General features: G+C 44.6%; 1 protein-coding gene across 1 annotated transcript; it reads left to right on the top strand.

Annotated features, from left to right (window-relative positions):
* Positions 1-33,749: 33,749 nt before the first annotated feature.
* On the top strand, positions 33,750-66,726 carry nkd1 (NKD inhibitor of WNT signaling pathway 1). The gene is made up of 10 exons (XM_078285085.1): positions 33,750-33,789; positions 33,909-33,941; positions 34,173-34,312; positions 55,874-55,931; positions 60,964-61,067; positions 61,237-61,332; positions 63,788-63,935; positions 64,838-64,919; positions 65,454-65,581; positions 66,194-66,726. Exons 1-10 carry the CDS (start codon positions 33,765-33,767, stop codon positions 66,724-66,726), a joined length of 1,347 nt encoding a protein of 448 aa, XP_078141211.1. The 5' UTR covers positions 33,750-33,764.
* The last annotated feature ends 5,363 nt before the right edge of the window (positions 66,727-72,089 follow it).

The following is a 72,089-nucleotide window of genomic DNA, read 5'->3' as shown; positions in this document are numbered from 1 at the left end:
GGTTTCATTTTCAGTCTGTTCGGTTTGCAGTTCACTTCTCACTGGGGCCACTCATATTAAACATGTATGCACTCATGCCACTGCAAGGCCGTTTGGATAAAAGCACCCACCAAATAGCATGTGTTATGTTAATATTGTATGTGAAACGATGCAAGTCTCAAAGCCTTTTCTGCTTGCATTGATTATAAAGGTCTTCACACATATTTTCTCGTCTCCTTCATTGGCTGCACAGTAGCTAAACGTCCATGGGGGCAGATAGGGACCCCTGCTGACAGCTTCTGTGGAAAATGGCAGATTTTAGGGTCTAAGTTGACAGAGGTCAAAGGTCGTGCAGTGTAAGACAGCAGAGCAGTGGGGGGTTTGATGTTGAATGTGTGCGTTTAGGGGAATGGAGGCCACTCACATGCTAATCTCATCAGATGGGCCCACTCTGCACACTAACACATGCATGCACGAATGCACACACACACACACACACACGCACACAGCCTCATGGAGCCTCCACTAACATGACACTAACATGACAAGGGGTCACACACAACAAGAGAGGCAGTAGAGCTAGACACTGTGAGGCTCGTCTTTTTATGGGAGCTACTGTTTGTGTATGGAACTTAATATGATGTATTTTGCAATAGGTTGGCAATTGCCAAGATTGTATGATCAATCCATATTCAATTTGTAAAATAACAGAAATATTAACTGGTAATTTCATGTAAATGCAATGCAAATTCTTGATACAATAGCTTTGCACAACTTTGAGTTAAGATCACAAAGGAGGAATCTTAGAGAAATTTACCTCCCAGGAGTGAAGGCATTTATGAAAATAAGGTGCTTAACTATCCTTACAGTTGGCCTACCAGCAGTACATTATGCAAGCCATTAAATTAATACTGCATGAAACTATGCAAAGTTTAGATACCTATTTCCCTGCCATCGGAGTGCTTGCTTTAAATAAAGTTGCGTTTAATATTTGCACTGATATAATCGGAATGGAACCGCTGATTTGCATCAACTGATATATGCGAAACCGACTCTCTGATTCTGACAGAAATCCAGTATTGGCAAAAATGTCGTCAGAATTGCTGAAGGAATGAAATAGACTTGCTGAACGGCACATTTCTTTGAGCCCTTCACGCAGTTATTCAAACAAAATAGTCTCATCGGATCCTATCGACACATGATGAAACAACGGAAGGCAGCGTTTTCCTTCCCTGACAGTAAACAGCCTCTCCGTCCACGGCCCTGTCAGCGCGGGAGACAGAGCTCGTTAAGAGCTCACATCAAACGCGCACGGAGACTGATGATTTAAATATTGAATCGACTGGCGGCAGCGTGCAGACAGAGGAGAGCTGGTATGTGCTGACACTAAAGACAGATGTATATTTTAGCAGCCGTTTCCCTGCTAAACTGCCTAATGGCCTTGGGGATGAGGCAGATGAAAATGAGACCTGCAGATCTGTTGGGATGTCTCCGGGGTTTTTGGTGTAATCGGCGGAGACCCCATCTACCACCCCCCCCCCACCCCACCGTACCCCAACACACACACACACACACACACACACACACACACACACACTCCTCACTCTCCTCAATAGGATCAGAGGAGAGGTTCCCCGAGCGGAGGCCCCTCTCCAGGCCCCAGGCAGCAGGGACACTAACAAGCTGTAATGATCTCCAGCCAGGCCCTGTCTCTCCGCTGATCCTCCGCTCACTCACACCGCGACCTGCAGAACAGACCTCAGAACAGACGGGACCCGCTTACTGAACCCGCCGCCACTACGGCGCTGCGGCGTACTGTCCCCCTGTCCTGCTAGTTTCAGCTTAGGATCAAGGTGAGACGACCGCTACCTCTGCAGGAAGAAAGGAGGAATGAACGCAGAGGAATGTTTCGTGATGTAACACTACGGCAGAATGTATTGATAAATCTGCACCGCACATATAGAAAGGCATATTTGCTTTGATGATTTGCGCCTCCCCCCCCCCCCCCCTCCCTTCTCTATCTGCACCTCTGGTCTCCAGGCTTTTATGGGCCTGTCTGCGCTCCAAGAGGAGGCCAGATGTGAGGGACTGGAGCGTGTTTTGGTCTGCTTCTCATCTTGATGGGTCCTGTGTAGATCTATCTGAAAAGTCCCAGGAAGAAGAGAGATCTCTGGTCTCCCACAGCACCAGGACTGGAAGGCCAGTAACAGCCAGGAGAGGCTGCCACTGCATGTACTGTATATACAGTTAGTAGATCTCTCTGCTTTGAAACCCTTAGGTTATGGTTCCACCCGAAACTTCTCCTTGCAGTGCTGGTGTCTTTTACTCCTTATTTTCAGTGGAAAGCACATGGTGTTGCCAGCAGTGTTGTGAGCTTAGCATTCAAGCCCGAGTGCTAAAAGTTAAAAAATGTTCAACTTCCATTAAAAGAGCCCCACTCTTCAAATGGGTTTCCAATAGTCCTCATGCTATTGCTTTTGACAGCAATTGGATACGTACACACAATACACCATGTGATCAGGAATAGCTTTGTGAGTATAATCTTTTCCATTGGCTTGAAAATGAATGGATTAGAAAACAGAGAGAGGAATCTGAGTGACGTTCAGCCATTTTTTGACCTTTATTTATCTAGAGATGATTTGCTAAGGAGGCATGATCTTGTCGTACTTCATGTTCACACTGTTACACACACACACACACGCACACACACACACACACACGCACACGTGGGAGATGCCTAATGTAACCACAGTCTTATCTGTTGGCCACTAACCAACTCCAACGGAGCAACACTGCATATTGAAGGAAAACTCCACCCTAAAACACATTGACACTGTTAAGAAACAACTATTGGTGATGTATCTTGCATTTCTGCTTTGCCGTTTTGTTGTTTGGTGGTGTATTTTTCTTTTTCCCACAGACAATTGGACAAACGTAGACAACATGATGTCACGTTGAGATATTTCCAGCACAACATGCAACAGGCTCACGCTCTCTGGGAGTTGCCAAAAGTCATTCTGGGAAATGTAGGAAATCACTAGATGAAGTAGAAGTAGTGGTGGGAAAGTGTGTATAACAAAGAAAACACATCACAAAACAACTCCTGGAACACACTGAACATCATAAACTGATGATCTCTAACAGTGGAAGAGTATCCGAGGCTGGATTTTTCCTTTCAGTGCCTTGCTCAAGGGCACCTCAACAATAGTTTTTGAGAGGAGAGCATTACTATCATACTTTTCCACACCTATATTTTCTGGTCTGGGGATCCGAACTTGCATCCTCCAATCGTAAATCCGCCTCTACAACCTTCAGGCTTCTGCCACTCACAACACAAATCGCCTTAAGATCAGCACCTGTTGCTTCACCGCTGCAGCGCTCTGTGTGACGTCTTTGTCGACTGTCTGCTTCTGCTGATCCCGGGCCAAAGGTCAGGTTGAGAGACCAGACTAATGCTGACAAACACAAACTTCACAGATACAGCTCCTTCTACTTGTTTTGACTGTTGACATTAACTATAATTTTCATTTTCTATTCTTACACGTAGATGATTACAAAGAGATGTGATATATTCAGTAAAAATGAGCTACTGTATCTTACTTTCACTCTAGTAATTGCTTTGACAAGCAGCCAAATCGTTCTGTGATCTGTGTAACATTTAACTGAAGTAACAGTCCTTCTGCTTGAGTAAAATATTTCACAACTCTTTCTACTTTTTTTCCTGTGACTGACTGGTATTGAAAAACAACCCAGTGTTGGCTTGTTTACATCGCTGCTGTGGCCCTGCCAGTCTGTTCAGCTGGCATCTGAGGGACGGGGTTCAGTTGATCTTACCAACCAGACCAAATCCAGTCCCAGCAAACCATCAAACGGACCATGTGGATGCCCTCGCGTGCCGCCAGACTGGATGGGCCAAATTAAAAAGTGGGCGCATCAAAGTTAGCAGCACATTGTTTAGATGCCGCTTGAGGTCCAGGTCCGTAAATTAATTTATCTTTAGTCTCAGTGGCAGGATGGCCTGCAAACCGTCTGTGTAGTCAGATACAGACATACACTGCAAAAACATCCATCTTAACAAGCAAGTGAGATCATTTTGCTTGATTCCAATCAAGCAAAATGTCTTGAATCAAGTTTAATTTTTTTTTACACTAGCAGAGCGATCTTCTTCTTTAGAGTCAAGGGAGAGACAGGCAGGCAGGCACCTTAACAGTACCGTTAAACACTTTAAACAGATTACAGCAGAATCTGATTCAATTGCATTCCAAACAAGTGGAATTATCTCATCCAGTCTGCAGAATCTTTCGCTTGTTTTAAGAAAAATACGATTTTAAGACTGAATATGAAACAAAAATAATTTCTTAAGAGGCAGGGTTATATTTTGCAGTGTACTGTCTGCTACAAGTCAGTGTCCCCTTTTGTTGTTTGTTGGAGTACATTCCCGATGTGGAATAATGAGCATGAGGCCATCAGACAGCAAAGCTGGTTTTACTCTCTGATGTGTGTGCCAGAAACGCACATCCTCGTTAGACTGGCCCGCAGCTACTGGGAACAGAAAGTTCCCAACTTGCGCTTTGAGAGCCATTGTGTTTGCATCAGTCCCTAACCCTAACCCTTCAAGTGTATAATTGAGTGCTTACTGAATCTTTTCATTAAGTCAGAACTTCTACACTGCTGTCCGGCCCTGGTGAGCGCGCCTCCGCTCTCAGCTTGGTGTACTTCAAAGTTCTCTTGAAACTTAGCTCTGTGTTTATTTCAGTCAGTCTTGAAGCCCGTGTAATCAACGGGGAATTGACTTGAAGGTCTTAAAGGTTCCACTTTGAAATAGATCAGTAGCCGCTTACATCCACCCTCACTCTGGATATGAGAGGTGTGGACATAAATTTCGCATTGGACAGTGGATGAAATAAATATGAATTTTCAACATTTTGATCTAAGTATTGAGAGTGGATAAAAGGCGTCTGAAAAAGGAGCGTCTGAAAAAGGGGCTTACATTTTCTATAATATTAAACCTAAGTCTGCCTTTGATCTTTTAATCCTGTGCTCATAAGGTTGCGAGATAAGCAGGCATGACTAACTTCTCTTTCTTAGCCTATCTAATAGTCAAGAAAGAGCAGAGTCCACATAATGAGCTCTTTTACCCCCTTTTGAAGACAAATTGGACTGAAATTCCATGTTTAATGGATCTTCCTTTCAACAGAATTCTGTTTAAAGTCAAGGGAGAGATGGCCAGTCGCATTAACAGCGCCGTTAAACAGAGTTAGAGTGCGGGTGCCTGGCCTTGTTTTTTTTCTGTCAACCTCCCAGATTTCTATCTAAGCCGTCTGTCGCTGTCTTTGTGGTTTCATCGTTGTCGTTTCTTTATTTAGCCAACACTGTCACTCAGAGTGACTTGCAGGGTTTATATAAATATGAGAGTGGAGCTCAAGTCCTGTACGGCACACAGGCCGGGCTGTCAGCGCCGGCCCTTGTAATCACATCCACAGATCTGCCGGTGCCAGCTGTGTTCACCTATCTGTCCTCAGAGTCAACGTCCCTGCCTGTCTACCTGCCTGCCTGCCTGCTGAACTTACTGGAGTCAACTCAAACTAACACTTTAAGCATACATCAAAAAGAGTAATCTATGATTAAAAAAACTCAGGGAGCTCTACCAAACCAAAGTGTGCGAAAGATGAAATTAAAGTATGCAAAAAGTATCCCTGATAGGAATTGAAATGAAAAAATGAAAATGAATCAAGAATTTTTTTCAATGTCAGTGTTTTGGTCCAAGTCAGAATGTAGGGGAGTATAAGCGAGAATGCGCTACGAATTAATGAGATAAGTAACAGAATGAAAACTGTCAAACCTTGCTCACATAAAACTAAAATGAGACTGAAATCGAAGTTGAAACTAAAATCAAAATAAAACCAAATGTAAATCACAAAACTTTTCGAACTCTCTCTGTCTTTCTGTCTACGTGTCTGTCTGTATTGCTGGTGCAGGAGTGGATAGTGTATCATTTAATAGCGTTTATGGGCATAATTAATGTTGATATGAAATCTAAACTATAATTATGGCCTTTGACCTTTAAAACATAGCTACTACTTTGTAGGGCAGTGTGTGTCTCTGCTTCCCCTTTCTCCAGTCTAATCACTTTTAAAGATTAGAGCCCACTGTGCCTTGCTTTGTAACTGCAGCTTGGTAATAGTTTCTCTCTGGCTGTCTCCCACAGGCTGTGTTGAACCTTTAATTGGGTGACGTTCTCTCCTGTTGCCGTCTCCCCCTCTCTCCATCTCTCTATTTCACAAGCAGAGAAAGTTATTTACATCGCTATAATACTTTCATCTCCTATTCTCTTTGTCCCATTGTTATGCAGCTGCATGGACTCAGATGTAAAAGACACTCAGGGTACAAAGAGAGGAATTTTTCTGATTTTATGCATTAGTTCTTTTCACATATCTTGCATTCTCTCCAGACAAATTATACCCCAGATATGAAGTGGTGGTGGGGGGTGGGTGGGAGGGGGGTGGGGGAGGTTGAACAAGGCCAATTTGTTTAAAGGCTGGTCTCCAGGACTGGGCGCACCACAGAGCCATATTCATATATTACATTTGCGTTTTTACACTTCTGAGGGCCCCTCCATCGTGTGGCTGTTTTCATCTCTCCTTTTGATGCTGGTTAAAGGAGAAGGCGGTCATTGTCCTCTGTGGCCTGCAGGCATGTTTTGGGCCGCGCAGAGTGAGTCAATGGAGAGTCGGGGGCCGGCTAAATGTCAGGCGCACATGGCCACGCTCGCATAGCTTAATGCGGGCCTGTGTCTGGCCCTTGTCCTTGTCCCCCTCCGACTCTGTGCGTCTTTATCCCTCTGTCTCCAGCTTCTCCCTCTGTCTCAGATGTACATGCCATCTGGTCTGGCTCCACATCTGTGGATATCCTGTCTACAAAGCCCCGGACAGCAGCCCTCTTTGTGCAGCGACTCTTTGCACTCTGGGGCACCTGCCATGGCTTAAATCAGTTTACCCATGCAAAAGACGCGAGCCCATTAATAGCGTCCGCCACTAAACATCACACGTTGTAAAGCACTTGCTGGAATATCGTTTATAGCGATAGGACGAGATGCCGCTCTGTTTTGGAATACCAAAGCGGCGATACAAAGGAGGAACGTTTGCAGACCTGTCAGTGGCCCGTGAGGCTGCAGAACACACAGTCGTTACAATGCCAAACCTTTGCCATACAGGGAAATGTGCCGGCGACTATAGAGGGAAAGACAGATTGTGTTGGGGGAAAATAAACACAGTTCAATCATTTATCAATATTTATCAAATGAGTTTAAATCTGCTTTCTTTCTGCTCGCTTTCTTTCTCTTTGCGCTCTTTTTTTTCTTTTGTTGGCTTCAAACAATGACATCAATGCGTAGACTAATTACTGCTCATTCCGTTTTGGCCTTGGCAGCGCTCTGCTCCCCAGATGTGTTCAATATGGGAGCAGTCACAGCAAGTATGTGCGTACCAGGAATGAGAGGCCATGTGCCACGGATGGGTCCCACTGGGACACGCTAGTAGACGTTTGATTCATTATACAACACTGCAATATCCAACACGGACTTTGTTATATAAGGCTGTTTGTGAAATGTGTCTTAGTGGAAAGCATCTTCTTTTTGATTGCTACTAAGCATTGTCACATTGAATGAATTTCACATGAATGTATTTTTAGGTTTTGTCCTGGTTTTCATCAAAATACATAAACAGACACTCTTGAGGATTCCCGAATCATTAAGTGTTTTTAAATGCACACAGAATTTCAGATACTAGCTCACATCCCTGTTAAGGACTTATTAAGGATAATTTGTGTATATCTTCATTTCCCAATCACAAATATTCCTCTATACACAAATAAACAGAACATTCGGAATATTACTGTGATAACAGCTACACTTTACAGACTGTAAAACCAACATCAAATGGGATAAGGTGTTTACATGCCTCGGAGTCTTGGCTAATATTGACATTTCCCAGCTATCATATTTGGGTTTCTCATAATATCAGTATGAGCTCAAAGGTGTTATGTGTAGCATTTTTAATCAATATATCATTGCCAAATTAATTATGATACATTGGTATGATTATCCTAAGCAAATGAGACCATAGTCAAGACAATTGGTAGCCTGTATCTCACACTGGTGGTATTAGTGCTAGTATTTCTCAAAATTAAGACCACATTTCCCATAAACCCCTGCATGTTGCTACTTGTCCCCCCTCCATGATGTTGCTCAGTGTGTGATTGTTTTCTCTTTGGCTTTACTGAAGAGGATAAACATGTTGGAAGTGATTTTTCCACCAGCCCTTTCAATCCATCCACCTTCTGACCTTCTGTTTACATGTGGCAACTTAGAAATAGAATACCTCAGTATACTTCTTCATTCATTCATTTTCTTTATGGGCAGAAGGCACATTCACACCTATGGGCAATTTAGAGTCTCCAATCCACCTGACTTACATGTCTTTGGACTGTGGGAGGAATCAGGTGAACACAGGAAGAACATGCAAACTCTGGGTATCAAACCCACATCCTTCTTGCTGTGAGGCGACAGCTCTAACCACTGAGTCACAGTGCTGCCCCAGTCTACTACCACACTTCCCAAACAATGCTGAAATATCAGTGTGCATGTTGTAGCGTTGATGATCTCTCAAACAGATCAGGGTGTGAGACAGTGGAGGGTTTGAGTAATGCTGATTAGAGGTGGAACAAGCAGAGGGAAAATGTACTCAAGTTGAAATACTCCTATTTGAGTTAAATTTCAAGTCAGAGTAAGGGTACTTGTCTAGAAAAGTAAAAGTAAGTGCAGTTCACTAAAAATACTCAAGTGCTTTGTTACTTTTGAACAAAATCTTCCTCTGAAAAATGAAGGAATCACCTGTTCCTTTTCCGCTCCTCTCAGCAAAACTATAGCATCAGTTATTGGATGACGGATCCCACTGATCCCACTCACTGCTCTTATATCTAAGAGGAAAAACTTACTCAAGGAAAAGGCAGAAAAGTAACATTACTGTAAACATCTATTCAAGTACAGTGTCCAGAGCAGCTGTCAAGCTTTACTCTCCATCTTTGATGCTGGTAGGCCGTGTCACGTCAACCGAGGTGCCGACAGAGCGGAACAACAAGGCTGAGCAGAGGGGGGAAGAGCCCACGGCCCAGTCAAGCGCTTTCAAACTGCAGGGTAGTCGCCCCGAACAGACAACAATGACTCATAGCAGCCTGTCTGTCCTGTCAAAACAAAAGACGAGAGACGGGCTGCTGCAGCATGTCTGGGGGCGGCGGGGAGGGGGCTCATCTGCCCCGAGCGCCCCGCAGGCTCATCCACGGAGGTCTCAGTGTCAGGATAGCTGTGTGTTTTCCACACATACGCCTACACACACACACACACACACACACACACACACACACACATACACACCCATGCATGGATGGACTCACATAAGCACGCAACTACACACCGGCACCTGGATGCATACACACACATGCACAAAGTGGATAAGGTTTGGATATGTCTTCCTGGAATGGAAAGCCACATGGTTATGAATATCCTTCATTTGCTACATTGTCATCCTGTAGCAGAGTACATTAGACTTGACATTTTGCTCGCCTGTATCCCAAAATACATCAAACCCACCAGATTTCCCATAATTCTCCTAGTTTGATAGGTTGGCTCGTCGTTTGTTATGGAGCAGCATGCCTGAGAATACCTATTTGACAGCTCAACCACCGTTTGTCAGTGCTCCCTCCTGTATTCTGTCCCGCTGCTAGCCTGCTAAAATGTTTCCACATGGCCCTTCCATACGCCATCACCTTGATTTAGTCCCGTCTCTGTTTCAGCCTCCGCGGTACGAGTGCTGCCTTCCCCTGCTCTAATAGGATATGCAACACCGCCCTCTCTTCTGAGCGTGAAGCGGTATGGCTATCGACACCCTAGTTCATAGCTTAGGAACTCAAACATTTCGGTAAGACGGAGCTTATAGGCTGTGAACCCATATTTCAGGGAATTAAGGGGAAAAAAGTGTATTAGTCGGCTGGTAATCTGAAGCATCGCTGCATGTTGATCTGCTTGCCTTTTTTGGTTCCCTTCTGTCTGCTTACAGAGATATAAGAGGAATCAGCGTGAGTTGCCAGGGTTTGATCCTAAGTTGGAGAGGAGGGGTGTTTTCTGGTATTAAAAATACCACACGACACACCCAGCGCTTACGTGCCTTTCAAAACTACTCCCACGTTTTCAACACAACCTTTTTGGGCAGAAAAAGAGGGTGATAGATTGCTATGCACACACACTAGTGGCAGAACACTTTGTAACGGCTCACAGTTTCAACTCTCCACTTCTGGTTCCTCTCATTTTTTTTTTCAGGGGAGGGGGGGGGGGTGGTCCTGTTTTATTTTGCAGAAAAACATCTGGGATCAGAGCAGCAGCGAGATAACATTGGGGCTCTCTTAGCGGTTTGATGGCAGTATAACCAAGTCCCTTGGGAGTGGCAGAGTGGTAACATCACACTGCTACAAAGCCAACCTGGCGAAAGACATCTCTAAGTGATTGCCCGGTTAATTAGCGCTGTGAAAAAATGTAAATGTGCGTTCGGGAGCTGCGGGCGGCACAAAGGCCAGTGTGCTGTAATCTTACCCCTGCATCTCCATCAGGCGGCCTGAGTCGGGGGAGGCTCTGATCACAGGGAGCTGTGTACTCTCTGATAATGCCGTTTCAGACCCTCGACGGGCTCATGCGGGCCTTTCAAATGTGTTGTTTATGTAATTATTATACTCATGAATTGCTGATTGTCAACAGTAGTTTGAAGATGAAGCGCTGTGTCAATTAAAGTGATCCGCATTTGAAGTCCGCAACATCCACCACTACAGAGGGAGCAGTTTTTCTGATGTGCAGGCATGAATACAAGCAAACGCATGTGATTAAACATTGTTTCCTATTATTGTTTATTTGGAGATTTCTCTGAAGTTAATTCAGAAAGTCCTTCACTTTGCAACACTTTGAGAGCTACATCAGAAGGAGAACTTGCAATCAAATGCTTGTGGTTTCAGCTTTCTCATGGAAAGTTATTTGAAAGATTCATTTCAAACAGATATTCTTGTCAGGCTGATCTAAAGCTTTGGAATTTCAGAAATATGTGATTTTCTCCAGAGCCATCATCAAAACGGACTGAACTCAGACTGTGCACAACATGTGTTCAGTCAAACACATGTTGGGTTCTTAGAATTCCTCTCCAGAGTGGACATGTGCCTCTAGGATTATTAATATGGCTGATTTTCACAGAACATCACATCTGCACAGCTGTGTTGGAATTTGATCATTTCTGGGGGATCGGGACATCTTAACTCACATCATCAATAATCACCTTGTATGTGGCTGCTGATCAAAATATGCACTGTTGTTATTCTTGACAAATAATCATCTGGAGAAACTCTGCAATCAGATATTTTACATCTACTGCGCCCACAGAACCTTCAGCAAGTCACTGAGGTCCAACCTACTCCAGGGACATTAACTGCCCTCTGACCTCTGACCTTTGACCTTTACAGGACGGTGGCATCGAACCTGTGACTTTTCAGTTACAGGACAGGCTCTCCCACCACTGGATCACCCTGCCACACACACTGTCTCACATCAGGTGGTAGAGATCAGAAAAAGGAGATCTCAGTTGCTTTGGGTGTTTCATTCCCTTTCATTCCCCTCCCGGAGTAGTGTCTACATTTGGATGTGCAGCGCGGCCCGGCTGTTCCAAGAGACGAGTGTTTACAGTTTTCTGAGGCCTTGTTAATCATGTGTTCCAACAAAACGAGGCTCCTCTGTCATCAGCCCCCTTTTTCCCCTGGTCTCAAACAGCTCAGCAACACAATGCAATCCCAGCGCACAGCTATGCATCACAGCAAGCCAAAGTAATTAACATTGTACAAATTCTCTCTGCTCGCTCGGTTCTAATGGGAGGAGGAGGAGGAGGAGGAGGAGGAGGAGGAGGGGGGGGGGGTGCGTGGGTGGGTGGAGGGGTGGCTGAAGAACTTTGAGGTTTCACAAAACAAACTTTGCCAGGCATTCTTTAGACTTCGTTGGGCCCGAGCCCGAATCAAAGCGAGCGGACAATCTTCCCTTTCATCTCTCTGAGGCTGTGAAGGAACGGACTGTGTCCTGCTATGGCTGTGAACTTGTACAGCTTAAGACTGTGAAGGCCACGATTTTTTTTTTTTTTTTTTTTTTTTTTTTTTTTCACAGGGTCGTCCTTTGAGTGTATTTTTTTCCCCCTCTCTAACCTTTTGATCTAAATCTTCTTAACTTTAAATGAAGTGCTTCAGCCTCTTGAAGATTCAGAGCTTTCAAGTCACTGTTCGTCTTGAGATGTAAATCCTCTTGGAGACGAGATGACTTGACCGCGTTGAGCGTGTATGGTCGGGATCTTAAGCGTCGGGACGTTCAGTCTCTCTGTCATCAAGCTATTCAACAAAAATAACCTCTCTGACAAAAAGATAACATCATTCAACTTTGGACACGAGGGACAAGCTGAAGATCAGATATCCACATATGGGATTTGTTGGATGCTTTTTAACCATATAGTACCATGGGTGCATACATTTTTGGGATTGGTGGCCCAGGTGGGAATCCAACCCCCTGACCCTGTTAGTCCTAATGTGACGTTTAATACCTATTGAGCTATACAGGGTCACAAAACACTGTGAGGAAACAATATGAGGAAATGGGTGATACTGACTTCTAACGCTCCAACTGAATATACCAACTGGGGCTAATTTCCTTTCAATTTGCTCAATTCAAATGTAAATTAAGACTGGGATTTGCATAATAGTGATAGAGCCGTGATAGAGCCTTCATGCTCAATAATTTCTCTCTAGAATGTATATGAAAAGCTTTTTACGGCATAACATTTACAGTTTTCTTTAAATTCTGAAGGATATCCATTTTGTGAATTGATTGAATTGAAAGATAATTGACCCCAAACCTCAAATATACAAACTGCTGTGCATTCAAATAACAGCAGTTTACACCATGCAGGTAATGGGCTCAGTCACTTAGGGAATGTTTTGCTTCTTTACTGTCATCTATTTGACCGTTTGCTGTTATCTTGCTGAAATTAGCATGCAGGTGGGACTGGGATGACCGCACTGTCACTGGTTTCCTGCATGCATCAAATACCACTGGGACTGGAACACACAACCTGATGTTTCGGGCTCCATGACATCACAGCTCCCATCTGAACCCCATGGAATGAGATATGATATTGTAATGGACGGCTCCACCTCACCAAAACCCATAGTGAGCAGATCTGGGTCAGAGAGTAGTCGCAAATATTTTGTGGCATTTGTTTTAATATTAGTGAACACCAGATGGGTGGGGCTTGCTGCATCAGAACAAGTTTTTCAAGCACAGAAGAGTAAACAAAATTGGCATTCAAACACTGTGACTGTCTAAACTTTCTGGCAGCCACTGTATTGTCATAAGAGGCAAACCCCACCCATTTGGCACCTAAGTAGGGTAAACAAACTGAAAGGTATTTGCAAATATTCCTTGACCCAGGTGCTTTCATTTATCGACCATTATTGGTTAAACACTCTTCCTCCTTGTACTCAGATGGTTTGAAATGTAAAATATCTTAAATATACATAATTGTCAAGTTGAATGTAGGTGTAATTTCGCATTTCATGGCATTGTTGTAACAGAAAAAAGAAAGAGAAGGGTCTGTTTTAAAATTAGTTTTAGTACTTTCAGATATGGCTTGTTTTTCCCTGGCTTGTTTTGCCCATGTTTTTGTCCATGGCACACTGGTCCCTCCATACATGGCCCCAGGGACATCGATTTGGGGGGCCGTCGATTTGGAGCTTGGTGCCTCCAGAGGGGCCCCTCTAAGTGTATACATAAATTACATATCATTCATTTATGGGACGGTGAGCCATAGAAATTCCTGCACCCAGACCTATCCTGACCTAGCTCTGCCAGCGCTCGGCCAGCTGGCCAGAGGAATAAGGGGGGATCCCTGGTGCTCAGCGCTGAGTGCTGCTAAACAGGCTTTTGTATGTGCTATACACAACGCTCCATCACTGGCACTTTGGACAGAGTGAGGGCTCCGCTGCCAAGGGAGCTCCTAGCTGTTGTTCTTTTCATCTAAGCTAAGCCACTTGGCCCGCGGATGCAGGCAGAATGGACAGGGAGAAGAAAGGACGAGCAGAGAGGCTTGTGGGAGATGGCAGGATTCCTCCCCGTCTCCCTCTGGGACACGTTTCCCCTGCATTTTATCCTCGCACCCTTGGTCTGATTCACCGTGAATTCTTTGGAACACTTTGGTACTGCTTAATTTACATGTATGCCAACAGGCTTTTAATGTATTTAAAACTTGGAAGATGTTCAAAGGAAGCTATAATTCCTCTGAAATAGGCCTTTTGAAGGCTTTATCTTGTTCTTTCTCTTCTGGCTAATCTTGGAGCCCCTCAGCATGCCAGAGCAATTTTTCTAATGCCAATTAAGCTTGACATTAGCATAAAACAGCTTTTTAAGTTTTTTTTTTCTTTTTGAATCAAAGAACGATGTTAAATGGACACTTATTTACACTCCAATCGTCCGTCTTTGGAGTTTCAACATTGAGCAACTTCAGTAAAATAAAGCACCCTGGTCTTTGTCTCTATTGTTTTGATATAGGCGAAAGGGAATATCAAGGCCGAAAATTCCCTTAATAACAACTCAACACATTTTTTTGCTAATGAGCAGTCCCTATGGTAAGACATCATAAATTCTGCTTTTTGTCCAAATGAAGGTTATGCTATTAATGCAGAACATGTTGGCAGTCTCTTTCATTTCTCCCAAGAACTGTTGTAATTGCCACGGAGTGTTAGGAATCAATTAATTACCATTAGGGCTTCACTCCAAAGCACAGTGAAACACACGGCAAATGGTTTTTCATTAGCCACAAATGTGCAAATGTGACCCAGAGGAGAAACATAAATTCTTAGCAGATTTCTCGCATATTTGTGTGGAAGTTGAAAGCCTCGTGCTTTCTTCACATGGAGAGCTGGGAGACATTCCACTCCCAGGGAAAAAAGTGCAAGTCCAGGCTGAGGGGAACGCTATGGGAAACCCAAGCCGTTATCTTACTGGGTTCTTGTTTTTCAGAGCTGAGAAAACCCAAAGAAATCTGCAATCAAGTGTCCAACAGCTGTTGAAGGAATCAATTAACTTCAGTTACTTTGTGTGGATTATTTAAATGGTGATAAATGGCTTCATTAACCAAATATTTCCCAGTGTGAAAAATGTCTCCAGTGAAGTGAAATGGTTTATTTAGTCAAGATCTCAAAGTAGGGGTGTGGTAGACTGGACAAGAAAACCAAAGGCAGCGGGATACTAACAAAGTTGAACATGCCTCAAATGGAAACACAACTCAATCACAGCAAAAAATGTTGTGTATACTTTGTATACACAAATACGGCTTTGTATTATTCAGTCTAGTGAATCTGGAAATTGCAGTGATAAAAACTCAGAGAGCAACAACAACAACAACAATGGCTGTGTGAAAGAGCGTCAGAGGAGGCTGAGGGAATATGAGGATTCAGAAGCCGCTTGATTGAGCATAAAGGTGCAGATATCTTCTAACAAGTTCAGCAAGCCGAGCCTCGATGCAATTCTTTTTGAAGAATTGACCATGAGATGTTAGCATGGAGATGTAAACAAAGGCAATGACCTGGAATCATTGTGATGATCATGTGATACTTTAGACCAATTGTAGACAGTCGCGCAGTGGGGTGGTGTGGCGAAGACTACTTCAGCCATTCTGCAGAGTCCAAAGCCAGTGTGGTGCTTTATTTTTTTTTGCAAAGGTGTCCTTTTGTTCGTACGAACCTGCCAAAATTAGTTTCCGCAGCAAGTATACCACAGCCTTAAGTTGAAACAGTTACCTAGGTGATAGGAACTAAGTGGGAAAAAGTCACAAATCCATCAACAATGAAGCGTGAGAATAAACAGCATATATGAAGCCAATAGACCAGATGGAGTAAACGCTGGTTTCTGAGTTAAATAAACTCAGACTGAGTGCTAACACTTTCCTGAAGAAAGTTGAAGAAGGTGGCGGTAACACTTCTCTAAGTGAGTAGTGCTGACAGGGAACAGGTCTCCAAGTAAAGAGGCTTTGAGATCACTTCTGAAAAGTCCATGAACACGTCTCTCTACACTCTTTTGTGTTTCTGTCTCGTTATCTGATTCTTTAATCACATTTCTGTTTCTTTGTGCCGCTGGTGTGACAGTGCTTTGCTGCTGTCACACACTCGTGTGAGTCACCACAAAGCTACAGCAACTGTAAAGTACCATTGCGAATCCTAGCCGATTCACCGCCTCAGAACAGAGCAGCCAGAATCACAGTAAGAGAGACTTTAAAAGGCAAGCCACATAAAGCAGGCTGTCATTCTGTCTCAGCGCAAGCCAGAGGAATACAAGAGCAAACAAGATAATTTGCAAACTTCATAATTTTCTTGAAAGGAAGTAAAGAACTGTTCCTGTCCTGAAGTATGAGACAGAGCGTAAAAAAAAAAAAAAAAAAAAAAGTGGGAGTGCAACCCATTAGCAGCAAGTCACCCGCACTGATCGTCAGCATTAGAAAGTGCTTTCAACTCTGCTGGCTGTCAGCAACTCTGGCAGCTTGGAAGAGCTTAGCTTCTACTCTGAATCTTAGCGGAGGGGCTGTGGTCGGCAATGACAAAATCAGTTTGAACTCTTGCGTGGAGGATCTGTGAAAAGGGGTTTCGGATCAAAGCAGCCTAAGTGGGTCAGAATTACCTTGACCATCTGAGAACAGTCACATTTTGAAGAGGGGCGGGGGTAATCTGCAATATAGAGGGTAGATTAACATTTTGCAGAGAAGATCCCTCCCAAAGACGTCAGATCAAAGCGGGCCGGAGCTTTTTATTTTCTTCTCTTCCAACGTTCTACTGACTCAGTGTTAATTTGGTAATTTGGTTGGCGCTTTCCTCTGTGTCTAGCAAGGCGAAAATGTATTTACCTATGAGTGTTTGGAGAAATGCCCCGGGGCCTAGTTTGCTTTACTTTTCATATGAAATACAACGATGAAACCAATGTTTATTTTGGTCTTTTGGAGTGTGAACGTACTCAATACCACCTCTAGTATGTGATGGTGTAAACCTCCCGGACTGAGAAGTGTTTTATTGTACACTCCTGAGAGAATTTACACTTGAGTTCAGACAGTTTGCTTACATTTGGAAGAGATACTGATAAACTCTAAAATTACAAGCAGTTGAGTGTTGAGACATTATTGATAAGTGTTGGCATTCCTAAAGAAAGATCTTGCAGTAGATGCTCTCATAGCATGTAAAAGGAATGCATTTTTTCTTTTCTTTTTTCTTAAAGACCTGTTTTTTGAACACATTTCCTATCATTTCTAATGGTAGATTCCTGCCTGCCTGTTGTTTTCCCTGCTCTTTGGTTCCCCTGAGCTCACCCCTGATATGAATTCAAACTAATTTAACTGAAAATGTTGGTTTTCTTGCCTATCTAACATGATCTCACCTAAGTTTTCCTAAAGTACAATAGCACCAATGCACACAGTGTGGAAGAGAAGCAAGATCTCAGGCAAAACCTAATCCAGCCTGTCCAGGCAAAATTTGTTTGGTATTGAAGCAGTAATGAGCCATGGCAGTTGCTCAATGGGAGCTCTGTATGAGCAAATGAACAAGAGGAGAGGAGCCATAATAGATTAAAATCAGACAAAAACCTGTATTGACAAATCGCTGCAGCTCTTCCTGTGCTTTCAGCGAAATCACCAGGAGGGAACAAATACATGTATGCTCTCCCCTCCTCCTCCAGACCTGTCTGCTCTGTTTACAGCACCTTTAGCCAGAGCTGCTTTCTTTAACTGTACCTCTATGTAGAAAAAACTGTACTGTTCCTGCATGAAAAAAATGTTTCCCTTCCTTATTTCTGTACCTAGTTTTACCTACTGATATTTAGCTGTATTATACATGAACATTCTGAGGTTCCTGTCTTGTTTCTAACAAATTGCACTCAGTGTAAGTCCGTCTGTATAAGAGCATCAGCTAAATGCCAGAAATGTAAATGTGATTGCAAATGTTTTAAGCACCTCTTGCCGTGGCGGCTTTCTTTCACTATGCTTCTTTGGAAACGGCAAACTACAGAGGGAAAATGTTTTATGGTAATGGAGGATTTCAAGTTCCTTAAAATATCTCGCCTGACTTCATTAGTAGAGGTGATTTTTGTTTTAACATAGGCCGAGCTAATTCCAGCCTGGCCTTTGGTATATGTGAGGCAGTCCTTTAAAGACGGCTTGCGTTTGAAGCCTGCTGGTCTAGCTGTTCAAAGCTGCAGCTGTTTTGGGTGGTGTTTGACAGCTATAATTGATGTTTATTTTGGCATCGAGTTCCAGTCCTTTCATGCAAATGTCCTGCATGCAGTGAAATGGGTCAGGGCAGCACTAGGTGGGCACAGTTTGTGTGTACCAGGATAAGAGCAAAGTGCTTAACGAATTTACATTTTAGATCACAGAATCTCAACAAGCAAAGCACAACAAAAACAGCCACACTAACGCTTAAAATTAAAAATGGCTTCACTGGTCTCTTTGATTAGATAATGGATGGGGAAAACATTGCAGCACATTAAGATATCCTGTATCATAAAGTAAAGAATCCTTTTCTTTGATTTTCATTCATTATTTAGCCTGGCAAAGGAGGTACGCCTACTCAGATAACCTTGCTTTAATAGGCTACTTGCACCTTGCAAAATTTACTTCCTATCAACTTCTTTCTAAAGCCTTTTAATGGGGTATTTTTAAAAATTGTGATTCAAGATTCAGTGTCTATGAGGCATGTGTGAGTTCCTTTGGCACTTTTACTATGGCTCTTTGAGGAGCTGTGGTGCTGCGGCCCAGTCTGCCCACCTGCAGACCTGCAGAGAGCGAGCCGGCTCTCAGACATTCCGGCTCACCGCATGTCCGCCCCCCCCACCCCCAAACCCTCCAACCCCTTCCCTCCATGCTTTTCCCTCCGCCAGCGCTGACATCACCGGGGAGGCACGCGGGGGCCTCCTCGTCTGCTCCCAATTACAGCCACGCAAACTCCTCCACGGGAAGGACTTCAAACTGTTATGAAACCGAGAGGCACAACCTGAGACCTCGAGAAAACAAACCGGCGACGAGGCTCACCACCGGCGGGTCTGGCGAGGCGCGGATCCGTGCGGTCATCCAACAACACTCCGCTTCGAATGCCGGCATCTGCGGGGCTTAGAGGATATTATCTGAGGCAGCATTAAGGGCAGATGATTGGATGTGGAAAAGTAGGGTGTTCCGAAATAGCAAACAAGGTCAGGATGAGCAGAAAGCATGGGAGCGTTAAGCGATTTCTCCTCCCGTTCCCATTGAATCTGCGTGAGAATGAACAGGACCGTCCGTTTGACTTGTATTTGAACCCTCAGTCGTTGGGGTCATCCTGTGCCTTGTACAAAGAGCTCCATAAAATCCATCCACAGAGGTCAAAAATAAAACAACACTAATGTGCTTTTCATATTTGTTACAGTTTTCAGTTTGGCTATAAATTCTTCATGTTGGCTGATTTATCTTCATTTTTGCCATTTTTACATTTTTTAAAAGCATTTCAGCTTTAATAGACGGAGGGAGATTTGTACTGAGAACTGAGAAAACATGCCTGATCTTGGATTAAGCTAAAGTACCATTTTAAGGTCAAAGGTTTCATAGCAGTCATCGTGCATCTAAATCAGATACAGTAGATTAGAAACAACACAGATAACATGGACGGCCCTCTTTGAATATGCTGTGGCAACATCTGCCTTCATACATAGTCAAAGACGTATAATTTAGGTGATTGGTTGATCAAATGGGTAAAAGGAACAATATATACAGCAATGAAAAAAATGCTTCCTATTAGTTGTTGGAATTGTTGGAATTTCTTACTGATATATGCAATGACAGCATAATACTCTGATTTATTATTTATATTTTAAATAAGTTCTAGTGTGGGATTGCAATGTGTTTCTTCTATCTGAACATTTCAGCCATCTGAACAACATCGGTTCTTATGGTGTTTGTATACAGCAGATACACATAAGGTACTTGAGGGATCCAGGTTAGTTAGCTTTAGCAGTTCTTACTGCTTTACACCCAGAGACAGCCAAATATGGAAAACTTCATAACAGACTATATACTTAGAGATTTGCATTTGGCTCAACAACAATCTAAAAGTTTGCGGTTTGGATGGTCATCTGCATGCGTATAATGTGTGTGTACCTAACTTTTACTGCCTCTCTCTCTCTCTCTGTATCTATAAATCATATTCCAGTGTGTCCAGATGAGGCTAAACGCACTCAGCACCAGAGAGATTCAGTGCTGTCAGAAAACAGCGCAAGTGGAACCACCCGAGTGTTTTTTACTGTTTTTAGGAAACCTGAGCCGATGAAAGTGTGATGCCTCAGCCCTGATAAGAGTCGGTGAGGTAACTTGTATGTATCAAGTAGTTGGCACACAACATGTTTTCGCAGGTGATTGTGAAGGTCGTTGTGGTTGAGAGTCTCCCATGGAGAGTTGTGTTGTGACCCATACGCTCTCCAGATGTTTCCCAACATGCAAAGAGACAGCCCCGACCCCACCCCATCCACCAATATGAAAACCATGTAAAGAAAGCACAAAGTTACCACTGATGTAGTAAGACGAATAAAGGACTGTTCCACCAAAATGGATCTTTCAAATAACAATATGTGATATTTTAAAATAAATAAATGTCTGTTTTGCTACTCTGTATCGCTGATTGATGTAACACAATAGTGATTCAACCTATATCCAGTTCATGAAAGCTTTTATATTTGCTGTTGTAAAAACCCAGTGTCTGGTAGGTCTTTCCTGGGGAAAATCCTCTGGCTTACAGGAAGTGATGCGTTTTAATTACCGGAAGCAGCAACAGCATTTGTTTGGAAGAACTGGGTAGTTAGCATGAGCAGTGATAGCCACCATAGCTGAACAGACAAAGAACAGAGCGCCACCTACAGAAACTCAAACTGCATCAACAGAAAATCCAAGGAGAAAGACGTCACAGTACTGGACACACTGTTTGATTGACAGGTGATCTCTGGGAAGAGCAGTGCAGAAACACCACAGCAACGAGCGCTGAGCAATAAAATCAAAAAAAGACGTGAATCTTGTGTATTACCACTTTAACTTTTTATTCTGCAAAAGTAGATATTTTCCTAAAACTCAAAATTTTCCCTGATGTTTTATGAGATACCATATATTTATGTCACTATGTGAGTTGTTGATATGTTCCTGCACCAATGCCACCAAGACAAATTCCTGCACATGTATTGCATTTGGCCAGTAAAGGGATTCTGATGCTGATTTCTCTCATCTATTTTAAGCATCCAGCATCCGACATCGGTACAGGAGCATGACTGTACATACATTTACTTTACCATCTCTGGTGATCTAATTTGATGATGTCATATGATTGCATTACCAAAAATATTGGTAACTTTTAGGAAATTGCTTACTTTTACAGAGATAGATAGATAGATAGATAGATAGATAGATAGATAGATAGATAGATAGATAGATAGATAGACGGTCTCAAAGCAAACACTCTCTGCCTCTTAGAAGTATTTAATAAACTTGCAGCAAACTTCTACTCTCCTCAGTCTCTTCTCCTCCCTTTGTCTCCTCCCACATATCTTCTGGGCTCTTATCTCCCGCCTTCTCTCCCTCTCTCTTTCCCTCTCCTCCTCCTCTCCTCCCCACCTAATTACACCCCTCCTTTTTCTCTTTCTACAGTTGTTTTCTCAATACAATACAGAGAAATCGCTGGCCAGTTCTTTATGTGGAATAGTTTCGAATCAACTGGTTGTTGAGAAATATACATTGTTTCCAACTATTTGCCATTCAAAGCCATTATGTGTATGCAAGTTTTCATTCCAACCAAACACAACAGCAGCTGATCTCACTGATTAGTTCTTCCTCTCCTATCAAATTCCTGTACATTTAAGTCAAGTTTATTTATATAACCATTTATCATAAGCTTGTCACAAAGGGCTTTACATGCCATATTATGTACATGTACATATCATATACCCAACTACATCAAGCACACTCATGGAAAATTTTAGAGTCTCCAATTCACCTGACTTGCATGTCTTTGGACTGTGGGAGGAAACTGGAGCACCCAGAGGAAACCCACACAAACACAGGGAGAACTTCCAAACTCCACACAGAAAGGACCAGGACGGAAATTCGAACCTAGGACCTTCTTGCTGTGAGGCGACAGCGCTAACCACCGAGCCACCGTTGAATTTGACAATTGAGTGATTCTGATTCGGCTCTGTACAACATTTCATCCTTGTGGGCAACAAAAGACGTCCAGCAGGATGACGTCACTGGCCCCTCTGGACCCTCCACCCCTTCCCATACCCCTTCCACCCCCAAACCCCACACGCCCCTCCACCCCCACCTTCAGACCCAAGCCTTGGACTGCCAGCTAGCCAGCCAGCCAGCCAGCCAGCCAGCCTTTCTCTCTCTGGGAACACAGCTTCATTACGGAGATGAATTGTCTTATTGTGAAGACCCAACTGCCCCTCTCGCAGGAGAGGGCGGGGCCTCGCCGGACATCGGGGCATCATGCGGTGACCCGGCTTCAGGGGTCAGTACACCCACTGTTTGAAAAGCATCTCACGTAACGCATCACTGGATCACTGCCCCCTCTTCTCAGAGCAACCAAGGGCCCTCTTACAACAAACACCAAGCGTTGCACTGCACACCATCATACATCTTATACTCAACCATCATATAGTTTGTATAGTTTGTGTGTAGACTGACTTGTATATTGTACTGCCCATAGTATGTCTTGTATTTTTTCTTTGTGAGAGTTAGGATTAGAAACATTGAATCCGTTCAATGTTCATGATCACCAAAAGAGCATATGTGGTCAGTATAGGAATGGGACCATTCTATAACTGATTCAGGATGTTTAAGCTATAATCCCCTCTCAGTGCTCACTATAGTGCTGGCTACAGTACCTAACGCCTTAGCCAGGAACATTTGAGAGGATGGAGTGCTAAGCTGGTATTTGGAGTCCTTTGGGGACACACTCAGCAATATAACCAAAAACAAAGAAAAAGTACAGAAGTGACAAGAGCACTGAAGATTTTTACTCAAGCAGAAGCACTGCTTCTTCGGTTAAATTTAGCTTAAGTCAGAGTTAGAGTACTTGTGTGATGTAAAAGTCATAGAGAAGCTCACTGAAAAAATATGTGCTAAGTGCTTAGTTTCTTTCTTTGAAATTCATTAAGGTTTTATGCATATTTCAAAATCCTCCCTTGATTTGTCCATGGAAGTAATTTAATGTTTTGTTTTTTTACTGAAAATGCCAGATCCTATTGTACTTACTACTCGTACAATATGTAGTGAGCAGAGTTATATTACTCTATATAACTGTAGAAGTAAATACTTAAAACAATAGATAAGTAAACACAGAAAAAATGTAAAAGTAGCCTTACTCAAGTACAGTAACTGGAGCAGTCGTAATTTGTTGCTATCCACCGATGGTAACGTGTGAAACTCATAAATAGCTGAAATGCTTGTTTAATGACTTGGATGTGCGCTCCCCACGCAATGCTCTGTATAGGATTTGGTGTCTGGAAAGATTGTGTTTGTGTTTATGGAATTCAGATGGTCAGTTACTGGCGTGGAGGGAGTTTCGGGTCTTTGATGCTGGTCTATTTGTGGGCCGAGAGCTGACCTTGGGTACCATTGTGTAGGCAAGAGGGCATTTTCTTCCCAAGGCCTGCGCAATCATCTGTCAGGTCCAGCCAGCTTTATCAAGTGCGTATGGAAAATCAGTCCTTTTGCAATGTAGGCAGCAGTCACGCAAACCCTTGGAGGCAGACATCTGTGGAACGAGTGTGGAGAGCGGGTCTGCTCGGAGAGAGTGTTTGATCCGCTCCTGGAGGAAGCAGAGGTTTCCTCTTGCGGAGGATACAGTCAGAGTGTGTCCCTGTCAGCTGCATGAGCCTGTACACCTGCCTCTATCCACTGGACAGTGAAACACAGGGTCTAGCTGATAGAAAGACTGCATGTCTTAACCCACAGAGTCATAGTCCTGCAAAGGTAAAAACAAAAGGAAAGAATATTTTTTCACTTTTGCCTTTGTTTTTCCAGGGAAAGCCGACTGCTCTTTTCCAGCAAAGCCCGCTTCACATTCATACACTTGCATAGTCTTCTACTGTTCACTGGACAGCTCCACTGGGCAGGTTGGGGGTTAAGTGCCTTGCTCAAGGGCACAGTTATTGAGGTAGGGAGAGTGCTGCTTATTCACTTTGCCCACCCATGTTTTCCCAGACGGTCCAAGAATTCAAACCAGCAACCTTCTGTTTACAAGCCGGCTCCAACCTCTAACCTCTCTAACCTCTCTAACCTCTCTAACCTCTGGGCTACTGCCGCCCCAGAGAAAGCAAATATTTCAGTCACTTGCAGTTGGGTATCATATGTTTCCCCTATGAGGGACTGACACTATTTTGAATCTTTATTTATCCAGGGAAGACTTCTTTGTCACTCACTTTGTCAGTACCACCACGCTTCATATTCATAGTTACACGCATTCACACCTGGGCGCTGACCAGTACATCCACAGTCTTCTACTGTAATTTCATAATTCTGAGTATCCATGAACTGGATGGCATGGAAAAATAGCTATATGGTGGTTACAGCTATTGTTGCTCCATTCTTATCAATCAGCACACAGGCTATCTTACACTGTGTTAGCTATTCTGAAAGAAAGCAGTCTGCTCGGAAATGAAAACCTAAGGAGGGAGGAATGAACCTTGGCTGTTGAAATCTAACTTTGGTCTGTCATTACAGTGGGATGAAATTCAAGTGTTGAAGCTGGCACATAGGCAGTGTGGTTTGTGCCAGAAATGGTGCCATAAAAGGAATCAATCTGCTTTAATATTTGTTCATTGTAACGTACAGTCGTTTAAACATTTTATAGAGGCAGAAGCCAGCCAATAAAGAATTAGCGTTGCTTTTATTGCTTTTCTTCTGAAATGTCCTCACTCTTTTCTTGCCCAGCAACCACAGGCAGAATTCTGTGGGGATGGCTCTGAGCCAACGCAGAAATGTTTTATTGTTGTGGAAAAAAAATATTTTAAGTACTTGCTTTACAATGCTGCTTGAGGCATGCCTATTTCTGCTGACAGCACTGTGTAGCTTTTGTCTGGTTAAACTATATGCTTTACAAGATTTTTTTAAGTAAACACATAAAAAAAGAACAATGTCAAAAGCTCTCTGTTGTGAAATGCTCTTTGGAATACAACAAGGCCTGTTGTGAAAGTGCTACATATAATGTAGTATTTTTCTGTGGAGTTCAACATGGCAAGATCAGTGAATGGATGAGCCTTTAAATATACCTGATCATACTGTACATATACATACAAGGCATAACGACAAATGGGTAATATATAATAGATAAAGATTACTTTATTGGCCATTGTACACACGCTAATCAGAATTTATCTCTCCATATATCCCTCCTAGAAACACACATACATAGGCAACACACATTGTTGTTTTGATCCCAGGGATTGAACCAGTAACCCTCTGATTATTGATTAGTCACTTTGCCTCAAGGCCAACTTAAAGCCCCTAAAGTAGTAAAGTAGACAATAATGTTCCCTTTATCTTTATCTCATTTACATTGGACATCACATCAAAACACATAAAACCAAGCTATCTTGACAAAGTGTAGAGCATTGGGAGCAAATGACCGCCTGAACCTCAGAAGTCTCTTTCCAACACCTCTCTTGTTGGCACGTTGCCTGGAAGTCTCTTTTTATTATTTCACAACTGAAGTCATAGTAGAAGCCCCACATTTTCCTGCATGCATACTGCATTACTGCTGCTGTGTTGCTCCACCTCCAAGAGGAATTGTTTGGAAAATTCACATTTTGTTCCAACAATCCATCAATTTTTCAGCAATCAAATAGTGAGAAAGTTTTGTTTGAAAAATTAGAGGTTTGTGTTACAATGTGCCTATTCATCTCTACTTTGATGGCTATCACTGTATTTCTACGTCTCCATGAGGTACCTTCTTTGCCTCTTAGTTGCTATCGGTTTCTATTCTTGTGATATCTACCAGTTTCTGTCAGTTCTATTGTTTCTGTTGGTTTGGTATCTATTGGTTTCCTCTCTTTCCATTGGTCTGTATTTCCCAATATGAAGAGAATGTTTCCTGGTTTCCTGTGCGTCTGTAGGTGAAAGGTCACAGGTCTGTGGAGAGGAAGTCTTACTGCAACAAGAGCCTGTGGGCCCACAGCGCCGAGCCACAGCCATGTTATTCTGAATAGGCCTCTTCCCTGTGGAAGGCGCTGCTAAATATTTGGGTATTAGTCTGCCATTGTTTTTCTGTGTGGGCTTCAGCCTTGCATCTCACGGCGAATGCCCTGAAGATGATATAACGCCCAGTGCAATTTGATCGTGTCCTCTGTGACTGAACCCAAGCAGAGAGTGCACTTTCAAAGCCTGCTGAAACTATTCAAAACACCAGCGGCCCGTTAACAGCCCGGGATAATGAATTCCATGGCCGCGCGGGCCTCTATGTGTGGGAGACTCGGAGCTTAACTAAATAAACCTCGTCTGGCTGAGTGGCCCCACTGGTGCCCGGCCCTACGGGGACGAGAGCGGCCCGGTCTCTCACAGGTCACTGGGCGGCCCGGTGCTACTGACAGCCTCATTTACCCCGAACCCACCGTGACATCCGCTAGCAACGTCCCACAAGTCATACCTCGACTCTATCACGCAGGATAGGCTACTGTTGGCAAGGGCATTGTTAGTGGCTCAGCTTGAAATGACAAACTGCGTCTACGGAGGGTTCATAGGAGATGCGCTGGCTGGAGCTGATAGGAGAGATCACTGGTGTTCCCCGTGGTGGGAGTGGCAGGCTCTGATGTTTTTTTTTCCTCTTCTCTTCATTAACTATTCACATTTGCACCTTATGTGCAGATCACCATCACCGCTCGACGTGAGTCCAGGCAGTTCAAAGGCAGCGTTGCTTGGAAGTGTGCGAGCCACCCCAGGAGTCGCCGGGCCTCGGACACCTGCGGAGTGGTGGGTGCTGAGAGCTTGGGTGTGTTTGGATCAGGGACTGAATTTTCCTCTGAAGATGAGGAAAAGGTTTATGGCACGCTCCCATGAGAGCGTCTCCCGCTCTTTGAAGCTCCTGTCTTGGTGGCTGCTCTTATCTCAGGAAAGGATTATTTTATCTCCTCCTGTTCCTTTCTCTCTCTTCTTTCCGTCAACTCAGGTTTTGCCCTTGCGCGGATCTCTTAGGAGATCTTCTCCTTGCCCTTGCTCTTTCACTCCACTCCATTCCAATTTCCCCCTTTCAGAGTACACCCAGCCCTCTTTTCACCACCGCCCCCCGCTCTCTTCCCTCTTCTTCCTCTGTTGCTCCCCTCTCTCTTTCTCTTTTCCCCTATCTCCTCTATTCTCCCCTTCCAGCACATGACAGACTGTGTAATTAATGAGCATCATAAACCTCTCTTTCTATTAGCTACCCATTAGTAAACCTGGCAAGCCTGTCATTTTGGACAAAAACACACAGCTCCTTCATTTGATCCCCACATCAAAGGGGGAACCCCACTGTTTTCGGCTGAATACACTAATTGTGTCCTCGTTCTGGATGGGGCTACACCCCCACCGCTTCAAAAAGCAGCCAGTGCCGAGTGCAGATAGTAAAGAGAAGTACAGAAGCAGAAAGTATTGATTATACAGGGCTAAATTTGGAGAGTTTTAGACGTAGGAGAAATTAACATGGTCATTCAGCGGCATGCCTGAAGTCCGCACAAGTGTGTGTTTATTTACTGCACATCATTTGCTCTATTCAGTTCTACTGTGGACACATTTTGCTGGAAAAAAAACGTTAGTGGGCTTAAGGCCCTGTTAAGAGTGTTTTATATGCCGCCGTTAACAGATAAAAAGGAATTTTTAAGTGGGACGCTAAGGTTTCCTCCCTTTTACACTACAAGCCAATAACATAAAGTACTGGATCAGCAATCTAATTAAGATAAGTCTTTTAAAGTAAGTCCCATCCGGAAGATTTTTTTTATTTCTGAGTTTTGCATATATTATAGTTTCAGCACCTTCACTTTCATTTTGTGCAGCTTTATGAAGTTTTTGCTCACATGACAAAACAACTTATGAGCAAAAATTAGCTCAAAGGAGTTCTTAAATATTTGGTCAATGAATGTTTACTTTACTGCAAAAAAGCGCTGTGTGTCTAAAATCACAAACTATCATAACATAAAACTAATACATTGAAAGACCATCCTCAGTGCATGTTACAACTGAAAGCAAATTTTTTTTAACAGTATACTTTGTCCTTGTTCCTATAAAATATTTGGAATCACCCTATATGCGCTCCATATTAATTCTAATTGTTTTAGGAGGCAGTAAGATGTTGGCTAAAAGCAAAATATATGACAGAAAATTGTAACACTATGGTCAAAGCCCCTTTTATTTAATACAAAATGACAATGTTTGTGTCCTAGTGGGCCTTTAAAAGGGACCCAAAGGGAATGGAGTGTTGCTTACCATTAAAGGTAGTGCAGAAACGCTGTTAGTTTATATTAAATTCAAGTTTATTTTAGGGGTATAGCGTTGCAGGTTCTACATTCACTTTCACATTGAATTTCACTCAGCTTAGCACCTGAGACAGAATGTGCATGTAAAGCGCAAAATCCTACCTGTCCAGAATAATTCTGAACACAGGTTACTGCCATTTCTCAGAGGAAAGGTCTGAGACTGAGCCGCTATAGGCTTTGAACATATGGACCGGCAAACGCACGCCAGGCCGCATTTCCCTCCCTGCGGAGCCCTCGCCTGACACATCGCACGCTGGGCCGCCACAATGGGCTGAGTCACCGCCGCTGCAGGAATCAACACTGTACTTCAGTCACGATTGTCTTCTGCCCTTTACAACATCCATGCCCTTTTGTTCCTCAAGATAAAGGCAACAGTCACATGTTTGAGCTTTAAGCGCCCAGCAGCTGCTCTCCTCTCTCCTCTATATGCTTCGCACCCCCACCCCTCCCACTCCTCTCCACCACCATGCAGCATTCCCTCCGGTGGGCTCTCCAGGCATCAGGCCCCTAACATTGTTACAAGGACATAAACACAGACAAACCATTAGGTCCCCCTGAATCTGGCAGCCTGAATGCCCCCCATTATGCCTGTTTCCAGGGAGGATGCAGGGTTTTATGGTGGAATGAGCTAGGCTTGGCCACCAAGGTAGGAGCTCCCCCAGGTCAATAAATACCTACATCAATCAGGCAGGTGTCTAAAGAACATTGCTCTAATCCTGTGAAGCTAAACCCCGCTTTTCCACTATCAAAAAAACAAAAGAAAAAAACCCAAAAGGAGACAGATTTCCTCCACTGCACTCTATTTAAGGATGGACTGTGTTAAGAGTCAAATATTTACTTCATTTTTTTTTGTCTGATGTGATGATGTGTCAGGCTAAAATAGTGCGCATCCCATGAGGATCTGGGGTTGGTTGGAGGTTTGGGGGTCCATGTCCATGAGATGGAACTCTGGCTTTAAACCCCCGCCACCTCCTCTCTCACAGGCATCAAAGGCGAAGCTCGGAAATAGGGCCCGCAAAGCCATCTCTCCGTTGGCCTCTTCAAAGGACAGGAAGTGTGTCAGAGGGACAGGCCTTCTTTCCCAGCGAATTCAGGCGAGTGGCTATAATAACAAGCTCATCTGTGTGTCTGCGGCAGGCTAGTTCAAAGGGGAGCCTGATTCCTCTTGGTACGACATGTGATGATAGACTCAGGATACGGAAACTGCTGTTTAGCAGGAATGCACTTGGAGGGCTGCGTCAGGGACATGCATCCAGCGTACGGTCACGTCCCAGAAGAAGTGAGAAATGGGGCCAGATTACATTTTTGGGCTCGACTTCCCTGGAAATCATCCCAACTCGGTTATATTTACATATACCACCTTTGGGTAATCTGTCGCTCTACTGAGTGCAGGACTTTAGCAGACTGCCTGTGCAGGTAGTTGCCTGGTAGAGTATTCAGTGCCACGCACGTTCTGCTGAGACCTCCCACACTGACCTAACCCTCATGAGTATCTCCTCTAGGCTCTGCTGCAGCTGAATGCAGAGTGGGGCAAGAGAGGCCACAGGTTCCCAATAGGCAAGTGTACACATTCAGACACAGGGAATTAAATAAGGCTAGGATAATTAAATAGGCTGGGAAATCACCACAAGTCACCAGTCAAATGCTGATAAAACCTTTCCTGTGGCTGGTAAGTATTTCCATTCTAATAGCCATAGTGGCAGGTTACCAACCAAGTTATTTTCTGATTTCAAATAGAATAGTAAACCACATTGGCTTGTAGTAAAAGTGGCTAATTGATTTTTCTACTGGCTACTTTGGCTTATGCAAAGGAAGTTAGTTCTCTTTACTGCAAATTGTAGGCAGCAGTCCTTTTCTAAACTGGACGCCACTGTGGTGTCTTCATATATCTGCCTCTCTTATCCACTTAGAGCTGCACTCTGCTGTCTGCAGTAACCGGTCACTTAGTCTGGCTGAACCGTGTCTGAGAGCTAGTTTCAGCTGACTGGAGTAGTTCAGTTGTTGGTACAGCCGAATGCTACTCTTAAGTCTTGGAGGCAGGTACAAGTGGAAAATGTCAGCTACACAAAGTAAAAAGACACTTGCACACTGTCTTCGTTTGCAGAAAATACACAGTTTGATGTTATCGTCAGCTCCATGGGCTGTGAGTTTCCTCTAATGGAGCATAGCCTCAAACCCTCAAGTCCTCCAACCCAGAGGAGATGGTGTAAATCCTTGGCATGCTGGAGGCACATGGGTGCAGGTAGAGCAAACCAGGCTTGTAAACTTAAACACAGCCTTGACGGTAGAGGCCCATGATAATTTAGGGGCCATTACCGCCAGGCCATGTGGGAGCCATCTACTGAAATGGTGCTATATTTTGTCATTAAAGCAGCCCTTCAACCAGACAATTTGCTTTTTCAGACATTTAGTTTTAAAGATTATGTCTTAAAATTGAACAAAGCCTCCCCTAAGATTTTAATCTGCTGTTTTTAGATTTAAAGGGAAAATCCGCTATGACGCAGAAATCACATGAGAAGAGTTTTGCTCTAAAATTAGACATGCACCATTTGAAAAAACTGGCACCTTTTAAAACATGATTGATAACACAAATTCAAAACAAATAATGGTACTTTTAAAAGTATAGTAGGTAAGATTTGAAGATTTGAAAGTCGAACAACTCTCTAAAGACCAACCAACACTTTCTGGAAGTGCTGCACTGATAGTGAACAGACAACGAACAACGAGACAGTAGCCAAACTCACTGTCCATGTACGCCATGGTATATTTCCAAGTATATTTCTGATATATTTTCTGTATATTTATCATAGTTAAGACTACTATGAAATAAAGCTCCTTTGGGTGTAAATGATCAAGCAAACATTTTATGACTTGACAAAATCAGTTTTCCATTTATTGTCAATGGAGCAGTTGTAGAAAATGTATCATAGATAAGTGTCTCTTCGCTCTAGTCTCGAAAATCATAGAGATATGACTTCTGTTTGAGGGTGGGTTTTCAGTGTAAGGTATTCCTGTTATCAGCACTTCAAAATGAAACTTCAATGAAAAAGAACAGTGATGTTAATCTGTAATCTTTCAGTAAATACATTTGAAAACCAAACTGTGTCAAATGTACATATTTCCATTGTAAATTAATGGTCTAGATGTGACTAAACACTTGCTAACTTGATATGGGTTATTCTACAGAAAGAATAACAGGTTCAGATTGCAGGTGGTAAAAAAGAAAGCAAAATCCCCTCATATATTTCTAAAACGTCAACTTAAAGTTTGGTCTCCACCCTGCATCAGGTATTTATAACTGACTTTAATAGTGCCACAACTTTTCCAGCATTAGAGGCTGCATAAAGTGATGCCTTTTAAAGCTTTCTGAACCTTTACCACAGATTTGTCCACAGTCCATATATCACTGTGTCACTTTGTAGCACTGGCAAGTCTGTGTTATAGTGACATTACCACTAACAAAAACACAAAATCTAAATACCCTATTTTTTGGATTTTATACAGTATATATTACAATATTCCAAGCCTAGACAATTAAGATTTGTAATGACCTGACAAAATCTCCTTCTTTTCAGTGCTGTATTCATTTCCCTTCACATGGGCTACTAAGCCTGGTAGCCTGGCTGGGAATGGCATAGTGGCTTCTCTCTTTTACAGGCATTTTTTTTTTTTTTTTTTTTTTTTTTAAAGATTTTTTACATTTGAAGACTTCAAAAGAATCTAGGCTTGCTTTCATCTGCTGCCTCGGCCCAATAAAACAGGGGTTCCATGTCAAGGACCCCAAAGTAGACACAAATTGAACCGCGGACCCCCGTCTTTTGTCCCCAGGAACCCCATCCGAGACGGTTATTGCTGGTAGTTATGATTTAGTAGATAACAGTGGTGATTTAGGGGGATAACAGTGATCAAAACAGCCGTCCTTATATATTCTCAGGCTCTAGCAGGGGTGTTTATTCTCTAAACCCTAAATTATGGCAAACACCCTGCATGCATCTAGTATCATTTGCCACAAGTACTTTGTAACCTGACTACATTTGTGGGGACAAAGTGGAACAATGATTGATGATTGGCAAGATATTATTATTTGGTCAGCGTGATAAATTATTGTAATAGTCAAACTATCATCTTAGAGGGAACACTGGTACTGAATGCTCCCCCGATGTGACGGTTTTTATGGCTTCCCACTAAGTTTCTGGGGATTTTTGCTTGATCCTTGCTCTCCATTAAAATGATAAAAACGATCATGGTCAAATTTTGACTCAGGCTGAGGTATGGCAGAAGTATAGGAGTGAAATTAAACTTATCCCTCATGTTGCTGGGGGACCCCCGGAGGTCCCCAGGCCCCCATTTTGGGAACCACGGGCAATAAAACACAGTGAGACTGCCGGCAACTCGTCTAATCTTGGGTGAGGTGTCAGTCCTGATCTTTCAGCGGTTGAAGTGAAGGTTTTCGTGACGCCTCCTCTGCGCTTTGAAGGCAGACGAAGGGGGAAAGCGGAGCTGCGTCAAGCCAGACAGAGATAGCCAACATAACACCGGGAGTGAGGCAATTTGGTCTTCAGAATAAAAGTGTGGAATTTGTCACTTCAAAAAATAAAGTATTGGGGTGCACAGATGTTGGAGCTCCAGTTATATGGCCTTTAGGCACAGTTATACCACTGCTGCGGGCTAAAATTGACTTTTTAAAGATAGTAAGTATCCTTCTGAGTTGTCTGGAATATGTTCTGTGATTAAGTCTATCTTTGGATGTGGCATCTTCCACAGGCTTACCTGGCTAGGAATAGCCTATATGCTGTGGAAATTACTTTTGCAGAAAAAAAGCAATTGTTTGCCACATGTTCTTTATTTTCATTTTTGGTACTTTGTATTACATGAAAGTTAGGAGTTTTATTTTGAAAGATGTGACGGGAAGTCGTCTATCTCATTCTGGCTGGCTTGACGCTGGTGGGAATCTGGATCAAAGGCTCGTTTGGCTCTCCAGCCGTCGGATGTACTGAGCGCAGTCTGCTCTCTTTCTCCACGGACGCACCTCTGTCTGGATATCGCTGCTCTTTTTTTCCTTGGGATTATATTCATCTGATGGTTTTCAAGTCCAACTCGATGCATAGAAATGGGTAAACTGCACTCGAAACATGGTAAGGTTTCTCATTCCCGTGAGAAATCACGGCTGTAGTTGTCCTGATCCTGAATGCGCTCTGGTGCTGCGATATACTTTCGAGTAACACTATTCATTGTGTTCTCTCTTTCTCTTAAGCTGCTATTTGTAAACCGAGGGAGAGTCCAGAAGGTAAGCGCAATACATTTATTTTCATCGCATATAATACAGCATAGTATTTTCTGAGAATATTCGGCAGTTTGGGAATAGCAGTGCAGTTTTCAGAGTCTATTCCCAGCACATTGAGGGCATTACGCGGGGCAGCGTCCGACTCTTTGAAGATGGATTGCTATAGAAAACATGAGTGCAGGGGGAGAAATTAGTTATAGATATGAGTTATAATGATGCGCTTCTTTGTTTCAGGCGACAGTTTTGTAGTCAATGCCTGTTTGGCGAGGAAAGGGATCGACGACTGGCTTGTGAAACAGAAATACTATTGCACGGGCTCTCGCCTCGAGCAACAGGGCTGTCACCACAAGAACAACTGCGGCTTGACTACACGGGTGAGTACGACGGTATTCAGGGGGGTAGCCTAATGTGTGTGGACCACTCACTGTTTAGTATTACAGTGTATTACTTAATATGGTTGTCAAATTACTGCCCTGTTAAAGTTGCCGTACCTAGTAGGCTAGGCGGTTGACGGCGCTCGTGCGCACCTCGCACCTTTTAGGCAACTTTTGTTTTGAACTTTGCGCTTTCACAAAGGCTTCCCACCTTGGATTACTCGTAGTTTTGCATTGCATTTTGTCGCCAGCTTATGTTTTAAGTGGGTGAAGCCGTATAGACTGGACAAAAACAACCGGTATTATGCATCTGTAATTTGTTTCGTCAATTCTTGCTCCTCAGTTGCGCTTATAGCCTAAACTTGACAAAGTTTTCCAAAGGTCTACTGGGGGCCAAAACTACCACGGTATTGCACTGGAAATAGAAATTGTAGTTTAAATCCCTGTCGGTTGATCTACGTCTAAAATAGCCTACCTGATTAACATGAGTGAAAAATAAGATAAATAACCCTGAAATCTCCAGTAGTGTTTTTGTGCCAACCACATTGTATACATTTGTGAGTTACACTGATGTTGCTGATTTCAGACTGGAAGTGTGAAATGTTTGCCCATCAGTGATGTCAGTATGCCCCCCCCCATTTGATCTTTTACAAATGACTGAAAAAATGAAGTGGGCTCTCTTGAGCTGGACACAAAAAATACCGTTGCTTGTTGCAATCTATACCTTTCCCTTTCTGTTTGGTGAATGAAACCATGTGTTCAAACACTCCGGCATCCTTTGGTAGATGTCTCATCTGCTCATGTTGGGAGCAAACGTTGGTATCAGCCTATGTGCAGATCCAAGTTTTTCTTTTTTTCTAGGTAACAATAGATTAAGCCTGAGTTGAAAGCTTTGCAGTCTGACAGTCTGATGACAAGGGTGCATTGTAAAGGCTGGGGAGAAGTGTTGGAGGTCATGCTTGTTTTGTATTTTGGCATCGCTGTAAACACAGTACTGTTGTTGTCAAGTGAGGAAATCCTTTGGAATTGCTTCAGAGGAGCCTTAAGCCTCTTTGGTTAGCGATGCTTTCCTCAAAGGCAGCATGTTTGAGGAATGGGAGCCCATCAAGAAAAAAAAAGAAAAAATCCACCAGGAAGCTTAGTTCCTCCACCCACGACCAAGACACTTTGAACAGAAAAGTGTCTATTTCATTTTGAACGCATTATAGCCAATTCTGTTTTATTCTATACAAACAAGGCCACTTTGAGCACAAGCCATGATTTCTTTTAAAATACGTGGCGACTCCTTTTGTCGCTCACCATTTTGAGAAACAAGGGTCCTATCAACAGTGGCATGCTACTACTGTAGGTGTAATAAGCAGTCAATCACATTTTCCTTTCTCTTGCCCTCTCATTTGCTTTTCATGATGACAGAAACTCTTGCCCTTATGGCATGCAGCAGTTCTTGCGTAAAGGCCAGATTATGCCATGCAATTAAACTGATTATCAAGGAAGCAAGACACCACTGCACATGCTGGGTCCGTTCCTTGGAAAAAATGATTCTTTGGTATGAGGAATGAAGGGCATGCTGGTGAGGAAGCAAGCTTCAAACTTGAGGAAGCGACAATCAGCTTTGAGCGGGTGACTGAAATATCTCCTGATCAGAGTCCAAGCTGGGTCTAAAGTCCGCCATTGTTTTGTCTTCTGCTGCAAGGTGCTTTTGATGGCATTGCTCTGCCTGGAGGCCCGGTGGGTCCGCGATGGGAAACGCGGGGGCCCTTTTACGAGCGTCCCGGTTTGAGGGGATGTGCGAGCGATCAAGTGTGGCACGGAGCGTGGTGAGGGGTCGGCGCTGGCTTTACATGTTGCACGCACATGGTGTCAAAGTCGCTAAGCCTGACATGTGCCCAGCGCTCCAATAAACATCTTCATATTGTAACAGGACCCCGCTCACTGCAGGCACACTGTCTGTGGGCCCTTTTTTGGGTGTCAGCTGAGTGGAGGGCATTATGGGAAACATCTGAAGCCATGTGATTGTTTTCTAGAGCATGTTGCTGCTGCTGCAGAAAAGCCACGCAACTGACATTTTAGTATTTTTCTTCTCTCACACTTCTGGCCCTTGAAACCTTTAAACCTCATTGTGCAATTTCCAAAATACATGGGCATCGGTGTGAAAACAAACATTCGTCTCTTTGTTCCTGGAAATATTATTTACGTATGTTCCCCCCCCCCCCGACAACAGCGATGTTTTCATTTCCCAGATGGTGTGAAGTGAGACTTGGCCCAGGATGGAAAAGGAACCCCCGCTGAAAGAGTTGGATGTTTTTGAACAATTTGGACTTGGTGGAGTTCTGTTTGTATAAATAATTCAAGTCTGTGTGCCTAATGGCTTTTATAGCTCAGAGGGAAAATGAATAAAAGAAGAAAGGTGTTTCCGACATCAATATTTATTTGGATGCTTTTCCCTTTTGTTTTGCGTTGAAAAAGTGGATCCAAATTCTTGAATATTCAATTTAGAAGTTTAAACCTTTTGTTTGCTTGTTCTTTTGGCACTGAGTCATTGATCATAAATAGGCTATAGCCAGTATAGTAAAGTATAGGCTGGTATGGACAATGTTTAGAGGGTAAGAAAGAATGTTATTTTAATATATTGCAGTGTTAATGGTCAGTTGTTTTTTGTAGTTGTCAGTAAATTATATCCACCATTTGACAAATGGTGACTCTTAAAAGTGATTGCTGATGAAGTTATTCACCAAACTAAGAACCAGACTTTCGCTTACAAAATCTTTTTGAGGATGAAATCAACCTTATTCCTCAAATCTTCAATTTTTTTCCAAAATGTGTTTCAGAATGAAACGCGTATCTCAACCCAAGGTGTTGTGAGATAAAAACAGAATCAAACCTCTTAGGTGAGAGAATGCAAGTCAACCCTCCTAGTCTTGAAAGCTGTCTGTGTTGTATAGGATACCTGGTGAGATAGTTATTTATAGCCGTTGTTCTTGTAGCCCCCCCGCCTCCCAGCTGAACTGGGGTCCAGGAGAATGTGGGTCGGGTGTCAACAGTGGGGAGTCCGGGCTTGGAATTCTTTTGATCTGATCTTTTCCAAACCATATTCCTGAAATCCTACGTTCCCCGTACAAACAATGCCGGTTTAATGGAACACATTGTTTTGTAGCGCTGCTCACATTAGCAGCTTGACTTCATTAATGGCTTTACACTGAAGTCGTGGGTGCGGAGATAAGGATAGACTCCGACAGAAAGGTATAAACTTGACAGCTGAATGACGTTTCCATGCTGATTCTACCTATTGGTTCGCTCCGAGATGCACTTTGGGTTGACAGTGAGTGGTATGGACAGGTGGATCTGTGCGATCTCAACATGTGAGATCCAGACCATGTGAGCCTTGGCACGCTTTCTCCCCTGTGTACAGCATGGTGTCCACACCTACCCTTTGAATTCGATACGTCATGTGCACCCTGTAGAATTATGTCGCCTTCACAGACATCGAGAGGGATGAAGATTTTCACAACGTATGACTTGGAAGTTCGAATTTCTGCTGGCTAGTTTGTTCCAACTCAACGAAATCGCTCTCTAAGCCACTCCGGGTTGGGATTCAATAGAAAATGTTGAGACTTAAATGCTGTGGATTGTTTCTTCATCTCGTTCAGCATGTTTGTAGTGTATCGAGAGTAACTTCAGAAGATTTCATTTTGATGATTTGTTGAAGCATTCTCTTTCTTCCCTATAAAGTTCCCTCTTTCTGTTCTTAAAAGTCCCCCTCCCCCTATCCTGGTTCTCCCCTCTCGCCTCTTCCCCTCATTTCTCCCCTCCTAGTCTCCATCTGTTTCTTGCGTTTACCCTGTGGCCCTGTGTTGGTTGTGGCTGATGAAATGAGACTGCATTTGAAGTGGGCCATGCAGGGAGGTGTTTGTAGTGACACTGATGGCTCCTCCTCCGCTGTGAAGCCCTACCCTCTGTGTAGTAAAAGGAGCCCCCCCCCCCCGTAGTGAAGCTCACTCTGCTGGGCTCCCAAGCCTCTGCTCTTACAATTCCAAAGCATTTTTTTTTTCAAACGCGCTTCCATCTAGACCCATACGAAATCCTAGACAAAAAGCAAAGGTACATCTGACGACAGAACGCAACTCAAAAGCGAATCACAGTGGAACTTCTGCCCCCAACCGCCCTGTTTCACAGTTGGTTGCCAGCTCTCTGATTTTTATTTTTTCTCGTTGCAAGTAGAAAGTTTTTTTTATGGAAGTAGGCCTAAAGCTTTTAAACGCATTCCCTCAGCCTCCGAGTCTGATAAAAGACATGGCAGGTTTGCGCCCCCTTCTTTTTCTCGCTTCTGCTGTCGTGCTTTTTCTCTCCTTGTCGCTTTCACAAAGCGAGGGCCCTTGTCTAGGAGCTGAAAGCACCTTTCAAATGCAGACTCCTCTTCCTCGCTCTCCTTCTTTCTGTCTTCTCCCTGTTCGTGTTCTTTTCCCACCGGCTGGCCTCTTGTGCGTGCTGCGTGTCGTATGCCCCTCTCCCACCGGGCTCTACCCCCTCTGCGCTCCCAAGGGACCCAAGGCCTGTTGTTGCTCTTTGAAGAGGCTGGGAGAGAAGTTTGGAGCCACACTCTAAAGAAAAGAAAAGCCTTGGCCTTTGGGGGGGAGGGTGGGGGGGTGGGGTGGGGGGGGGGGAGCACCTGGCTATAGAAGGGCTCTGTGGGTTTTTTTTTCTTCCCATGAGTAGATAGGGAGGAAGTATTGGGCTGACGTCAACATAGCTGGGGGACTGGGAGATTCGAGGAGGTGCAGGTGGCTTTAATGTCACATCCGGCATCGTATGTCACATTGATCACTCAGAGCTGGAGGAGGTTCTCCTATGTGACAAAGCAAACTCTCATTTGTTGCTGTGAATGGTGCCTTCTGGAAAGGGCTTCTGTGGTAATGGTATAGAATGAGGTAAAGCCGGAGTGGCATGCAGACATTTGATCAGCTTCTTCCCCTTTTCTCTTTGCTTTTGTTGTGAATCTTTTAAAAAACCACAGCGTCTCCTCTCCAGCTCTCTATGTATTTCACTCTGGCCTTTATACAATACATATCATTTTTGATCTATTTAGACATTTGGGCAAAATACATCTTTACCCCAAAGTTCATCATATAAAAGTGTTGCCATTGCATGAACCAAGGACTTAACTACTATCCTTTAAAAAGAACCATAACTTGTCTTGTAAGAGTAGGTGTCACTTTTTTGGATGTCTCATTTTGGAATGAAACCACATATTGTTGTATGTGCATGCACGGTTAAAAATAGAAAGTGGGTATGCTGGGTATGGGGGGGTTTGGCCGTGGGGGTGGAGTGGTGCCTGTGTATGTGTAAATCTGTGCATGCATGTGCGTGTAAGGGTGCCGCATGTCTGGAATCGGCTGTCCGGATGCGCTCCAGAGATCAAAGGCGTCTGCGGGAATGTGCTCTGAATCCCGGGGGATTAGCAGCTGAGATTTGTGCTTTGTTTCCCCAAATATCTGCTCACTGTGGAGCGACGGATAGCCGCTGTTCATTTCAAAGTGTCTCTCTTCTCTCGCCCCCTTTTGCTATTACGTTTACGCTGGAGTGTTTGCTCCACGCTTGAGAGACTTTTCGGCGGCATTCATTTGAAAATACTAATTAACAGTTGGATTCTGAGGATGTACGGCCGTAGAAGTTTTCTCTCCCCCTTTGCCTTTGTTTTGAAACTGGGGTTAAAGCCTCCGGTTGAAATGGCTTACAGCTGATGAGCGCGTGCATATTAAATACTGTATCTGTGAGAGTCCTAATTAGCAGATAATCCGTCTAAATATAGAGTTAATTTAACTGACATCATCATGCCGAGACGCTCACTTTTCTTTAACCTTTTGATGTGTGTGTATGTCTGAGACACGCTAATGTGTTTTGAAAAGGGTAAGGAAAGTATTCCTAGTTTGTCTGTGCTTTCCCCTTCTGGCTTACTGAAATCATTGAGCCTTCACGGAAAGCAATAAAGTGATGGATATTGTCTCTTAGAGATTATACAACAGCTAGTTTCATACAGCCAGTCTGATTGGTCAAGGACACGTTCCAACCATGCTGATAATACCCATAAAGCGTGGCCAGCCATGCTTAATTGGTTGCTATGCCAACTCTTGTGGTAACCAAGAAGTTAATTATCAACCTTGTTTTTCCTTCTTATGGGTGATGGGTAATTTAGGATGGTGCTACTCCCAATGATGATGGTGATGGTGATGATTATGATGACCATGACATAACTATGGCTATTCATATGGTAGTGGATTGTGAGGGTTGAAATTGATTTATAGTCTGTGTGAGAGTTGGCAAGAACCTCTGTAAGTCCAAAACTCCAGCATTTCCCAAACAGGGGGAGGCAGGGGGGGAGAGTGTGGGAGAGACTGTGGGTGACTGGGGCTCCTGCAGTGACGCTGGGCTCCTATGAGCCTTCCATGGGAGCTCGGTGCCCGTTTTAATCACCCACTTAAAAGGCTCTGCTGAAGTGGGTGTTTAAGTGTTTAAACCCTGAATAATTCTCTCTTGTTTGTTTATCAGGTTCCCCTGCGGGTTGCGCTCTGGCCTGTGCAGTAAGTGCTGAATAATTTGACTGAGCACTCAAAGTGGCTCTTATAAATAGGACGATCAACATCTGCATAAAACTGCTATCAAGCTCTCATGAGAGTGCATGCACGCACACACATACACGTACACACACACACACACACACACACACACACACACACACACACACACACGTGCGCACTACCCATTTGTTTACTCTACTATGTGGATCTGTTTATCACTACTAACAGACACAGAGTCCCAGCATGGTTCTCTTCCATTCCATTTCTATTTGTTTTTCCTAAGCACAGGACATAGGGAAACACCAGTGATGGGCTCCACAGCTTGCATCAACCCTGCTATTGTATTTATCCTCCTAGTGTTTGAGCGCTTTGGTGACCAGGGCCCTAAGGCCACCTGAGGTAGAGGGAATGAAGGAAGTGGGTTTAAGTAAACAGAGCTGGGAGAGCATTGTGCCTCCCCCAGACAGAGGTTCCAGGGCTCTTCAGCTCTTCCCGTGGCGCCGGGGCTGGAGGAGGTCTGGATTGTCTGTTAGGGGATGTTTTTGGTGGAAGGAAAGCTAAACAGAGGAGCGGCCCCGCTGAAAGGAAGGCTGTCCTCCCCTGGTGTGTTTACGCTCCACAGGTGCCACAGCCCAAGGAGGAGCTCACCCTGCAGACTGTCAGTGAAGCAGGCCGGCCCTGTGCTCCCCAAAGGGCCATTTGCCCTGCCTGTTAACCCCCCCCGCCCCGCCCACCCATTACTCATGTTGGAACAAACAGCGACCCTGACAGGAAGAGTACTTCACCAGATTGGACTGAGTGGTTCTTCAGTCTGTAGGGAACTGCAAAGTAACCACCGGCTCCCTAATGCCCACTACCCTGTAGTTTGTTGTAGGTGTGCGTTTCGGTATACCTCTTAGTGTGTGTGTGAGTGTGTGAGTGTGTGTGCATGTGCGGTCATATGTAGGCCTGTGTTTACAGCGTCCCTGCATAGCTAGCATATATATATCTTTTTGTCATAACAACTAAATACTGTTATGACCTAAAATTAATACAGTCCTGTCCACTTAGTCAACTTCTCTAACTTTCCTAACTTCCCTAAGCCCTTCCTCTGAGGTTCTCTTATAGGAGGTATAAATGTTTTTGTTCCAGTGCAGTGTGTCATTTAGCTCCTCATTCTAAGTGATCTGCCTTCAGTTTTACCATTCTGCCTTAGTTTTCTGCTTCAGCTCTGGAACTTCATGGATTTAGAAAAGAAAGACGTGTTGCCTGAAGGGATTGGAAGCAGAACAAACTGTCTGTGCTGATTTGTATTTGATGCTTCAAAGCCAAGCCGCCTATATGATGACGATGCAATGCTTTCTCTTGTGATGATCAAGCCACCATACGTTCTGTAGGAGCTGTGAAATCAGTAGAAGGGACGTGCTCATTGGCTACATTCAGGGCTTAAGATTAAATTGAGGGAACAGGGATTTGTCTTGGCTCGTTCTTGTTTTAAATCTTGTTTCCTGGTTTCCTGGTTTTCAGTGGTCAGATTTAGCACCAGCTGTTTACTCTGTGTGCGTGCGTGTGTCTGTGTGTGCGTGTGCATGTGCTCAAGTCTATGTGCGTGTATGTGGGTGAATGTGCGTGTGTACATGGGTAGTGGAATTTGTTAGCAGTGTGCAAGTGAGCAACCTACTCACTGCAAGTTCATTATGGTGAGCAGTGACACAAGCTACTAATTCCAGTCAGCTATGAATAGAAACGTGCCTCTGGCACCAGAGTGCTTGTATACAGTAGTTGAAGTGTCTATTTCTGCTGCCATGTTTACTTGCTAAGTTGAAAAGTTGTCTGTAATTACGGAGATTTTAAGTCCACAGTTAAAAGGTCAGATGTGAGGGATGTTTAAAGGTAGTGGCTTGTGGCTGGCAGGATGTCTGCTCCGAAACATGTTGTGTGTGTGTGTGTGTGTGTGAGCGTGGGCAGAGATGAAGAGCGGCCACCTTGGTGTTGAGGTCGCTTGGGTTCCCAGCTGTAGAAAAAATGGTCGCCTTGCACACGTCTGAGATTTTCCAAACTACCACCTAGTTTGAAAAATCTGTCAGCTGGAATGACAAGGTCTAGCAAATGGCTTTGAAGAAAGAAGATGGCTCCTAGCTGGTGTTGTTAGTGGTTAGGTATAGATGTCCCTGACTACAGTTGGGATTTTTGAGATCTGATTATAAAGGTCGGATTTTTTTATGACATCTGTGTGTCCACACTTGGCTTGAAAATGACCATTATGTGTCTCCCCTGGCTATATTTAAATCTGTGTCCACATTACTTTTTCCCACTCTTCTCCCCATCTCTCATTTGTATTGTGGCTGGACTGCATCCAGACGGTGTAGAATTCCATTCACAATGCAAGCCTGACCTCTTCCAAATCTGGTTTGATAGATCATATAGCAATGTCAGCAAAATCCAATTATTTGTGCATTCTGACTTCTCACCTAATGTGTCTTAGCTTGATTGGATGATAAAAATCACACTGAAAAGACAAGTGTAACTGAAGAGTGTCATTCAAAAACGAGGCATCTGCAATTTAAAAAACGTCATGGTTAATAAAGTTTAGCTACAAAAAAAGCTACATTTTATATGGTATAATCCATGGTATTTTTAAAATACTGATTGATAAACATCAAGGAACAGTTGACTCCCAGTATGGATATATAGCATTTTGGAGTGGAAATTCTTCAGCTGTAGCCATTGACATGACAAGTTACAGAGGTGTTTCTTCTCAGTTGGCTGTGGTGAAAGGTTGAAGTGCCTGTCACTTTCTCGCTGCCCCCGAGGTAGACTTCTTGACTAAAATCCTGTTCCTCCCACGCTCTGCAGCACTTGAGACTGGCGTCTGAAGCCACCCAGATGACTAAAGGACTGTCTCCCCTCTAAAGATACTTTAACTAATTACTTAGAGCCTCTAGACACAGTGTGGCACACCCACTGTTAAACAGAACACACACAGACACTCATGCGTGCAAGTAGGCATGTCGCCAACCATTTGAATTGGGAGTCTCACACTGTATAATCCATCCTATTTTTAAAATACTGATTGACACACAAACACACACACACACACACACACACACACACACACACAGCAAACCCATGTAACCTAATGAGAACTACTGTGTTCTTTTTACTGGGGATGTTAAAGGTTCCCAGGATCACTTATTTCCTTCATGGAGGGAGAGGTGTCCTATTGCAGTACGAACCACACAGGCCCTTGGAGATGAGGTGTGTCATTTTGCCTATATGGCTCTCTCTCTTGCTCTTCCTCCCCTTTCTTTGGAACTTAGCTTCACTCTGAATTCAAAAGGCCATAATGTTGTGATTTGTTACTCTTGGCAGGCGGAGACCACCTGTAAATCAAGGCCAAGTGACGGGCCGTCTCCATTCCCTTCCAATCCATAGCTCCCTTTTGGGAATGTAAGGTCCCAGAGCGGGTTCATTGGTTGGTGGAGAATGTGTTAGAGGAGTCCACCTCCAGCTCAGATTCCCCGTTAACCCTCTGACTCCCAAGGCAAGTTCAGGATAAAAACAGAAGAGGCTCATTTTGCACTCACACCGCCAGCAATCATTTCAGTGGCCAGTTTGAGCTTTCTGATCACTAGCTGAAGCACAAGTGGTATTGCATTGACAGGTGGGATATATAGCAACACTAGTGTGTGTGATTGGCTGTTGATAAGTTCAGCTGCAGCCAACTTTTCAATGCCCGCAAAAGAGGAAATGAGACATCTGTGGTTAACGTCAATGTTTCTCTGGCCATAGAAAATGAAGGCACTACCGGCAATTGGTTTCTTGAATTGCTTGAGGGGCGAACGCACAGTTAGACCCTTGATCTACACCTTGTATCCTCTCCCTCGCCTCCTCTCTGGTGAGAGAAGGCTTTGATAAACAGTCTGATAAATGCTAATTGCTCTGGTTACATATTTTTCAAAGCTAATAAAGGCCGGTACCTTGAGTAACAGGCAGGGTTTAGTGCCTGAGGGGCTCGCCGAGTTGTAAAAGCTTATCTTTGCAGGTGTAAAAGTTTTGTAAATGGGTCATTAAAGCATTGGCCAACTTCACACATGAAGCACAAAGAGGGAGAGGGGGAGGGGGATTACTTCAAATCAGCATGTTTCTGAAGCACAGAGATGAGGGCTGTAAATCTCTGCTAATATTCCACTGAGCCTTTCAGGAGGCAGCCTTTGATGTGGGTGAGGTAATGTGACCAGCAATGTTTGCAATGTTAATCTGACGTGGAGAAATGACTGGTGGCCGTGCACAATCGCTCTACAAAAGCAAGGCATCCGATCGCAGGTCTTATGGGTGCTATAAAAAATGAATTCACAGGCCAGAAAGCAAACAAGCTAAAAAGGCACGTGCGCATACAAATCTTTACACATGGAAATATGTACACACACACACACACATACACAGTCACACACACTACACAGACACGTGTCTCTACGAAGCGTGTCCAGCAATGACACGGAGTTCATTTACACAGACACATAAAATGACTAAATATACAAATCATGATGTTTGGATACTAGGCTTTACTAAACCACACCTCCGCCATATGCGGGACTTTGCTTCAGCCTCACTAAAGCTGCCTCTGGTCTGTGTGTGTGTGTGTGTGTGTGTAGTCTCTGGATGACCTGTCCAGTGAACTAGAGCTAACAGGGTAAGCCCTCTGGCATGCGCAGGCTACTCAAACCCCTCCCGCCTCCGTGGTGCTGACCATGCACACTTTAATCATAGAGCAGCTTCCTCCAACCTGCCCGCTGATGGATCCCAAGTCCGTGGCTATAATTTCCTTCCTGGGGTGCAGGAAGAGAAGTGGGTGTGCCGTGACTGAGGGGTGTCAGGCATGGGGCCGCAGAGTCTGCCCTCCCCCCTCCCCCTACCGCAGCCCACCGCAGTCTGTAGGGAAGGTGTCTACCAGGCTCCCTCCGAGACCTCAAATTACGCACCGGCCTGTTTTAGAGGACCGTCTCAAACCGCTCATCTCAGAGTTTAGGGGCTTATTTGTCCAGCTGATGCATGACAACTCCTATGTTTGCTGGGTTTTTTCTTATGGGACAGTGGGCAGTCTGCTCAACTTCAGCATTGTTCTTTTTCTTTATTTAGACAGAGGGGGGGAAAAAAGCGAGGCAGACGGAGTGGGGGAGACGCAGGAGAGAAAGCTTTGGTTGGGTTTTGATCCCCGGCCAGTTGGGGCCTACATGTGGTTTCAAAGCCGGGGGGTTCAACCACTTGACGATATCTGGGCACTTTTGCTGTTATTTCTCGTCCGATCAAGCTCCCAAGTTGTGAATTCCTTTGTCGCTCAGTGAACTTGGTAATAATACTGTCAGAGTTGGGATTTGATTCCCACCCGTGCTAAAAAAATAACACATATGCACTAAAAGTACTGGTGCTTCAGATAAAAAGCGCCCACCAAATGGCTTATGTTTTGTTAATGGGATATGTAAAGGACTCAACATCAAAAGATTTACAGTCTGTGACCTCTGGGAAGGCATTCGGCTCCTTATCAAATGCATAAAATTGCATTGTAAAACACAGCAGATATGACTTACTCTTGGCACTGCGGTCTGCTCATGAGCACAGTTTTTATGCATTTATACAGTAAGTTGTAAAACATTTTACAGAGTGAACCCAAGTATCTTTTATACTGGAGCGAACCCAAGAAATACCTCATTGTATCATGTGATGATGAGCCTGATAGTCCCTTTGTAAAAAACAGACTTATCTAGTTTGGCTACAGAGACATGCAGAGACTTATATTGGTTTTTGCTCGGCTACGGTTCTCAATCTGTAGGTGTTGTATGAAAATTGGCCCCATCTCCTCTCTTCCCTCCCTAAATGGGGCCGTCTCGCGCCAGCTTTGCTACGCTATATGATTATCTGAGATCTTAATTTCATGTGTGCAAACTGATCCCCTTTGAAGCCACGCTCAGAGGCAGTGCTTTCTTCACTACCTCACATCAACACCCTCTATCTTGGCTCCATCTCGGGGCATCGTGTTTTAGCGCTGCGTGCTGCTTTGAGTGTCGCTGGAAGGTGAGGAGCAGTTCAGCGTGAAGAAGTGGAGAAGAAGACTGGATCCAGGTTGAAGTTCCTGTCTGGTGGTGACTGTGAATGTTTTCTGTTTTGTTTTTTTCGCAACAGCGCCACGTTAGCGGATGGGGGGTCAGCACACTGCCGACTCGGTGATCTCGGTCATCCTGCAATACTCCAGGATGGGCACTGCTCCAGATTCCTGAGTTGTGCTGCTCAGTCCTTTGAAACAGCCTCCTGTGTATCTCAGTTTACTCTTTTGGGGGGTGGAGGGGGATGGGTATTTCCTCTCTTGAGGTCTTGTGCGAGTAACACTACACCTTTAAGCTAATTTGCAGCTCTAAAGCTAATAAGAGTGTTTTGTTGTTTTACTTCTTGGCTTTCAACATTGGGGCTGTGGCTGCATTACAGCTTTTGAAATGCCCCAGGCTAGACGACTAACTATTTTTGCCATTATTAATTCATAAACATTAGCTTTATGGCTGTTATCCACGTTAAACAGAATCAGAATCAAAATCACTTTAATTGCTAAGTGCACTAAATTTATAGGAATTTGTCCTGGTGACATTGGTGCTAAGATATACTGAAAACTTGAGAGTTTCATATTAACCCTTTAATTTTAATGGTCTCAGGGTGCATTGAGGGATGAACCCTCATTTACAATGCAGTCGAGAATACAGCAACAACAATCAAATTAAGTCAATTAATCACCATTAAAACGAAGCAAGTAAATACAGTATTAAATAAAAATTAAAAACAGTTGCAGTATTCATTTTTTGTGTGCATCGTCTGTGCATTTAGTGCATCGTAACACACCTGGTACAAGGACAGCAGGGCCTCACATACAGTACAAAGGGACAGTGCAAGACATACTACGGACTGGTTTGTAGTGTAGAAATATAACTCTACATATGTACATACACAGATATTGAACATCCTATAGCTGTGAGCGTTTCAGCAGTGTAGCACGTTTGAAGCTGGACTCAGGTGAGTGTGCTGGTTTCTGCCAGTCCTCACCTGCTGCTGCAGCGCTCCGTTTCACCCTCTCCACCGGTGGGTGGCTTTCATGTGAGTGCCCCAGCCGTCTCCTGTTAAAAGGGCCCAGGGGAAGCAGAGGTGCACTTGGGGGAAGCACGACCACTATTCCCACATTCTCCACTTGTCTCTCTCAATCTGCCTGTCTCGCCCGCCTGGCTAAATGGCCTTTCATGTGCGTCGTTCCCCGCTTCATGTCGGCAGCCCCGCTCTGAATGTCACAGACCTGAAGGTGTTTTCCAGCGCGGGGTGGGGGGAGAGAACAGGAGGCACCCGGCCGCAGCCCTAATGAGATTTTTCCTGGGTTTTGATGGAGTGCCAGTAACGCCGCCGTTGGTCCAGCGGCCTGCCTCCACTGAGCCCTGGCGCGCGATCAGGGGGAGCTGTCGTCGGCCGCGTAAATTGTCAGCCTGTGTGGCGTGGAAGCAGACGGCATACAGACCAAGAGGCCTTGTGGGACTTTCCCACAATCACATATAAGCATATATTACTTGCACTTTAATGTACCCTTTTGCTTTCAAGCACGCAGACACACAGAAAAACAAAAAAAAACACTCTGCCCAGGCGTTCCGCGTCTGCAGTGCCAGGGTAAAGATGACGCTAGAGCCCCAAGGCAACTTTCTGCCCTAACTTGCCAAGCTTCATTCTGGCACTTCCAGCCTATGCTCCCTCTCTCTCTCTCTCTCTCTCTCTCTCTGTCTCCCTCCCTCCATTGCATAAGTCAATGGTAATGGTACCTGGCACTCACACACCACTTAAAGCCTCACTCTAGCCATTCAGATGGTCAGAGGTGGTGTAGTGGTTAAGACTGGAGCCACATGCATCCCTGCTGGCTTATGAGCAAATCCTGCCATCAACCTCTTTCCTGTGTCTCTCCCATTCTGTTTTCTCTTGGCCTTCCTACGGCGTTAAAGGAACATTCCACCCTCAGATACTCTTGCAATGCTATATATTATTAATCTGTGATTTTCAATACATTTCAGGAGTTATTTTGTGATTAAGTAATTTACCTTTCTGTTGTACCCACTTTCTCTCAGCCTGCCTCATGTACTTCTACTTCAGTTAGTGATTTCCTACATTTCCCAGAATACCTCCAGACAACGTGTCTGAACTTGTTGTATTGAGCTGGGTTTTACTTGTCGGCGGAGATAGCGATAACTATAGCAAGAGAAAGTGAGAGTCGCGCTTCTTACTCAAAATGCAACATGTCTTGCGGCTGCGTTTTGTTTTGGTCTATTCAGGATACTCGCAGTGGAGAAATTGGTCTCTCTGCCTCTTCTACAATGGATTTCTTCCTGCATGATGTCGGTGCAAAATGGTGAATCTAGAAAGAAGCCGTTTCTCTTTGATTCTGAGGGACTGACACCAAAACCTGACATTTACTGTTGATGTTTCAGAAAGTTGAACGTTTTTCTCCTATTAAACTCCATTTAAATATCTTGACATGACGTTACGTTGTTTACGTCCGGATAGTTATCCACGGGAATAAAAAAAATACACGACCAAACAACAAAATAGGCCCAGAAATGCCAAGTACATCGGCAATAGCTGCTTTTTTAACAGTGTTGAAGTGTTTTATGGTGGATTTTTCCTTTAATAAAGGAAAATAAGTCTAAGGAGAGTGGATTGCCCATCATCCTTAAAGAAATATAGCTACTCCGATTTAGTGTTAGTTCAGTAAATATTATCATTTTTAAATATGCAAATCCATCTTTCTTATATCCAAATCCATATTCATAATGTGTGCCATTGATGTGTCTTGCCATTTAGGTTCAATGGCCAAACCAAACAGGCCCTCAGCCCGGCGAGTAATGTAGATGGGATGTTGTAATGGGGCAGGCACACTGTGTTCCTGTGTATAGTCTAGCCATAAATCACTTTCTGTGAAGGGGCTTGAACAACTTTAAAACACACAGGGGCCATACAATCCCTTGTCCTCCAGGCCCCGAAGAAGCTCTGAAGGACCTGGCTGCTGTTGAAAGCAAAACGCTTTATACTCTGGTTTCCACAGAACATTAAACATCATGTCTGGAAAATTGTTTTTGGTGGTCCCAAGTGTTGTAGAAAGACGCTTGTTTATGTGCTGAATGTCTTTTGTGATACCCTGAAGCCTGCAGCTCTGGCTGAGGCCTGCAGAGTCCTGGGAAAGTGACACCTCACTGTAGCGCGCATAAAACAGTTTGGAACACAAGCATAAACATAAACACAGGCAGGAACCAAACGTACAAACACCTTGACACATACTATATACCAGTGTTTAATAGTGGTGCATTCTATTGTGCTGCTGCACAAATAAGGTGCTGGATCAGCTAGTGCTGATTTTATTTGTGTTGGTGTTGCCAATTAAGGCTCTATGAAAGGTCACCAGCGCTGTGATACATTGTTCTGACTCTGGTTGAGCCAGTTAAGAGGGGGGTGGGGGTGGGGGGGCTTATCCTCATGCCCCACTCTGCTTGGCCTAAGATGCTCCCCCACAGTGACCTCTGACCTCTAGGTGAGCAAAGGTCCCCAGGGAAGCCTGTCATTGGCTCATTGCCTGACAAAATGGGTCAAGATGGATGGCTCTTTTGAGGTCACCTTATTTGCATACATATAGTTATCATGGTCATTGTGTGCCATGTGTGCCAGAAAACTGTAGGAACACGGTTCTCTCATAGATAGCCATGAATATTCAGATTCGGTAGCTATCTATTTGTGAATGTTTCATCAGCTGAGCCTTGTCTTTACTGATTACTAGAGAAATCACTTTAAAGAGGATGGCCACTATCACAGTTGGGGCAAATTCACTTTGAACTCACTCAATTTAAGTGAAACTGAAGTTCACATAATACTGATGGAGCCTTCATTTTCAATAACTGAACTGACCGAACTTTAATCTTGCAACAGGGCTATTTCCATTTTTTTTATTTCTCTTCTCATTTGCTGCTTCTTATTGTTCTTTTTTCCACCATGTTGTGCTTTATTGTCATGTTTTCATCACTTCACATGTATTTTGCGAAACAAGTCAATTGATTTTTTTCATTGATTAGTTTTTAATGACCTTAAAATATCAAAAGATGTCCAGTTTCCAAATTTGGAGGAAAATCTATCTTCTTTCTGAATCAATGGAAACAAAAGAGAATTGATCCCAAGCCTGATCAGTATCTGTAGAACAGGCTCTTTAATCCTCCAGTGTGGGGAGGGGCTGCAGGTCTCTATGAAGAGAAAAGCCTGGGTGTCCTGGTAGTTACAGAGACCGCCCCATAACCATCAGGTCACAGGTTTGATCCTTGCACCACCAGTGTCTCCACTGACAGCCATGTGTCCTGTCAAAGTGTCTTAAAGCAACACCCTGAGCCCCTACCTGCTCTTTCATTGCAGGCTGCTCTGGATAAGAATGCCAGCTAGATGTGTGAAGTGTAAAAAGAGCAGTCCCTCGACAGCAGTGAATGCTGGGCTGCTGGACCAGGCTTTACATTGATCTGCGGAGAGGGAGTGGCAGGAGGCTTCAGAGTGTCACCAGAGTCACTTTTGAGGTTGAGGGGATTAAGCTCTTTCTCACAGGCCTGAATGGAGCTCCGCTGCCCACCGAGGACCTGAGTCCAGCCAAAAGTGTTATTGCTGCCATTAAAACCTCCCGTTCTGGAGAGCAATAGGCCCTCGGAGCTGGACAAAGAAATTGGCCTCATTGTTCCTTTTGAGGAAAATACGACCGTTTGGCTGCTGGGAACACAGGAACCCTAAAGGGAAACACTGCTTATTTTTAGAATTCCTCAATGTTATTTCTGTGATCCAGGACAGTCCAATCAATTGTTGCTAACAACTCTCTGCCACAGCCAGAAACCAGAGAGCTAAGCTTGAAACCGGTAATGTCATCAGGTCATTCAGTCTGGAGCGGCTCCATAGAGAATGCATTAGAACCGATTGTAAGGGTGAAAGTGTGTGAGAGCAGCCAGGACCAGGGGGATTTTCTGGGGATATGGGTGCATTTTCTGGTTCAGAACTGCCAACACTGCTGTAGAATAAAGATCGTTTGAGAATAAAAACTCCAACAAACATTCAGATCAGTCTCCCATTCATTTTTTATGAAGCAGATCCAGACTTTCTACCTGATATCATCACAACTTTGAGTCTTAGTTCTCTGGTTTGGTAGAGAGCTGCCACAAAATAATGATTGAAGTGTCACAGGGCATAGAAAAACACGCACATGGGTTCTTAAATTGAGTTGTGTTCCCCTTTAAGGAGTGATGGGAAATTTTCTTTTGCTGCCCCAGTTTGACAATGCGTGCTTGTGTCAATTTGCCCCGTTCTCTGAACTCCAGAAACTACAAAAGAATATGTGAAGAGATTCCAAGCCAGTTTCTGCTTTTTTTTTCTCCTCTGCCTCTTTTTCCTCATATTTCCGCTGCCATTTAGTGGTCAGGGACTTTTGATGACAGGACGAGGAAGTGTGTGTGTGTGTGTGTGTGTGTGTGTGTGTGTGGAGGGGGGGGGGTCGAGCTTTCTGGAAATCTGAGGTTTTTGACTGAATGCATGTGATTTTTTTTTTCCAACATTAACCAGAGCAAATCCCAGCGTAACCCCAGCATACTAATAATACAGCTGCCATCCATCACCACAGACAACAACCAATTAGCACATTCCTCTTTCCCCTGTTCTCATGTTCTTGGCTAACCCCTCAATAATTTTGGGTCATTCATCAAAAAACAGAAATGCACTCAAGACAGTGTGTGTGTGTGTGTGTGTGTGTGTGTGTGTGTGTGTGTGTGTGTGTGTATGTGTTTGCCAGTGCATGCGAGTTTGTGTGTATGTCCATGTGCCTTTGTGTGTGTGCATGTGTGTGTCTGTACAGTATGTGTCTGTATGTAAGTGTATGCATCTGTGTGTTTCTCACACACATTTTCTCACAAAATGTGTGTGATTTCCTTTATGTGTATAATTGTGATTGTGTGTGTGCGGGGCTGTGCATGTGTGTGTCTATGTGCAAAATGTGTGTGTGAGGAATGCTGATTGTGGGGTTATTTTATGTTTCTCCGGGGCTCAGTGGCAGCAGGTTAACGTCACCACTGTCCCAGACTAAAGACATGATCACACTTCATCTCTAATGCATTTCTCTTGCTGTAAATTATACTGTATGCACAGTTGTGTTCAGGAATCCTATGGATCAGAAGTGTTGAGACTAAACTGATCAGGCGTGGTAACCGATTTTACCGCTACAATGTACATTTTCTTTTGCAACTTTGATTCATGACCTATGTTTCCATCCAACTTTCAGTAGAATTTTAAGCAAACTTTTGAAATGTTGCAAGAAATGATATGCAAATTAGGTGCATTTCCATCAGCTGAGTTGAAGCGGATAAATAGGGTCCCTGAAAAACCACATCCACCAGAAGAATGGAGAGTATTTCAAGAACTGATTGGTACTGGGGAAGTTGTTATTGTTTTTTCGTGTCAGCAAATGTGGCCACAACTTGATGCTTTCATTTAAAGACATGCATGCGGCAATATTCGAATACATCGACAAATGGCCATACAACCAAGACGCGTGCCATACACATCAGAGAGACAGCATGTATGACATTTCTGGGAGGTTGTGATGGACAGATATTTTACAGTCAGTCTTTCAGCATATCTAACAACAACTCTCTTCTCAGATAGAGGGTCCCTGGGGCAACAATAACCATTTCATAATAGAGACAATACCGTTCAGGGCTGTGATGCAGAGCAGGCCTGTTAGCTGTGGTACTGGCTGCAGTATTAGTGGCTGTGCGGCCTCTTCTCTGACCCAACGAACTCTGCCTGACCTGCTGAGAAAGGCAAGATGCCACAGTCTCTGGGACAGGCAGCATGGCAGCATGGCAGCAGTCCGGTTCAGTTTGTCGGTGCCTGCTGGGGTCTCTGTCCTTCTGTCTCTACCTATGTATACAAATATGTGCACGTGAAGTGTGTTCACATATATTCTCTCTCTCCCACACACACTCACACATACCAGGGTTGTGAATTGATTAAAAGCCAAGTTATGGCAAAGTCCCTGCATCCAATATCATTTGCCACCAAAACTTCCAAAACATTTACTGAATGACTGATGACTGATATTGATAAATTATTAGACCTAAGTCACCAAACTATCACAGTTTAAAGGGAACATTGCTCTTCTGATGTAATTTTTGATTCTTATCATTTTGTTTGCTGACAGTGGAGACAAATATGGAAGTCTACTCAACCCCATGTCAGTCGAAACTCCCAAACGATCGAGTGAGCCTTCTCCCAAACAACTGAAGTAAAGGGGTCTGGTTGTTTAGAGCTCCAAACGGGGCATTACGTGACCATCAAATTTCTCTAAACAGCTCGAGCAGCATATTCCAAGTGTTTTGTAGCCAAACGACTGCACTGTGAGTCCAAAAGGCCTTTCTTTACATTATATAACCGAAACAGGGAAATGAGCTGATTCTGTTTACAACTGGCCGGCCAATAGAGAAGGTTAAGTCTTCAGGCAGAACTACATAATGTAGCTTGTAGTACTACTTAATGACGCAAGAGCAGGCTGACTGACATGTAGGAGTGTAGATAATGACAGACTTTTCATTTTGGGGTGAACCTTTAACCCTACCTCTCTGTACTGCTTTGCCATATTAGTCTGGTTCAAGCCAAGTTTAAAATACATGCCTGTGAGGGGCTCAGAGGGCCCTGATGCAGGTTTTGGAAGAGTCAGGTAGACAGTCAGTCAGTCAGTCAGTCAGTTGGTCTGTCAGTCAGTTCTGTAGTGTGGTGTATTCTCATCCTAAGGCCACCCACGGTGCTGCAGCCAGGCCGGCACTAGACTGAGGAGGGTAGGATCACACCAGCTGACCTTCTACCTCTCCGGATTAGACAGAGATCCTTTCTCTCGCTGTCATGCAGTAGCTTCACCACTGTACTTCACACACACACACACACACACACACACACACACACACACACACACACACACACACACACACACACACACACGAGCATACATACAATGCACACTTACTTGTACACACAAATGCACGCACACAAACACAGTACTATTGTGAAGCGAGTAGCTTGAGGGGCTTTTTGATAAGGCTAATCATAAACTATTTTAAGTGCACTTCAAAATTACTGCAGTAACTTCAGTATGTTCTGTATACTAGTCTCCACAGAGTCTGTAAGGAGTGTGCACAATTTTTTTGGTTTGTTTTTGATGATTGTGGGAAATATTATTCGGTGGTAGTCTGTGTACAATCAAAAATACAGTCTGAACTGAGGCCAGGGGCGTGAGTCTGTGTGCTAGTGTGTGTGTACGGATGTGTGCATGAATGTGTTTGTCGGCCTGTGAGTAATGGTTTTCGGGCCAGATGACTGTAATGCCACATGGATACCTGAGCCAGACTTTTCCATGGTGAAGCCCGGGGATCACATGTCCCTCCTGTCTCTGCGGTATGCACTCACAGACAGGGCTGCCAAGAGAGGGGGGCCCGGGTGAAAATGGCCCGGGAAGAAAACAAGCCTCCGAACGTATCGCTGCACTCCGCAACGATAACCCGCCACCAAAATAGCCCCACTACCAGCCCTTTTTCTCAGAATCCGCTGCTGGGCCAGCGGCGGCGATTTAGATATTTCTTTCACATAGTCTCCGTCCTGAGTGCCAGTCTTACGCTCAGTTTGTTTTCGATCCTCCAATTACCATCCTCGTAGACTTTCCGCTTCTGTTTAAGCTCAGCGCGCAGTTGTCAAACTTTCTACATATATAGATTTTAAACGCTGTAATTTGGAATCAGGCATGTCACTCATGTGCTGGAAAGCTGTGCCGTGGATTTGCACCGTTAAATCAAGAGTTGTTTGTTTTTATGTGACAAAAATACAATATTTCTCCGCTGTATGGCTGGAAACACTGAAACTACATGTCTCTTTGTCTCTCCAGGAGTCCATGGATGAAGCCTGTGCAGAGGGGATCAGTGATGAACACTACCGCTTGGAAGGTAGGCCCTCTCCTCTCCTCTCCTCTCCTCTCCTCTCCTCTCCTAAAGGGTTTGTATACATTAGATCAGTGGATTTTATTGCCATTCTGCCACCAATTACTACACCAGCTCATTTCGCTGATCTGTTCCCCCTCTCTGGTTGAAGGCGCTAATCAGTGAAGTTAGCTGGTATAGTGTTTGGTTTGAATGAAAACTTGCATACTCTTGGGTCACGATGGCAAATGATTGAAAACCACCTCATTAGATACACACTGGCCATCCAGGTGTGGTATAACTCTCTTGCTAGCGTTGCTACCAGTCGCTCTTCATCCTCTCCCCTCCGCTCCCCACTCACACCCATTCGCTAAGCCCCAACAATGTGCTGATGAGGTCCCCTTTACCTTCCCTCCCTCCTCTCCACCTCCTCCCTTTCTCTCATCCGCCCTTCCCCCCGTGGCGCTGTGCGAAGTGCCTCCACTCCCCATGTTTTTCCCCAATGTGGTGTGATCCTGGATTAAGAGCTCCGGGAGGAGAAGTCGCTCCCTCCCATTTAAAGGCAGGATCAGACGTGAGATGCAGGCTGAAAGGTGGAGTTGGATGAGACCAGCCCAGATGTGTGGCAGCATTGGCAGAGAATTCTTTTTAAGATTCAGTTTTATTGCACTTCTGCTTTATTGGATCGTGTACAAAGGAGCGAGACAAGGGATGGTGTGATAGGTAATTGGAGTTTGAAAGGGCGTTCTGTCACTGGGGTGAAGCTCAGTCTGGCCCAAGGTTAATGTCCTCCCCACAAGACAGATATTGCTAATTAGCCATGCTGTACTTTTAGTCCATTTTCCATGATGGCCTAGACCATTCACTTGAATACAGCACCCCATAGTTAATATCTCAAAATCTGCAACAACACAGAAGACTGCACCCTTTAAAATGGTACCATTTTGTAAGTTTAAGCTACAAAAGGCAAATTCCTAAATGGCAGCGAGAGGTAATTGAAAAATTTGAACTTCAATACCCAGAAATCCTGTAAGGTGATGTCAGTAAACTGCACCCAGCATGCTCATGTTTACCAACCCAGCCGGTCTGTGATGCTTTAAACCAAAGGAAACTAAAGGGACAAGAGAAGTGAGTCCAGATTTCTCTGGACGGAGCTGCTGTTTGGGAAATCAGTACAAACCTGACACCAGAATTTCATGTGGGTAAATAGGGCAAATCTACAGTGTCTCAATAAGGGGGGATGGGATGCTTTTCTCTGTTGCAGCCCCACTTCGTGATTTAGGCTGATAAGATGGATTTATTTTTACATTAAAATCTTGCCTGGTGCAGCTTTAAGAGGTCAGGATAGCTAATAACGAGTTTTACTTTCATGCCAGCACTCACTTTGTAGGTGTTACAGTTTTCAAATGGTGTCAATCTGAATTTGGAATCTTTTTTCTTTCCTTTATAAGGCAGCGGTGAATACATCTAAGTTATTCTCTTTCTCAGAGGAATTGGCAAACCATGTTTGATTTGCAGCTAGTGCATTAGTATTCCTTATGACCTTTTTCAGACTTTTGAAAAACTACCTCTTATAAAAACAATTCTTTATTTCAGTGTGGAATAATTTGTCTTCAGACACAATATTCACATAGCGAGCCATTTCGTACCTCCTCAGGCATATTGAGACCCAAATAAAGACAGCAATGGAGGATTTATGATGTCCCCTGGTTGAACTCCATTCAGCGCAGTGATCAGATCTATCGTCCATAGATCTAACAAAGTGGAAACTGAAAATGAGAGAGAAAACAGAGAGAGAGGAGAGATGATAGGACGACCAGCGCACTTAAAAGCTCTCTTTCCTCAGGGCTTCAGGAAACACTTCCAAAGAAAGTTTTGTGGGGATTAAAAAAGAACTCGCCGGCAAAAATTGCAAAGGAGAGAAGAAGAGAAGAAGGGCTCCGCGATGAAAGTGTCTTTAGGATACTTCACATCGGCATTGCAAGCATGCAAGAAGAATAGCCTACATGGGCTTTTCACACATTATAGTGTTTTTTTAAGTCTTTCTTTAACCAGGGAAGGGTTTGCTGAGTAGACCCTTTTTCAGCCACGCCTTGCTTCAGATTCAGTTAAGCTCGTTCACACCTGGGAGCTGCCCAGTACAACCAGTTCTACTACTGTGGGTCACTGAGCAGCGCTACTGGAGCAAGTGAGGAGTAAGTGCCTTGCTCAAGGGCTGCTGAGGGTGGAGAGAGTGAGGATTTGAACAGGTGACCTACAGCTGCCCCCAGATAGGGTTTGGAATATTCAGTCATATAGCCCGGTGTTATTCTCTCAATCAAAATCACCTTAGTCTGCAGCACTGTGCCGCTTGACTGTAAGAGGAGGGCACAGACCCAATTATGTGTAATACAGTAGCCTAGCTAAGCTGGGTGTGATAGCTCAGAGTGTGTGGCAGCTTTCCTGAGCTGACTGTTATAGCTGTGCTCGTGTTTGTGTGTGTGTGTGCGAGCGCATGCATGCACGCACATGTGTGTGTAGCGGGGCTGTTGGAACAGGCTTGGCATAGAGGGTGCCAGCCTCGGCCGCCCCCGTCTTCCCCCCTCAGATCTGATTTGCAGCCAATCCCCTGGCGGCGGCTCCTCTCATAAAGAGCCGGCTTATGTCTGTAGTGGGGGGTCAGAGGGAGGGGGGGAGGGAGATGGCAGATTACTGTTACTCCTCCCGGCATTTCATTAGCCTCAAGATAAGCATCTCACCAGCATATTGAGCCTGCTACGGAACAGATTTGCCCTCGCACACAATGTTCCCTTTGAGCACCTCAGATGATCAAACGGCGGGACCCCGAACGCTGCTCCTCTCCAAAAAGTTGGTAAAAGCTCCCTGGGATGATGCCTTTCATTTCTGGCATTTTCCCCTACCCAGGGATGGGACAGGTCCGCTTTGATCTGCTTTGGATCAGGAGGAAAGAAACGGGGCTGTTGTGTCTGCTCCGTTGGCGAGCACAACAAACAGTGTTTCAGATTTGACTTGGCTTAATTAATTAGTGATTCTGTTTTACAGCCGGTCTGATCCTCTTCCAAAAGGTTTGAGAATGGAACTTCAAAGTGTGGCGGGAGGGGAGAGGAGCGGGGGAGGGTGGTGAGAGAGGGGTGCGGTGTGTGTATGTGTATACGTGTGCATGTGTGTATGTGTGTATATGCGGCCTATGGGACTCAGCCGGCTCTGTAACTCCTCTCAGTCCATCCGCAGTGAGCAGACGTTAACATCCCGGTGGTGGGATGATGGGCCGATGCTCAAGGAAAACAAAATGGCCAGAGGTGGAAATGGAAAATAAACAGGGGCAGTGGCGGGGTGAGTTTGTGATCTTTGCCAGTCGTGTGTCTCTTTGCGCACTCATTTCATTTTTGCCACCCTAGTCCCAAGTGTTATAGAGGCTTGCGGTGGCAGCGTTAAGGTTTGAGAAGCAAGCTCCCGATTTAAATCCCCAGACCGTCTGGGCAAATCTTGGTAAAGGTGAATGAAAAACATTCTTCCCTCCCTGGACAACTACCATGGAGCTGCCCTTGAGCAAGGCACTTAACCCCCAACTGCTCCAATGGAGCTGGTGATCGACAGACCGTGGTCGTATTGTGTGTAATGTGGAAACAGTGGCTGAAACAGAGCGTGCAAAGGTTTAAAGAAAGGTAATCCCACTACATGTAATGAAACTTCTGCAGTATAGCAGGAGATGTTGGCAGGTTTTACATAGGTGCGTCTGATCGTCAGTGTTGTTGGGGATGTGGGTAGCACAGGAACTGGGAAGTGCATGTGACAGATTAGTGTTCCCTCTGGACTGTCTGCCTGTGCTGTATGTTTGGGAGGTAATGTAGGGTGAATGTCACTCCACAGAGTTATGAGCTCTGCTGCACTGGGCCAGGGACTCAGGTGCCTCCTATGGGCCCTTTGATGTTACATGCTGTTCCCAGCATGCCATTTATTTTCTAAATGACACGTAATATTCTGTCATGTTCTTGGCATGTTATGCCATTCAGTTTCATGTTTGCTCTATGTAACCCCTGGGATATATACTGTAGCTAAGAGCTTAAAGGACCATTACTACCTCATTACAATTCAAAAAGTGACTCTGAAGAAGATGTTTTTGCCATGTGAGAATAAGTGCTGTCACGATTCCAACATTTTGACTTTGATTCCGATGCCAGCCTTGGTATCACGCTTTTGATTTTCAAACACTACTGCAGCCAGAAATGATACAATAATCTTACCTGATACCTGAGGTGAAACACGACAAAATAAAATACCAGTTCAGGAAAAGCTCTAGTATAGTACCATTTCTCAAATCAGGTAACACAGTACTTTTTCAGTGCTAATACTCACTAGTGCTAGTGAGACACTAATGAGAATAAAGGCTTTTAATGTCTTAACATTAACTAAATAACAGAGTGTCTTGGATTTTGTTGGAAGTGACTTACCCCCTACACTTTCACAGATCCATTTAGCCCAAATTATGCCTCCCCATGCTGTTTTTGACCCAAAACCTTCCAAAGACCATTTTTTGACTTGAGCCAAGCGTCTGTTTTCTGTTGCCTTTGAGAACTGCCAGAAATATTGTAAATATAAGTTCAGTGTACAGAAGTGACCCAAGAAATGACAATTACGACAGGGAAATATGATTTGATACTTGAGTTGCTGAGTTGTGACATCTAGAGAGGATGTTGCCAGTGTATCCACCTACCTGAAGCACAAAACAGCTCTGTGCTGCTTTCAAAAATAGTACAATAATAATAAATATAAAATTATAATAAAAATACAATTCAAGAATACAGCCAGAGACTCAAAAACTGTGTAGGAGTTTTGTTGCAGCATCCGTCTAGCTTTTATTTCCAACCAAGAGCACTTGAATGCGTGACACGTCTTAATTGCGACTGCCAAACTCGGAAGTAGGAGCTTACAAGGAACACTTGAAGGCGACATATCCCCAGGTTATGACTGCACCCAACGTTCCCATCCTCAGGCTCTCTCTTTTATCTTTGTGTGCGTGTGTGCATGTGTGTGTGTGTGCGTGTGTGTGTCGCTGCAGTGGCTCTACCCCCGGAGAAGACAGACAGCTGCTGTGTGGAGGAGAAGATGCAGGAGAGGGACAGCCAATCTCCCGCAGGGCCACAGAAGCAGCTCCAGTTTGAAGTGAGTGTCAACATCGACCGGGACGTTTATTACTTCCCCTCAGGATGAAACTAGGGCAAGGGCAGGACACACACACACACGCGCACACACACACACACACACACACACACACACACACACACACACACACACAGTATGGTATTGATAGTTTAGTGCTGTGCTGTTTCAGGAGTTGGAGTGTGCTGTGTCTGTGGAAGAGGATAACAGACAGGAGTGGACCTTCACCCTGTACGACTTTGACAACAACGGCAAAGTCACCAGAGAGGTAAGACTCCTGCTTTGACCAGTGACTAACCTGCAGAAATAAAGGTTAAATGAATAGATGAATAAATGAATGAATGAACAGACTATAAATGCATCAAAACACCCACCAACACTGCACAGTAGCTGGGGGAAAGTTACTTTTAAAAGTAATTAGTATTGCTCTTTGTTAAAAGTAGCTTGTTAGTTACTGGTGAATACTTTTGCGTTACCCACTTCATAAACATGCCGTAGCAATATGGCTTGTGCTGCCAAATGTGTCGTCAATCATTGTTTTAAAATGCAATGCCAGACTAATGCTCTGTTTTTAAAACAGTAAGCCAATCGCATTTGTTTCAAGCATACAAGTTGTCTGCATGAGATGCTGCAGGATTTTCACTTTCTTCTACTGTTTTTTTAATCGCGCCAACAAAAATGTCATATGAAAGAAAAATATAAGAAATAACATTGTCATTTTAAAAAGTAACTAATACTGGGTTACAAGAAAAATGAATGTGTTAAGTTACTAGCTACCACAAAAAAGTAACCTGAGCACTCTCACATGCTACAAACTCTGGATTGAACCAGCAACTTCCCCGTTACCTTTTCAATGATCCCTTTTTTGGTGTCACCACACTCGAGAAGAGAGCGAGGATGGAAGTTTTGTGCATCTACCTCGATCTCACTGTAAGGAACCAAATCCAGCAACGTCTGTGTGTGTTTCCTCTCCTGCAAGATACCTAGTGGCTTGCGTCTGCCTGGTACAGATCTGAGAGCACATCCAGAAAGGCCCGTGTTTTTTGAGAGCGACTTGAAACGGCGCAAAGAGACTGGAGCTGTCCTCTGTGTGGTTGGCTCTGCAGTTTTTTTGGCATCGCCCGTGGCTCCGCGGCTCATGAGACGGCAGGCGGCGGCTTGGAGGGGGGAAAAAAAAACGCTTTCTTCTCCAGCTCCCTTTTTTTTATATTCCTTCACACGTATAAAAAAAAGAGAGAAGGAAACCGAAAATGACACGGGAGGCTTTTATTTTATTTTATTTTTTTACAGTACGTCTGTGTCTGAAAACAGTATCTGGAACCGGTCCCCGAAGAACTCATAATAGTCCTTTATGTTATGAGTCAGAATAGTACAGTGGTGAGCAGAAATCATGCTTTTGGGTTTTTTGCGTGCGGGGGGGAACGAAGGGAAAGGAAGCAGCTAATAGGCCCAAAGAACAGGCGCGGGCTAATTTCAGAGCGATTTTAGGAGTGCCGTTTCTTGGTAGTGGCTGTCAAAGGAGCTCTTGTGGTGCAGCTGTGCTACCTTCTGAGGGAAAGCACTAACGAGACTTGAGAGACGAGTCAATTCATTTCACTTCCACAGAGGATTGAAATTTGCATAGAGAATTAAAATTTGGTTTGCAATAAAAAAAAAGAAAGAAACACATAACGCAGTTGCTGAGACCTGAGAGCGAGTCAATAGCTCAGTGTGGTGCAAAATAAATAAATAAATAAATCAGTGCAAAACATAAAATTTCTAAATGGGCACAAGAGCCCAGATCATTTCATGTTCAAATTAAGCAGTCTAATTGTGGTGGGGATAAATGAGTCCCTGGTTCTGAACTGAACATGCATGATGGTTTCAATTTGAAGATATTGATGCTTGTGTATGACTTTGTCAACAGTGCAGATGTCAGCTGTACTTGTCATGTACATACTGTATGAGTCTATTCTTTTTCTTCCTGTCTGTCTCTACCTCTCTCTCTGTCTGTCTCTCTGTGTTCCCTCCATTTCCTCAGCCCTCATTGGCCTGGGGCAGAGGTCGTTTTGATGGCCCTTAGCTACATAGATGAGCTAGTGTGTGTGTGTGTGTGCGCATACGTGTGTAAATGCGTGTGCTTTTGTGTCTTTGTGTAATCGTATGCACGTGTTTCTGCATGTGCGCGTACGTGATTCGAGCGATTATGAGACACGGAGGAGTGAACATGGGGAAAGTGCAGAGCGTTCGGAGCTGTAGAACAAGCCTCACATCAGGCCTGACATCCCCGTCAGCCTCCTCTGCCACCGCCAAGACAGTTCTTTTCATGAATTTATAACTTGTCTTTACACCCTGTCTGATCGCTTTACTTGGAACGCTGAACTAAAACAACTGACATCAGTACGTTTCTCCGCTCGCTGTTGTCTGAGTGACTTCACTGTAATCCTAGCTAGCGTGAAGTATGAGTTCAGCGCCGATCGGCGTCTGATCAGGAACACGAAGAAGCAGGGAAGCTCTGTAATGTGTCTGGTGTACGCCGCGCAGCTTGAATGTACACAGCCATAGAGTACTGAATTCATACCGACAATGTGTCTCTGCACCAATGTTACCAAGAATCTCTAAGAATTTTTTTGTACTTGGCGCTCAAGCGATTCTGACTCCCCCATTAGAAATGAATGGAAGTTGAAAAATCACGTCCTCTGGCTGACGCTCACGCTCCTCTCTTCTCTCCCCTCCCCACCCAGGATATCACCAGCCTGCTCCACACCATCTACGAGGTGGTGGACGCCTCCGTCAACCATTCTCCCAGCAGCAGCAAGACACTGCGGGTCAAGCTCTCGGTGGCTCCCGACTCCAGCCAGCGGTGGAGGAGCTGTACGCAAGGTGCGGCAGGTAAAGCCGGGACGGGACGGGGCGGGGTTCGGTTCGGTTCAGAGGCAGTATCGTGGAGGAGGGTGGTGGTGGTGGGGGGGTGGGGGTTGGAGGAGAAGAGAACGGGGCACTTCGGGGTCCCCCTTGTGTTGCCTGCTGTCAGCTCACCCGGAGATGTGTTTGTTGTCATGCAGAAAGGCGGCTGCTTCAGGCCTGTCAGAGCTTTCTTCCTTGCCGTCTCGGCGTCGCTCCATCTCTCCCACTCAATGGGGTTCATTTTTAATGATGGGGGGAGTGACAGAGCCAAGAGAGGGCCCCCCCAGCGCCTTCAAATACTCTGAAAGAAACCTTAAGAGATGTGCCGAGTCCTTTTGATAACCACAGCCATTTTTCTTTTCTCCAAAGTTCCCTTTTTTCCCCCTTCTTCTCCCCCTCGCCACCCCCCCTGCTCAGAGCTGTCGGGAAAATATAGCTACGTTCAACTTAACTTTTCTCACTGACGACTTGGTAAACAAGTAGTGAGGGAAAAATATCTCAAAAAATATATATTCCTGTGTGTTTACGTCCTGTTGTTTTGGCTATAAATATCCGTCAAGTGATTCAAACAGAGCAAGCTTTGAAAATATTGCTGGCTGCCTTCATGCTAATTTCAAACCGCATCAGATCTTGTGCCCTTAATAAACTATTTGTGATGTGTGCATGTTTTTTTTTTTAATTCCATGCCGTATAAGAGACCTGGAGTTGAAAATAGAATAAATGAAGCATTGTTGTTTTTTCCTCTTCTATGGATCTTCAAAGTAAAAACCCCAAAACAAAGGTTGCTTTCTTCTGAGGCTTGTGTGACTGCTGTAATGTGTGTGTGTGTGGCTGCTATGTGTAACGCTCTTTGATAATGGCCTCCTGTCTTTCACACACACACACAGACATGTCCCACCCCAGAGAGAAAAGTGACAAGTGCATAGAAGACCCCAAGAGCGCCGACAAGAAGTCCCGAGCTCTCCTAAGGTAAGCCCAGTCTCTTTGTTCACTGTAGCCTCTATCGTTAAAACCAGTGATATCTTTGAAACATTACATCATTGATAATAAAAACCCGTTATTTAACCAGGCAAGTTACCTAAAAACATTTTCTCATTTGGAGTGGTCTGGGGGAGTCTTGCAGGAGGAAGGAGGGTCACAGAAATTCACACATTGACACCTGGGAGGTGCCTAGTGCTGCCACAGTCTTCTACTGTTGGCCAATGAGCAGCTCAAGTGAAGCAATTGGGGTTGTGACTCCAAAAGCATCTCAGCTATACTTAGGAGAAGTTATCAGTGAAGGGGAGAGTGTGCCTCATTACTGACCCCGTCCAGATTTTCCCCCAGTTGGGATTTAAACCTGCGATTTTTCCGGTCACAAGCTCGCTGCTGTAACAATTAGTCTACCGCCGCCCGATAATAAGGAGCGCTCGTTTTACTTTTTCCAAACACTACTATACTGAACCTCACTGTGGACTCGGGCCCAAACTGCCGCCTAATGAGAAGTGCCGCTTGTGCCCGCAGGCGCCACCACAGTGACCACCACACCCAGCCGGGCTGCCAGCGCCACTGTGTGGACGAGAACCTGGAGCGCAGGAACCACTACTTGGACCTGGCAGGCATCGAAAACTACACGTCCCGCTTCGGAACCGGTGAGTGGACCGGGGCCAGGGGCGGAGAGGGAAGAGGGGAGGGGGGAGTGGGGGGAGAAAGAGAGTCCATGGCGCTTTGAAGCTGCATCCAGAGGCCCTCATTACTGCGGCACCTGCTTGGAGCCATTAGGTGGACTACCAGCCCACTGCGATCCTGGCCAGTACAAACATCTGGGCCCAGGCGAGCACAATACATCAAGTGTTCGAGGCTAAAGCCCATCAACAGTACGGGCTGTTGTGAAGTGAATTATTAGGTCTAATAAGCAGCAGCCTTGATCTGACAGTCAGTGATGACATGTGATTATTTTAATGTTGGCCCTGTTAGAGCGGTGCTAACAGAGATCTACTCTGTGTCACATTGTGTCAGCGTTATCCGCATGAAGATTGGACCTGAAAATGAAGCTGCCAACAGAATGATGGAGATTTCCAGTGGAGCTCTATTAGTGAGTGGCTGGCGTAGGAGTGAATTTTGACTTTGAACTTACCTTTCATGTGAATTTGAGTGTATTTGCTCATACACCCGCTTTTTGTTGTCTGTCTGCAACTTTTATGTTTGTCATTGATGCTGCTGTGTCAGTCAAAAATGAAAGGTTGTGTCTGTCTCCACCGCAGCCCCCGCCACGGAGCCGGCGAAGGCGGAGCCTCAGACCCGATCATCCAACCAGACTCGTTCTCGCTCCCACGAACCAGAGAACGGCCACTCCCATTCCCACCACCGCCGCTCGCAGACCGTCGCGGACTCCGCTGCTCCAGACGGCCCGTGCCCCGCCCGGCCGCGAGGCCAAGACTCAGGGAAACACGCCCTCCGCTCTCCTAAGACCCACAGCCGCACGCCCCCCACACAGACCGGCGGCAGGGTGATGAGGAGCCGAGGCGTGCCTCCTCCCCCGGCCCTGCCCAGCCAGACCCCCCCTCACCAGTCCGCGGCCCCCTACCGCAAGCACAAGCAGCGGTCCAAGGAGAGCCAGGGCTACCGGGCCTTGGGCTCTCTGGGCGCTCCGGGGCCCGTGGTGGAGAAGGAGCAGGTGCGGGACCTGCCCAGCGTGCTGCTCTACGAGGGGGGGCTGGCTCAGGTGGTGCAGCGGCACGAGCATCACCACCACCACGAACACCACCACCACTACCACCACTTTTACCAGTCCTGAACCCCGCTCTGCCTTGCCCAGCTCAGCACTCCTGCAGCCCCACTAGCTCCACCCGGGCCAGCAGACACTGACTGCAGCGAGGCTCCTCCTGAACCACCAGGCGGCCCAGCGCTGCACAGCCAGGACTGCAGCAGCCAGCTGGGCTTTTTGCCGGAGGAGCTGGCACTGTAGGGGGAACAGGACATGGGGAGGACAGGAGGATCATGGGAGGTGCAGCCCAGTGCTGAGATGTTATTAACCAGTGTTATTAAGAGGTGGTCCAGACATACAGAAGCTTGGGTAGGCAGCAGGATAGCAGGATAGCCGTAGTACGGCCAGGACTGAGGATCATGGCTGGGGCTGTCGAGAGAGGAACAGCTTCAAGTAAATAATGACAGCTGGACACCAGTAGTTCCTCTCCCCTGGCCCTGTATCCCACTGCCTGACGAACTCTATGGCTCCAAACCAGCACCACAATCCTTCCAGACCACTAAGCCAAAAGGTTTGTAAGGAGAAGGAGGGACTAGAGGCAGAAAGACTGTGATGTATAGATGAAAACTTATGAAGGAATATAGGTGAAGGGAGAGCAGGGCATAGTGTGTCTGAGTGTGTATGCGAGCGTGAATGCTTGTGCGGATGTATAAAATACTGTATGTGTGTGTGCGTGTGTGCATGTGTGAGCGAAGCGTATGTATATGTGTGTGAGTGTCACGACACCTGTGTCACTATTGAAAACCACTTGAAGCGCGCTCATGGGTGCAGTAGTATTTAAAGTAGGCTGTCAGGCAGGTATTGAAGATGAAAATGAAGATTCTGACTTTGGCACGCAATACCCCGGAAGCAAAAATGGAAAGGAAAATGTTAAAATGTTTCTTAAAGTGAGAATAGAAATCCTAAATCCGCTGCTACCTCTAGTTTTATCCTAATTGTCGGTGTTATGGTGACTTTGACGAAGCGTTCAGAGGTTATTTTCAAATTACTTCACCTTTTTGAAAGAAGAGAAATCATGCCACAATCTGCAGTACTTTAGTGTTGAAAAGCTCCTTACTTTTATTAACTAACATTTAATGTACATAAGGTATATAATGTTGTTATCAATTTTATAAGCTTTATTGATAATGTGATATGTTTGTATTCACAATCTGAAGCTCAAGTTTTCCTTCACACCCACATTTTGTAAGACCACTAGCAGTCTCATTTTGACTAGAAAATGTATGACTTTAGTAGCATCAGCTAGTCCCCTCTCTCTCTCTCTCTCTCTCTCTCTTTCTCTCTCTCTCTCTCTCTCTCTCTCTCTCTCTCTCTCTCTCTCTCTCTCTGATCACACCACACATCATTACACCAACTGTATTTCAGTAACTTTGGTTGAACAAGCTATGACTTAAATGTGCTATTCAGTAACTTGATGACAGAGGCTTGGCTGATGATTGTCAACATGAAAAACAAGGAAATATTTTAACACACATGACTATAATATAGAATACATATTGGAGCACTTTAGGTAAACATGGCTGTAATTTAATCCGGTTATTCATATAGGGCGTTATGTACTACGAATTGGAATTAAGGATTAATTGTAAATATCCTTATCCTTTTGGTTTTATACACATAGGTTCTTAATAAATCTGTGTTACTGAGTGAGTGAAAAAAACTGATGAAATAAATCTTACATCTTTGCAGCTCTCAGATCCCACATGGCTCAAAGTACTGGTCCCTTTATTCTAGTGTTTACCCACAATGTATACTTAAATAGCATTTTATCCCTTCAAAATGCATATAAAGCTCATGTTGAGCTGCTGGCAGTCCTTGTTTCAAGAGAATATAATGTCATCAGTGCCAAGATATAGATATAAACAAAGCTAGAAATGGAGTGATCCTGGCACCAGAGGAGGTAATGCTGTACTCCAGTTCTGGCTCAGGCCTTTTGGCATATTTGCATAAATTGAACCCCATAGCCTGCAAGCACCCCCCTGCATCCAGTTAGAGCCTGCTGTAGTGATCCATCAGTGCGGAGCGTGGCCCTTAAGCACTGTTTTTTTTCCCTACTTTTATTTATGCAGGGGAAGGCTTTGCTGAGCGTGCATGTGATTCTCAGCACCGCCCTCCTTCACATTCATACAGTTACACACATTCACACCTGGGAGCTGCACAGTACCACAGCTTTCTACTGTTGGCCACTGAGCAAGTCCGGGGATTTGAACAAGCATCCGTCTGGTCACAAGCATGATTTTATTACTTCCAGGCTAGTAGCGGCTCAGTCGTCCGGCCCACGGCCCGGCCGGAGCCACATGACTGCTCCCTCTGTCTCTGTGGTATCTTCCTGTCCCCCAGCTGTCAGCAGGTCTTTCACCGTGCCGCCATGTGTCCTCAGCGCTCAGCCAACAAGGCTCTGTTTGTGACGTGGCGGGGCGGAGGCTCTTTCAGCTGTCTCATTCCTCTGGTGCTGGATAACACTGGGCCCGGCCCGCAGACTCCACTAGACCCATAACTCACCACTGCCGCTCTCCTGCCAGCACTGGCCACACAGGGCAGTCTGCCCATCCTGTCCCATGATGCCCTATAGGCACCACTACCAACATACTGATGTTTATGAACCTCTTGCTGTGTCTCATCTGGTCTGACGGGGATTAACGTCAGTGGGAGCTGGTAATAAACTGCAGGTGTACGGGGGTCTAAAACCTTGGTACATCAAACTTTAGGTTCTCCAGGTGTGTTGTACATTTTTTAACCGTTATTTCTCCTGGGAAGGGCTTTGCTGAGCACGCACGCTCTTTTTCAGCACCATCCTGCTTCACATTCATTCAGTTCACACCTGGGAGCTGCCGAATGCAGCCACAGTCTTCTACTGCTGGCGACTCAGCAGCTCCACTGGAGCAATTAGACTTTAAATGCCTTGCTCAAAGGCAAGTCAACCGTGCAGAAGGGATGATAGTTGTTGACGTCTGGATTGTGTGTGCGAACCAGACCTCTTGGCTTAACCGTTAGCAGGCCTGAGGTCCCCATGTGTGTTCAAAGCTATCCACTGTGTTAGGTTGTGTTAGTCTGCCATTTGTGTGTGTGTGTGTGTGTGTGTGTGTGTGTGTGTGTGTTTTGGATGAGCAAGAATGCTGTGTATGCCAGGCTTGTCCTCAGCCCTGCGGTGTCCTCTCACAGCTGCAGCCCGTCCATTAGGAGAGGCACCAGTCAGACGGGCCATCTCATGGGACCTGGGGGAGCCGCGTCCCTCCCCAAGGGGGGTCACAGCTGCACTCCATACCACAGCCTCCGCACATCACACTGCTTTTCTGGGATGTTAAGAAGTCCATGCTACTGGACCCCTCGCCACACTATAACTCTTTTGTCAATGTTTTCACCCCACCCACGATGCATAAAGGGTGTTGATGCCAGCACCTGACTCTCCAAATATAAGTCGGGTGGAAATGGTTCTCTGGTTGTATTAACGGACAGCGTTGAGGCAGGCGAGCGCCCGTCCTTCAGGGTGGTCTAATTCGGCACGGTGTGTGAGGGCTTCTGTGGTAATTCGGGTGAAAGTCTCCGTCAGACCCGGAGACAGGTGACATTTTTCAACCTCCATTTACCCGAGGAAGGTTTTACTGAGCGCACATGCTCTTCTTCCTTCAATGCCCTGCTTCACATTCATACGATCACACAAGCTCACACCAGGGAGCTGCCTAGCACCACATTCTCATTCTGTTGGTCGCACAGCAGCCACACTGGAGCAACTGGGGGATAAGTGCCTTGCTCAAGGGCACATCCACAGTGTTTGTTGAGGGATGGGAAAGCAGTAGTCATTACATTTTCCCTGACACTCTGGGGACTGAAACCAGCAACCTTCTGGTCTCAAAACCACTTGTCTAACCTTTAAGCTACGACGTCTTCAGGCAATCTCACAATCCTTCTGTCTTCTATTGTCATTACAGCCAGATTAAAGGGGCCATGTGCTGAGTGTTATGCTAATGGTGCAGCCACCAAAACAATTAAATGCTCAAAGCCAAGGGAAGAAATAAAGAGTATATATCCCCTTTGGAAAAAAAAACCAAAACTCTTTACCTGAATTTCATCATTCAATATTTCTAAAATACAGAGGATCCAGTCTGTAAAGGTGTTTTCATTTTGTCAACCAAGGACCTAAGTCATCTGCTATCCCTCAAAGTGTACCAGCATAAGTTTTTATTTTGTGCTGCCGATCATTTTTTAAGAGGTGTGACTTTTTATTTCAAGTGGGAAAAAAAAACAGCTTTTAAAATCTTTCATCTAATGTAATCCTTCCAAGATCCACCACTTCTTTCCTGTTGTATAGGATTTTCAGTATTCAGAGCCACGACTCCATTTTAATATGTATTCCACCACTAAGTTGTTTTGTAAGATCCATTTATCAACATTTTTAAAATCTAATGTATATAGTGTATGGACTGCAGAAAGGTTATACCAGTATCATGTAGAAGGAATATAAGGCTTATTTATGATAATTAAATGACTGTCAAGCTATTTCACTTGCCTACTGTCAGCTAGCACTCCAGTATCCGCTGTGCCAATCCCACTTAGCAGGGAAGAATAATAATTTCTCTCTCTCTCTCCACACTTACACACATACACTTTCACTTCTTGGTGTTTGTTGTAAATGAAAATTGTCTAGCCCTAGCTGTTTTTTTTTTTCAATAGCAGAACTTTGTCTGCTTTCTTCCCTGTTTCCCTTCCCTCCTAATGTTTTTTTTTTTTTCATGACTTTGTTTAGTTTATATAGATGGTATTTGATTAATTGCTCTATTTATTTGATAGCAGAACTGTGCCAAGGGAAAATACCCTTTTATTAAAGTATGAACCTGTTCCTTATAAGCAGACTGGCTTCTGGATTCTTTTTTATTTGATGTTTTTGCAGGATACTAAGCACAAGCCGGCGTCAAATTTTCATGCCAAAAATATCCCAGTAAACAATATTAGCACTATGTTCATCTGCTAAAACATACCGACATCTTACTGCATGTACTGCAAAAATGCACAGCACACAGAACATCGTCTTCTATTTAAACCTTCACACATTTGAACACGACTGCCATGGTTTCTCTTTCATTACCACCCACCAGCTTTTTTGTCCTCGCTGGCCTGTGTTCATATTTGTTGATAAGATGATAGAACTTAGTGCCATTACCGTCAATGTTTTTGGACAACAAATCCTTCCATTAATTTATTTGTTTATTCATCTGTCCATCCATCACATGCAACACCTCAGACACCAATGATCGGATTTGACAAAACTTTGGGGAATGACGCATCTCACTACTGCATTTTGGCATTTTCAAAATTATACTGCTAGGCCCAAGGTGGGCGCTACAATTAGATGCCGTTCACATGGGACATTTGGCATCCTTTAGATGCACAGATAA

This window comes from Centroberyx gerrardi, chromosome 1 (assembly GCF_048128805.1).
Source record: "Centroberyx gerrardi isolate f3 chromosome 1, fCenGer3.hap1.cur.20231027, whole genome shotgun sequence".
Taxonomy (NCBI): Eukaryota; Metazoa; Chordata; class Actinopteri; order Beryciformes; family Berycidae; genus Centroberyx; species Centroberyx gerrardi.
The sequence above is the reverse complement of the archived record's forward strand: the minus strand, read 5'-3'. Positions and strand labels throughout refer to the sequence as shown.

Coding starts and splice junctions, on each gene's coding strand:
- nkd1 (XM_078285085.1), top strand. CDS start 33,765: ATGGGTAAACTGCACTCGAAACATG. Junction 63,936..64,837: donor CTGTACGCAAGGTGCGGCAG/GTAAAGCCGGGA, acceptor ACACACACACAG/ACATGTCCCACCCCAGAGAG. Junction 65,582..66,193: donor CACGTCCCGCTTCGGAACCG/GTGAGTGGACCG, acceptor TCTCCACCGCAG/CCCCCGCCACGGAGCCGGCG.